This window comes from Pinus tabuliformis, chromosome 8 (assembly GCF_031772625.1).
Source record: "Pinus tabuliformis cultivar Carrire ecotype Pingquan chromosome 8, CPIR1, whole genome shotgun sequence".
Classification (NCBI taxonomy): Eukaryota; Viridiplantae; Streptophyta; class Pinopsida; order Pinales; family Pinaceae; genus Pinus; species Pinus tabuliformis.
Genome location: NC_142294.1, coordinates 1422817051 through 1422889139, shown reverse-complemented (window position 1 = coordinate 1422889139; position 72089 = coordinate 1422817051). Strand labels below are relative to the sequence as shown.

At 34.8% G+C, this 72089-nt stretch overlaps 2 protein-coding genes across 2 annotated transcripts; both read left to right on the top strand.

Annotated features, from left to right (window-relative positions):
- The first annotated feature begins 7556 nt into the window (after positions 1-7556).
- Positions 7557-8350, top strand: LOC149240939 (protein AGENET DOMAIN (AGD)-CONTAINING P1-like). The gene is made up of 2 exons (XM_089370380.1): positions 7557-7976; positions 8150-8350. Exons 1-2 carry the CDS (start codon positions 7557-7559, stop codon positions 8348-8350), a joined length of 621 nt encoding a protein of 206 aa, XP_089226506.1.
- Positions 8351-36370: 28020 nt separating this feature from the next.
- LOC149240938 (protein AGENET DOMAIN (AGD)-CONTAINING P1-like) lies at positions 36371-37164 on the top strand. The gene is made up of 2 exons (XM_089370379.1): positions 36371-36790; positions 36964-37164. The coding sequence occupies exons 1-2, from the start codon at positions 36371-36373 to the stop codon at positions 37162-37164; spliced, it is 621 nt and encodes a 206-aa protein (XP_089226505.1).
- The last annotated feature ends 34925 nt before the right edge of the window (positions 37165-72089 follow it).

Sequence of the window (72089 nt, the reverse complement as noted above, 5' to 3'; positions counted from 1 at the left end):
ATAAGGCATGCTTCAAAACATATGTAATAGAAATAGGTGAGGGCTTCAAAATATTAGGAGTGCTAGAACTTTTTTTTAGTTATGAAAATGGTCTTTCTTCATTAACTTAGAATAATAGAAGAACAACTTGAATTTTTGACATTAATTTTTGTATAAATTATTTAGAATGGAATAATTGTAAATATTAGATGTTAACATTGTATTCCAATTATAATAAGTTAAAGACATCGAATTATTTTTGTTTTGAAAAAAAATGCTGGACAATTTTCATAAAATTACTTAACCTAATTTATGAAACAACCAAAAATTAAATGAGTAAATCATTTAAAATTTTGACATATGGTAATGTGTGTGTGTATATATATATGATGATGATGATGATGATGGTGGTGATGATTAACACCCACTAAGACTAATATGGTTTTTTAGACTTTAAGAAAGTAAGAGATTATTTAATATTTTATTTCTATGATCGCAAAGAAGGGAGAGAAGTGTTCCTAGATCACCATAGTTTTGCTTACTTACCAAGTCAAGAAAGTTGGTACTATGAAAAAGATTTTAAAAATTAGAAAGAGCTCGATTATCCAAGAGAAATTTCTTTTCCTCTTCAACCCTCTTAGTATCGCAAAGGTGATACACTCTTTCATCCCAAGGTGTTTTGGGAATCGACCAACGCTTCGTTTCATTTTGAAGCTGATGATAATTAGTTCTTATCTTTGCAATATTCATTTTCTTCTTAGCACTAGTCAAGTCAAAAAGATAATTCAGGTTATCAAGATTGAGGTTGATTAGCTCCTTATGGTACCTTAGTTTGATTTCTCCAACTCCTTGTCATCCCACAACTTAGCCTTAATTTTGGAAGCAATAACATTTTTAATTGTGGGATGATAAGGAGTTCGTGACAACTATTGATTTTGACTTTGTTTTACCAAACTAATAAACTAGAAATTGCACTGAGAGGTGCAAAGGAACGCCGAAAGGAGGAGTCGGGGAATGTGGAAGGTAATAAAGAAGTAAAATACATCAACAATGAAATACAATCAAAAGTCGAGTTTCTATATTTGCTAAAGAATGTAGCAGGAGGTTAAATTTAAAAGAAAGTTAGACTAACATAAATGTCTCATAACAATGGATATCCTTGCAACCACAAGGTACATTCCAAAGGAGTTCAATTTATTTGTGTTTTTTAAAAAATGGCATGAAATAAATTCTTGGAAAAAAAACACATAGCACGACAACCAGACCTTTTAGCTAGGTATTCCCTCTTAAGGACAATCAAAAGTCGAGTTTCTATATTTGCTAAAGAATGTAGCAGGAGGTTAAATTTAAAAGAAATTTAGACTAACATAAATGTCTCATAACAATGGAAATCCTTGCAACCACAAGGTACATTACAAAGAAGTTCAATTTATTTGTGTTTTTTAAAAAATGGCATGAAATAAATTCTTGGAAAAAAAAACACATAGCACGACAACCAAAACTTTTAGCTAGGTATTCTCTCTTAAGGTTTCTTAGGAAAATTTTGTGTCTATTGTGGATGGTGTGTGTATGCTTTTCTATTTTTCTATTTCTCTCAATTAATTAAGTAGAAAATCAACTAACTAAATAATCTGGAATAGGAAAAATTAACAATAAATATTTCAATGTTTTTGTTAGATTTGAAAAACAATTCCAATGGAATATCTACACCAATGAATGGATCATATTCAATATTGTTCATGCAAAGGCTAAAAAATAAGGTTTAGTTTGTAGCTTTCTATATATTTCTTCATTTTGCAAGCAAGTAGGGAGTATCCAGATTAGAGGTTGTGGATGACTTTAAATTGGTGATAGATCAGGCATGCAAAAATGTTGTGTTGGATAATATATGTCTCGCCCCCTTTCTTTAGGAAATTCAAAATATTCTTCTATGGGTTTCAATGGTACTCTTTCAAGCAGAACAATAAAGGTTGAATCAAAAGGCAGATGCATTTTTAGATGAAGTTTTGGAATTATAGCCTAGCCTTTTTGGTTTCTACGAGCATTGGGATAAACTGACTATTTATTCATGCATAGTGAAGGATTATCACTGAACTTTACAAGGGAAAACTTAATGGAGGGAATAACCATGCCACGAAGATACTTCGAAAAGTGTGGGGTAAAGTTTTGAGAAACATGACATCATGTAGAATGTATTTACCTATAGTTAATTATGTTTGAATTAAAGATTATGTTCTTTTATAAAATTTTAACAATGGACAAGGGATTGACTCACTTGCTTCCACTGAGTGAGGGGTCAACTCTATCATGAAACATTTAATAAAATATTTTTCCTTTTGGTTTTTCCATTCATTATCCAATCCCTTAATTCATTCCATTGGATTGTGAATCAGATGAAGAATATTGGAGCTTTATAAAATCGTGACCATCAAAACTTTTTTCCAATTTTAAATAGTTTGCATCCCAATTCAAATATCGGCCATGCTTTAGGCGTAATTATATGAATTTGTTATCGAAAAGCTTTAGATATATATATATATATATATATATATATATATATATATATATATATATATATATATATATAGAATAAACTAGTCAATCCTTGTCCTTTATATATTTTGGAAATAAATAATGTTTTTTTTAATTAAGTTGTATTTTAACAAATAACACTCTTTATTTGAATATTTAATTATATTAAATTTAACTATCCATTATGTATTTTCTAATTTTTCCATAACTATTTCCATAATAACTAAATTTTCATATAATACTTGTTAAAAAGCAAAAAAAATTGAATTATATTTTATGAAATAAAAAAAATAGCAAGTTTTCAAAATAGTTGAAATTCTAAATGAATAAATCAAATCCCTAAAATTTTAATTAGAACCTTTTCTTTATATACTTTTCCATTGAAATTTAAAATATTGTATTAAGAAAATTTGAATATTCAAGTGAAATTTCTCTTAACTTGTCTTACCGCTAAAATCAAAATTGGATATATAAATACAATGTCTTAAATTCTATGTTAAAAGATGAGAGATAAAACCTACATATGTAGCCATTAATAGTGTGAAATATTTTGATTCTTGAAATACAACGATCTTTCTTTTTCCTTTATTCTTAACTCAATTCATTTCATCATTAAATCAATATGTCATCTAAGACTGGAAATAAATAGATGTTGATGCCAATATGTCATCCACGGGTCATCTTTCTCATGCTGAACAATTGATTTCCTTGTTATTTCTAAAGTTTCAATGAAATATGTGTACAATTATATTATAGCCACGGTTACAACAATGACATTCATATATGTATGTTGATAAATTGTCATCTTGGTAGCATATGAGATACCCGCAAGAACTATGGCTCCTACAATCTTCCATGGAATTTCCAACGAGACAATATATGAAAAACCCAACAGACATTGCTATATTTAGATGAGGGAGGAATGAAAATGAAAACAAAATTAAAATAACAAAAAAAAATTTAACTTGAAAAAACAAAAAATATATGAAAACAAATTACATGCATAAATCATAATAAAATTTATTCAATATTAATTAAAAATAGAAAAACTCAAATGAGTTCAGGGAAGAGTAAAGTCACATTTTGTAACAAAATACCCTATCGTTGAATTCATGAGATTCTAGAAACCATCATTACAGAGGAAACCTACGTGAGGTTCTTTCATACATCTTCTTCCCCCATATACATCCAATCCTGCATCTTGCCAACACTAGCATCTACAAATGGATATGCTCATAAAATCGCACTCTTTTCAAGAGCAGTGAAGGGGAATGTTGGTCCCGTTTGGTCAAGGGGAAAATTCCATATTGGAGGAATGGTAAGCTTCAATTATGCCTCAAATACAAGGATTAGTTTAAATAACATTACAAAGTTATTTTTTATATTATAAGATTTAGATTACTTTAGGAAAAACGGTTTGGATTGGAGACTCTTGTCTCATTATCTCTTTGATTTAAGATTTGGCTTAGTCCTCTTGTCTCTCCATCTCCAAACTATCACCAGGTGCAAACCAAATCTTAAAGCTAGTTTTTCTTGTGAATTTTGGCATGTGTTATCTGAATTAAACAAAGATGCATATTCAATGGTTAACAAAGCCATCACTCTGTAAGAGGGCTCTCTTCTTCCAGGTTGAATATGACTACACTTTGATGTGTTTTACTGCCTAATATTTGTGACATGAATTTAGCTCATTTTTAAAATTACCAAGATGTGATGTTGCAGTGGTACTGGACCCTAGATAGATGCTTGGATTTAAGATAAAGTGAACATACAATTTTCACAATTTGTTATTAAATTATGGGTATTAATTGTTAATAATAAAGCTTGAACTCTATAAGGAAATGGCCCAACAGATCAAAGATTAAATGAAGGCCACCCAAAAATTAGGACATGAAACCAATGATGTAAATTCTCAACTCAATGATGCTCTAAAGCAAAATAAAAACCCCAATGGTAGATTTGATAAGAACAACAACAAATCACCACTCACCCTCAATCTTGATTAGCATATGGACATGAGGACAGAAGCCCACTTCAACAAATTTGAGAACATAATAAATATTTAGGATAGACCTTCCTCAGCTCAGTAAGAAACTAACACAAACACTAGTAATTCCCCTCCATAATATAGTTTTAATGGTCACTCCAACATCAATGTAGAAAAGTTGCTATCTCAAATCCTAATTATACTAATGACATCAACGATTCTTGATTTTCCACTTCTGCACATTGTCATGTTTCTAAGTAATGTCAAATTTTATTTAAATTCTCGTGGAAATGATGTGCATATGAATGAACTTGGACATTGTCTTTGACCCGAAGATAGAGGAAAAAGGATTGAAGGATCCAACCACATCCCAAGTCTTCGCTAAACTTGCGTTTGGATAGCCCTGTTCATAATTCTTATATCCCACAGAATTGAAAGAAGGGGTCTTCTTCAATCGTATAAAGAAACTCTGCTAGGTGTTGGCCATGTGGACTCGCTTGGCCGTTGTCGTTTCCATGACCAAGTACCTAGATAGATTCCCACGGGGCCAGAGCCACTTCGAACATATAAGAATAGGGTTTTGGCAATTTTATCTTATAAAACCCCATGGCAGAGTTCTTGAGAGAAGAACATACATGGAGGAAAAGTGCATGTGCCCAACTTCCTACCCCAACACCTCCTCTTCTTTACATCAAGCACTTTGGTATTCCCCCTCCCGTGCTAAACACTGAAGTGAGCAAGCCAGTATTAGCACCAGTGTCTCCATGCAAAACATAATAAACAACAGGGCAATGTTGGGCTTCATCAGAATCCTTATCTCCTCCTCCTTTCTGGTGGTGGGTTTCAGGTAGTGATCGCTCTGCTCAACCCTGGAAGAAAGCATCAGGAATCCAATCCTAGTCCATACCCGACCACAGGTAAGGAAAAAGAAAAATGCGTGTAGGGCGAAGCATGGCGAGTTGATGTGAGAAGAGAGGCCAGTCAACACACAGAGAACAGAGAAAGCCGAGGCCGCGATAAAGGCCCTTCCCCATGGGGTCAGCCCCTCCCGAGGAGAATTATGATATTTATTGAATCGAGTCCAAGGTTAGACAATAGAGAAATGCCTTAACGTTGAAGCTAGAGTTTTTCACATGGGATGACACCATTGGAAAAAAAAAGACGAACATGATGACACCATTGGAAAAATATCTTTCATCTGTGCTTTGGCTTTCCCAGCTGAATGCAAGACCACCGTAGTGGAGTTTGAACCACGCTGTGAAATGTTTGAGTGCAGTTGGAGCAGAGGGTGGTGTGCATTAATGAAGCGGAGAGAGGGAGAGTGGTACGCAACGATGGACCATTTCCAGAGAACGGAACCATTTCCAGCAGAGGGACCAGGGGAGAGGACAGAATTATGAATGGCTTGACCAGGTGACAACTACTCGTTTGGATGTCAGGTGTTAGCCATGTGTCATATTTTTACTAAAAGAACAACGAAAATGAATTGCAGTGATTGGCTGGGGTGAACAATGTCTGGTCACCCCAAGTCCGCAAAGAAAACGCCTTTAGGCGTAAAATTAATGAACTCGATCTCATCTAATTACGAATATTAAAAATAAGCAACGCAAGGATGGTGGAATATCGTTCTTCAATGATTTCGATTGACAGCAATGGCCAACAAAATTACGCAGAAAGGTACATGAGTATAGTCTTTGCCAGTTTTTAGACTATTACTTTATGGCTTATTTCAGAACACCTGGATCAAATTTGTTTGTTTTGAACTGTATTTATCCAAAAATCTCAATGCGTTTTCTTTCGTTTTTTGTTTAAAATACAATATTGATATTTTATTGTCTTCGCCGGTTTTTAGACTATTACTTTATGACTTATTGCACTAGAAGTAGTGAAAATATGTTGTATTGAGAAACAAAATTGTAAAATCACAAGGAACTCCATGGGAACTCTTACTGCAAACATTCACGTGAACCTTAGTCTCCTTCATTAAGATCAACATTTAATTCACCAGTTTATATGTGGATCTTCTCGAGTAAACAATTGGAAAGCAATCTTTTCAAGTATTACATAGAATTAAAAATATGTGTGCAGAGCCCTGATGTAAATGTTTTCTGTATTTCTTATTTAAGGTTGAAGAGCTCATGGGCTGACGCCATTGGAAAAAACAAAGACGCGGATTCAGAGTTTGCTTTCTCAGCGGAATGCAAGACCACCCCATGCCTTTGGGGTTAAAGAAAACGCATTTCCGCGTAAAGTAAATGCTGGCGTAGATATTTATGATTTTGAGAAAATATTAAAATAGTTCAATTTAATTAGAGATGAAATGTTTTTTTGGTAATATAATTGTTTTATGCTTGTTTAAAATTCATTTTTAAAATATATGAATAGATTTGATATTTTAAATTTTTTTTTTGAATAATTTAAATTTTGAAAATTAAATCATTTATAATTTTTAAGAATCTCTACTTAATTTTAGTTAAAATTAACCAATAATAGAAAATCAATTTTAATGCCTGAAATTGACCAATAATAGAAAATCAATTTTAATTTTATCAAAATTATTGATTTAATTTTGCACAAAATAAACGAATACTTGTATTAAAAAAAACAATTTTCTCTTAGTTAAACTGACTATTAAAACGACTTGAATTTTATACCAAACACGCAGTTAAAAATCATTAATTTTTAAATTAAAATGTTCTGAAATCCCAAACCTCCAGAGACTCCTACTTCCATAAATAAAGCATTGATGCATGCATTCCCTTTTGCGCTGGTCTCTAGTTTGGGGAGAACATGCATGGGAGGGCTTGCTTTCGTTTAACTCACAGTCATATATGGCTGCATATTTTTAGGCGGGTGTGCTTTTCTTTTATCAGAACTCACCATTATATATGGGAGCACCGAAGGCAATTTTGGTTATATTTTATTGTGTGCTGAAACCCTCCAGATTCGAAGGGAATTGATCCCGTGGTGTGGTGTTCAGAGACATAATCCATCTGTTTGAAGGTATTTTTGATAATTTCTCATCCAATAATTTGGCAGTGTTGCAGGAGGAAGAAATATGGATTTGACGGAAGGAATGAGGGTTGAGGTGTGCAGCAGTGAGGATGGTTATGGCGGGGCCTGGTTTGAGGGAATTATTGTTGCTGTTACAGCAAATGGCTGGCGTTGCAAGATACGATATGATAAATTTGTGACGAGTGATGGAAAACCATTGGAGGACGAGGTGTGGCTGCACAGTGAAGTGAGACCAATTCCACCCCACATTCACTTGCCTCTCCATTGCTCAGCTGGCGACGCAGTGGAAGCTTATGACACCGACTGCTGGTGGCGCGGCTTCATCGTCAAATTGGTTACAGGCGCAGAAGAGGAGCTTTGGGCGGTCTACTTCCCTGACACTCGCACTCTCAAGGCATACCCGCATTCAGACTTACGCCCAGCTCAAGATTGGCTCCAGGGAAACTGGGTCTTGGCGCTTCAGGTTCTACTCTTAATCTATAACACTGATTCCCATAACAATGGGCTTTTCTTAATATATAAGACTGATTCATGCAAGGTTTTTGTGATCTGGTGGTAAAAACTATTTGAATAACTATATTAAATTACGGTTTGTATTGTACTTTGGTTAAGTAATTAATATTAAACCGTGTGCAGGAAAATATAGCAGTGATAGAGCAAGTAGTCCGGTATTTTGCTCTCGACAACTTGGAAGAAATTCCTCTCACATCAAGCGGAGAAGGCGACGGAAAGAAAGGGAGACAGGCTGTCAAGGGAAGAAGAGGTTGTGGCAAAGGGAAGAAGTTGAATACGATTGAACGATTGTTAAGACGACAGTGTCTGGTTGAAAAACGCTAGAATACCCAAAAATGCTGTACTTTCAACTCTAAATTCTCTCGACAGAGTTCTCAAGAGAAGCGGGATTTGTAGAATGAACAGTAAATCAAAGCACTTGAAGTTTAGGTGGACGACAAGACACAAATGGGACTTCATTCAATAGTTTGGACCACACAGAAATTAATCTCAGTTTTTTGGGTAATGGCTAGATCAGTGTGTCCCTTTTATTTTTATATAGGATTTCCACAGTGAATAGATAAATTTCTATATTGTAAAGTCATGAGTAATTTTGACTTCAAATATTATTATACACTGCAGAAATCTGGGATGAATTGATATTACTCAACCGATTTTGTTTTTTTTTTTTTATAAATAGAGTTTTTAATGAATTGTACATGAAATCTTATGTATTCACTAAAAAGGTTGATCATTTCTTATTAATTTTTCTTTTCCCTGAAGAAAAATATACTCTTCACATTTCAACTTAGTCAAACTCACTTAACAACAAAAGTAACGTGTATATGCTTTTATATCTGAGAGAAAGGTTTCTATATTTATATTTAAACATATCGTTATTTTACTTTAAAGAATTTACAAAATAGTCAGAAAAATAATGGAAATTTGAGTAAGATTATGATAGAAACGTGTATATGCTTTTATATCTGAGAGAAAGGTTTCTATATTTATATTTAAACATATCATTATTTTACTTTAAAGAATTTACAAAATAGTCAGAAAAATAATGGAAATTTGAGTAAGATTATGATAAAATCTAGATTACAGTGATCAAATATTAAGAATTTGGGTGCCTAAAGTTTTTGAAGGCACTGGATCTATTTCAATCATAAAAAATGATTTAAACATTTCAGCACTCTAATTTTTTGAAATTTGTTTTATCAGATTTTAGCAAAAAATCTGTCTTCCAAGTGAATTTGCAGCATTGTTAAAAACATCCATATCAATTCAGAGAAAGGATTTTATATTTATATTTTATATATAAAACTATCAATTCAGAGAAAGGTTTTTATATTTATATTTTATATATAAAACTATCAATTCAGTTCAAACTCAAAACGCTTTAGTCTAAATCATTATGGGCAGAGGACATGTAGTCCAGGTCAAGAAATTAACGATGTGCATGAATTCAAAAAATCAGATTGCTAGAGTGTTTGAATTGTTTTTTTGATGGTGGAAATGGATTCAGCACCATCAAAAACACCTGTGGCACCCAAAATTTTAAAGTTAAACCACTGTAACCAAAACTTTAAAAAAGTTCTCCCAAATTTTATTATAATTTTACCAAAATTTCTATTATTTTCCTAACTAATCTGTAAATTTTTTAAACTAGCCAATTCCCTCACGTACTCTAATAAATGCTATCAATAGTGACGAGTCACAATCTACACATACATACACCTATGAGAAAAATAAATGCTATCAATAGTAACGAGTCACAATCTACACATACACCAGTGAGCTTAAGTTGATTGCAGGTTCCCTAAATATTCGAGCATCAGACCGACATAGGTGTCGGATTCCCCAATATTCTGAAAATTTACAATCGACTTAAAGATAGCCCACATACACCTATGGGAAAAATGAAAAGATAAATGCTTACCCGACCGAGTAAGTTACTTTGTATCTAGCTTGGTAAATCAGTTACTAAACAACAGTTCGAAGAAACGTGATTTAACAAAACAACTTAATTGTAATTCATCAAACTTGGCTGGACCGTGTTTTGATTACATCATTTTTCATAAACACCTACAGCATTAGGTAACATTTCACAAATGTTGTTACTAACGACACTACCGAGAGACGTGATTTAACATGGACCATGTTATGACTACATCAATTTTCATAAATATCTGCAGCACTAAGTCACATTTAACATTTCATAAATATCAAGATATATTTCAACAACGCAGTCTAATTGTTAAATTGTTTTTTATTTATTTTTTATTGGTAGATATCAAATTTGTTAGATGAATTCAACTGGGTTAAACGTATTTTTGGTGTATAAATGTATTTCGAACTTTGAATTTTTTTTGTCCATTTTTATTTCTGCATATTAAAATTCCAAAAATTTCCAATAGAAATTTAGCCAAAATTACCCTAAACAAAGCTTGTAAACTACATCTATTTAAAAAATGTTCTTCAGAAATTTAATTATTTAATTGAGATTTAAGAATATATAACATTTCATTTTGTTTAGTTTAAAAAACAATAAGTGGACTTGTATTTTTACCTGGTAATTATTTAACCATAAATGAAACAAGACCATTAAACAAAGAACTAAGAACTAGCTTAGTTTAAATAAAGTATGATTTTAATTTGTAACTTTTTTGGTATCGTGCTATTTAAATAATAGAAAATTCACAATTTTTTATTTTTTAAATTGTATTTTTGAATGTATAAATAGACTTCATGCTTTGAAAACATTGGAACACTTTAGATTATATAGACTTAACCATTTAGATTTATAATTTCAACAATTTCTAGTAGAATTAGTGAAAAAATATCCCAAACATAGAAGTGCATGAGACTTGATTGTTTGTGGGGAAGAAGACTCTCCACAACCATTTGACTACTAAAGTCTATGGAGGTGTACATACTTTACTCCTTCTAGATTTGAAATTGTGACCTCTTATGAAGAAAACAAAGCATCAAAAATTGAAAAAGAATATTTCCAATCATCTTCAATTTTCAATCTTTATTTTGTACACATAGGTTACACTTTTTGGCGGGTTTTGTTGAAAAAAGGATGCTCGATTGAACAATTTTAAGTGCTCAATTGAGCAATTTTTAAGAACTTGATCGAGTTGTTGAGGCGCTTAAAAATAGCTCAATTGAACATTTAAACAAACCCTCAATCGGTTTCCTCTATGTTGTTGAGGCACTTAAAAATAGCTCAATCAAACATTTAAACAAACCCTCAATCCAACTCCTCTATAACCAGGGTTAGCTTGATATAGGTCAAAATTTTATAATTTATGTAAATATCAATAATGATATGCAAACTTCAAAATTGTAATTATTTGTTTGTTTAAAAGAAAAAAAAAATTAATTACTAATTGCATTTAATAGGTAATTAACAATGGCGTGGATTAATTTCTCATTAAATTTCTAACATTTTGGTATATAGATTTGAGTGTAGTAATAATTAACGTAGTTGTAATAGTTGTAAGTTAAAATTATAATATAGTTGTAATGGATGCAATGGTATATGTGGCTATATATCTTTTTCTCAACCTATAGAATGTGATTGCACCCACTTCTGTGCTCAGTCTGCGTGATGCAGTAACATTAAACCAAGTTCTTGGTGGAAAACGAAAGGGCCTTAAAAATGTGGTGCACTGGCCACATGCATAGAGGCTTCATTGACAAAGCAATACTATATCACGTGCATTCATATTGGGGCATAATAATCGAGGAAGTGGGTAAAGGGTTTTTATGTTGTATAGAAATATGTGTATTATAAGGTATTGTTTATAAAATACATTGGCCATGCGGAGGTAAAAAACAAGTGGAATGGAGAAATAGAGATTCAGGATTATTGTGGGAGTGTCAAGAGAGCGGGAGGGAGAAAGAAAAAACTATGGTAATATTAGGTCAATAATAGCCTAATATTCAAACCTTTGGCTTTAGTATTGACATCCAATTCATGGTAATGTTAAATTCTTAAAGTAAAAGTGGCATTCTCCTTTATCTTTCATTTTCACCCTTTTACTTAAATTTTTAACATTACCATGAAATGGCTCAGGATGTTTGAGAGTGGTTCTGACCTCATTAGATTTCATATGGATAAAGTAGAATTTTAGATCTCACTCAAAATCCAACAGACTTATTAGTTTTTCAGGATTTCAGGATTGGGGGATTGTAATGTTTCCATTGGATTTTGTCATGTACTAGGGTATGGAACTCATATTTAATCAATAGAACCAAGCCCTATATGTACCTTGATGTTAGTGACATTGGTTGTCAAACTCCTCTATCATGACCCTACTAAAAATGTACCTGTCACTCAAACAAAATATTGACTTGACATGCTATGTTTTTTCTATCTTATGTTAATGCTTAGAGGGTGATATTAATGATAAAGATCCCAAGATAGGCAATGATTTTGATGATATGTAGGTATTTGTTGTAGCATGATCTTTTTAGATGCTAGGGTCCATCTAGAGCCTATTTGTTGATATATTTTTGGTTCAAAGATGGATTGCACTCGATGTTATTTTAGTTATGTGCACGCTTACATGCTATAGAAATGAGAACTTGTAATTTGTGGACCTATGGTTGATGAAGATTATAACCACTAGATGAATTATTATTTATGGTTTAATGCATGTTTTTATGTTTGTTATCACAAATTCATCATTTTACATGATTTTCTTGACATATACGCATCAAAATATATATTATATAAAATTCACTCCCAAAATCGCTCCCAGCCTGAGAGATTTTGAAAATGTCACTCCTCACTCCTGCTTCCACTCCCACTTCATGCTTCTACTCCCACTTCCCTCGCCCGCTCCCAAGAGTGCTTGCTAAAGAACATACATGCATCACATTACTAATACCTCTATAATGTATGTCTAATGAGGTAGTAGAGAAGACAACACGTATGGCACCTTCACCCTTTCCTTACATTAGTGATGAACAGGTTGAATGAAAGTGAAGAAGACAACAATATCGACTATTGATTGGTAGAGGGCACATGCATGCCACAAGAGATAGTGAAATAGACTATTGTTTGGAAGAGTGTGCATGCATGCTAAGGGCACACATGCCAGACCTTTAGCTAATTCCAGTGTAGATGTTGTTTCAAATTTAGCAATTTTAGTTTTGGATAGAGTTTTTCTATTAATAGATCTTTCCTTTTGTTATTTTTATCATGCATAATTTCTCCTTACCAAGAAGGTACAAATACTTAGTCAATTAGAATACTAATAAATTCCCATCTTAGGTAGACGACACAGATCTCAAGGAAGGGATGCATGCTTGCATGCCCGAGTTCATCTTTTGATGGAGACACATTTACTTGGCACATTTAACATGCAACTATGGTGAACTAGGTGATCAGATTAGGGCTATGATTTGACAAAGTCCAACTAGATAGGATTTCGCATGTGTCCATATTCATTGTACTTTCTCTCCTCTTCCTATTCTATAAGCGAGACGAAAGGTGTGCTATTGTGTTGGTTATCGAGTTTTTGTTTTGAAATGTTGTAGTGTGCCTTTTTCAGTATTCAATAGAAGATAGATGCGATTGAGATTTCAAATCTATGTATTTTCCATTCACATTTTCCACAATTTGTACTTGTAAATCAGTCAACTTATATCTGCCTCTTTTTTATTGAAACTTTCAAGTCTTCAATTACCTAGTATTTAGGTTATTCTTTATAGGTGTAGATTCTACTTACCATTGTTAATGAAAATAAAGGGGTATAAAAAGTGTTAATGAAAAAATGCATACCTACAATATATAGTGAAATTAGGGGCTTTTTAAATTAGGGAGGTGTATTGGGTTCGTATTGGTAGGGGGTTAAATAAAGTACTTTTTAGAGGTATTTTCCAAAAGTGTAGTCAAATAAAGGGTATTTTTTAGTATTTGTCCTTGTGTCTTTTCAAGTTCCCTTAATTAGACAGAAGAGGAAGTGAAACAATTGCTAAGGATGTGTATAAAAAGAGCACTGATTATGATGAGGGGGATGCTTCTCCTACCTCGAACTTGTACCTGTAAATAAAAAAAAAGTGATGTGTAACATTTTATTCCATAGCTTTGCATTGTGATTTTTTGTGTTGTTATCACTGTGTTTCGAATTGCACATACATTTGGTTTTATTCAAGAACCTATGTGGACAAGGCCTATGGCTTTATGAGCTTACAACTGCCCGATTTCTGAGCTAGGGGTCATTATGCACATTTTTTGTTGTGACTCAAATTGTATATTTTTGCAGCATCTCTGTTTTTTCAAGCATCAACACACTGTATGTTGATTCGAGGGCTCTAGTGATTTGATGTAGTGATGCTAGACGTGGAAGAGGTAGGAGGGGATCATGGTTGAGTACAAACAACATGGTGAACCATAGAATCTCAAATGTTGGGCAGCTTGCCGGTGGTTTGGACACTATCACAATTTTGTTGGAGCAAAGCTTAACCATTCTTAGAGGAGATGAGGGAGGCCATTCCTGAGTGTAGGGACATGTTCAGAGGTGAAGAGTCAAGCTTGTAATGAACACAAATCATTTTCCTTGCCCAACAACAAGAACAAAGTGCCTAGGTGCGCTACAAAAATATTTCATAGTGCCACGAGCAATGTATTTCTGCACTGCATGGAACCCTGATTGCCTTTTGGCTGCCTCATTGCGATCACATTTTGGTATCAGGACAATTTTGAAGTAGAAATCCGTTTGTGACCAAGTTACGTTTGGGGATGGTGGTGTTTCCTATTGAAGAGATAGATGGCAATGAGAGCAAGAAGGGCGCGAGGTCGTGGAGGAAGACCCATAGCTACTGCAAAGCTCTAAGAGGAGATACAGAGGCTGCAAACTCATTTAGAAGCCATTGCGAACGAGCAAGCAACGGTACCCTGAGGCTAGAGATGACAACAAATCAGAGGAAGAAGCTACAGCGGAAAGGGCAACGCCTGTGGATGAAGCTTTGGGGGTTAAACTGTTAATGTCAGTTTTAACCTCAAGTTCAAGACCGAAACTTGAGTTGTCTAGCTATGATGGCAGTCTGGTAGGTGAGACTTTGATGGAATGGATTAACAAACTAGATAAGTATTTTGAATACGAAGAGGTTGAAGAAGATAAGCAAGTAAAATTGGTTGTAACTAGGTTGAAAGGCCACAGTGTATTGTGGTGGGACAATGTGCAGGTTGAAAGAAGGAAAAAGGTTGAAATTATACTTGAATGGTTCATGAGGCACAATACTTGCTAAGGTTTTGCAAATGGGGTAGCAAGCTAAGTGGGCTTGATTGTGGGGAAAACTCCACAGTTAAGCGTGCTTGAACAAGAGGCAATTTGGGATAGGTGACCTCCTGGGAAGTCTTGGTTATTGGGTGCAAGCCTCGGAAGTGATGATTAATGCTATGTGATTTATTTCATTAGTTTCAATCCCACTTCTTCACCCCTGTGAGCATCACCCGATGCAATGAGTGCTAAGTGAACTATTCAAAAATCATGAGAAATTAGACAGTTACGACTACCTCTCATGGAAATGGTCCCAATGCAATGAGTGCTAAGTGAACTATTAAAAATCACGAGAAATTAGTCAGTTACGACTACCTCTCATGGAAATGGTCATAGATGAATGACTTACTTAATGTAGTTGAATCCCAAAAAATGATATCTAATATAATGCACTGCGAAAACCTCCAATACTTAATTCAAAAAGAGTGAAGGGAACTCTACTTGAATGGTTCATGAGGCACAATACTTGCTAAGGTTTTGCAAATGGGGTAGCAAGCTAAGTGGGCTTGATTGTGGGGAAAACTCCACAGTTAAGCGCGCTTGAGCAAGAGGCAATCTGGGATGGGTGACTTCCCGGGAAGTCTTGGTCACTGGGTGGAAGCCCCGGAAGTGATAGTTGACGCTTGACGCTATGTGATTTATTTCAGTAGTTTCAATCCCACTTCTTCACCCCTGTGAGCATCACCCAATGCAATGAGTGCTAAGTGAACTATTCAAAAATCATGAGAAATTAGTTAGTTATGACTACCTCTCATGGAAATGGTCATAGATGAATGATTTACTTAACACAGTTGAATCCCAAAATATGATATCTAATATAATGCACTGCGAAAACCCCCAATACTTAAAACAAATAAATTATTTTATTATTTTTTTCATTTAATACTAATGTTGTCTTTACTTTAAACTCGACTTTTTAACAAATTATTAATTGAGTATCTATTTTAATAAGAACAAGTGCTACATAGCAATTTGTCCTACCACTTGGTTTAAATATAGTTAAATTAAAGTAAAAATATTGAATTCAAATTAGTGTTAAGGTTTAGAATTCCATCAATTTGAGTTTTAGTGATTAGTAAGGTCTTGATCAAGCCCTAATTCAATGTCTATGCAAACATAACTTTAAAAAACTATAACATATTATATTTGCATAGGCCTTAATTCAATGTCTATACAAACATACCTTTAAAAAACTATAATACCTTATATTTACATTTATATTTGAATTATATTAGTAGTAAAAATAAAAATTGTATATGTAAGTTAATAATTATATATTTTATTTCTTAAAATTTGAACTAAAATATTCAATAAAAAATTCTTTTAAAATAATTATTATTTTATAAAAATACATATATTTTTTTAAGATTTGAAAATAATAATAATAATAATTTATTATTATTTAATTTATAAAAATATATATGTTTTATTTTATTGAAATTTGAATTTAAATTTTAAATATATATAATTTATTAAAATTTGAATTAAAATATTTAAATAATTTTTTTAATATAATTATTAATTTATAAAAAATATTGATATGAGAAGAATAGATAAAAAATATAAATAGACCTATGTAATTGACAGCATGCAAAATACAGATTGCGTTATACTACCGGGCTAATTTAGTAATTATTTTAATAAAAATATATAACGCGTTAATGAAGCGACTTTACGGCAAATTTGATGAGTATGGAGAAACTTGGACACATTATGGGGAGAAATTTTCTCGTGGCACAATTTTTTTTTTTCGAGAATTATTATTTTGAAATTGTATTAACGAATGATATGATTTTTTTTTTTTTTTTTTTTTTTCAAAAGGTGGAAAAGCCTATCAAACTCAGTTTGTCAAACCCACAGTGAGGACAGCCATCTCTGGCTGCTATCCGCGAATGTCAGTTGACACATCACTGTTATCAAGGAAAACCACGCCACCTGAAATAACCCGCTGGTGGTTCGTAAGGGAGCAGGCTTTCACTCCTGCCAGATGCCTCTGGGTCTTGGGCCGTTAACCTGTTTCCTTACGTCCGAGGAAGACGAGCTCTTAGCCAAGCAGAAGCAGTTTTAGGGCATACTCCAGGCCCAAACGAATGATATGATATATTAAAAACAAAAGTAATTTAAATGTTTTAAATTTATTTAAAAAATTATGAAAATTTTAATATGATTGCGTTAAAATTACGTGGAAGTTTATCCAAATTACATAGTCTAATGAAGAGGAAGAGTTGTTTAGAAAGTTATGGAAATTCTCGTTATATTTAGAGAAAATTTGGTAAAGATTTTTGTAAATTTAATTTATAGTTGTTAAACTTCAGAATTTGTATTTTGGATGGGATCTCCTTTTTGGAACAGCCACTAAAGTTTTGTCTCATCTCCATAACTTTTGATCCAGGAGATGCTTATATTTTGTCACTGTATTTGTCACTGTTTCTTCACATGTGTTCTTTTATCAAGGTTTTTTGTAATGACGATAGGTATTATCTGCTGCCATGGATTAGTCTTGCATCATTATACAGAGGCCTGGGCATCCAAGCCAATCAGTCTCTTCTGAATATGTATATTTTGACCTTTATATTCTCTTAATATAAAGCTATGTTGTTTTTTTTCTCTGAAAAAACTTCAGAATTTTAGGTGTTCTAGACGTTTTTGATGGTGCTGAATCCATTTCCATTATCAAAAAGATTCAAACACTGCGTCTACAAGATTTTTTGAAAATTATTTACGTGGATTCCAGCCACTTTTGACCGTCCGGGCAATAACTCCATTCATTAGACTACTTCTATAAAAATTTCATTTATAATTATTAAATTTTAAGATTTTGAGTACCTTTATATTTTTTATTTTTTTATAACACTCAATATATTTTCATTATAAAAACAAATTTCCAATATTCTTACTATTAAAAAAAGAAGTTGTCTATAACGCGACTTTTTGAAAGCTTTTCCGGCGGGTTTTTCTGGTCGAAATCCGGCAGGAATTTATTGGAATCGCAAGTTTGATAGCTAGTTTCTGCACAATGAAAGCGTCCCAAGGGTTTTTCAGGGTGCTGAATCCAAATATGCAATTAAAAAACCATTTTAACTGCAACAAATCAAGATTTAACCTCAATTTCTTCCGCCGGATTCTGTCACCAGAATCTCCAAAAAATCGCATTATAGACAACTCCCTAAAAAAACATAAGAAGCTTCCAGCGATTTTTAACTATGTAACCAGAACTTGACTTATCCCTCGACAACGCTATATGAGCGGTGACGGTGATATATGTTGGAATTTCACACATTAATTAATTAAATATATTATATAGGTTATTAAGATTATATTTTAAAAATATTTTGTAATTAGAAAAATAAATATGCGATATATTTGGAATTTCACACATTAATTAATTAAATATATTATATAGGTTATTAAGATTATATTTTAAAAATATTTTGTAATTAGAAAAATAAATATGCGATATATGTTATAAAAATTAGTTTTCAAATGTTTTTAAAATTAGAAAAGGTGATTGCAACCCACTTCATAAGTAAAGCATTGATGCAAAACTTTCCCCTTTACTTTGTTCTCTTATTTTTAGACAATATGGATTTCTTTGAGGGAATGTGATTTTTGGCTATTCTTTTATCAGTGCTCACCATTCTAATTGGCAAGATATATTTGAGCCTCTTATTATAAGAGAATAAAGATATGGAAAGTCGGTTGTGCGTTTCTTTTCTCAGCTAATTATTTAGAGTTTAGGTTGGAGTTTGAATTAGGATAAAAAAGATAATTTATTGAAAATAACTTGACATTTATCTAGGAGTTTGCTGTTTTTTTTTTCATTTGGATTTTGATTGAGAATAATTTGGACATCTCTTTTTCATTTTTGTGATTGCAATTAAATAGTTTAACTAATTTTCTCTTTCAACAGTAAGGTGTTGCTTACTTTTTTCTTAGTATTTATTATATTAATTCTTTTTCTTTTATTTTCTAGAAATGTTTAGTGAGTTTGTTAGGGTGAAATTTTCAATAGTTCTTTTAAGTGTGTCTATTTCAATCACAACCCTTGCATTGATTGATGAAATATGTTGCTTTTCTTTGTGACGATCTCAACCTTTTTCTCATTCCAATTCTTTTTATTTTTTCCCCTTTTTCTATTGCTCTTGTGTTTTTGTTTGCGTATGTGTGCTTGATTTTGATTTCTATTTCTACTTGTCTCCCTTGAGGTATTAAGCTTCAACATTGATTCATCAATGATTTTTTTGAGTAATATCATTTGATGCCAATAGTAATGCTACTAAGTACTTATCGACATATTTGGGATTTTGAGAGAGACACTGTGATGAATAGATCTCTTCATGAACTATGTGGTGAAATCTTGCATTGCTTTCCCTTACTTCCGCCTAAATCAATGCCTTATAATGTAATGACTATGGGGGCTTCACTCAATAAACCTCTGACATATCACGCACATGGAATTATAACTAAATTTTCATATAATACTTGTTCAAATGCAAAAAAAAATGAATTATATTTTATGAGATAAAAAGATTAGCGAGTTTTCAAAATAGTTGAAATTCTAAATGAATAAATCAAATCCCTAAACTTTTAATGAGAACCTTTTCTTTAGATACTTGTGCCATTGAGATTTAAAACATTGTATTAAGAAAATTTGAATATATAAGTGAAAGTTCTCTTAACTTGTCTCACCGCTAAAATTAAAAATGGATATATAAATACAGTCTCTTAAATTATCTGTTAAAAGATGAGAGATAAAAGCTACATATGTAGCCATTAATAGCGTTAAATATGTTGATTCTTGAAATACAACGAGCTCTCTTTTTCCTTTATTCTTATCTCAATTCATTTCATCATTGAATCAATATATCATCTAAGACCGGAAATAAATAGATGTTGATGCCAATATGTCATTTGTGGGTCATTTTACTCAGTGTCATTTTACTCAGTGTGAACAATTGATTTCCTTGTTATTTCTAAAATTTCAATGAAATATGTGTACAATTATATTGTAGCCGCGATTACAACGACGATATTCATATCTATATGTTGATAAATTGTCATCTCAGTAGCATATGAGATACCCCTAGAGAACTATGCCTCCTACAATCTTCCATGGAATTTCCAACATGACAATATATGAACAACCCAATGAACATTGTTATATTTAGATGAGGGAGAAATGAAAATGAAAACAAAATTAAAATAAAAAAAATAAAAAATTAACTTGAAAAAACAAAAAATATATGGAAATAAATTACATGCATAAATCATAATAAAATTTATTCAATATTAATTAATAATAGAAAAACTCAAATGAGTTCAGGGAAGAGTAAATACACATTCTGTAACACAATACCCTATCGTGGAATTCATGAGATTCTAAAAACCATCATTATAGAGGAAATTACGACCTACGTAAGGTAATTTCATACATCTTCTTGCCCCACATACATCTCATCTTGCATATTGCTAACACTTGCATCTACACTCTTCAAGTACCAGTGAAGGGGATTGTTTGTCCCGTTTGGTCAAGGGGACAATTCCATATTGGAGGAATATTAAGCCTCAATTTTATTACAAATTCAGTGGTTATATTACAAGATTTACATTACTTTAGGAAAAATTGTTTGGATTGGAGACTCCCGCCTCATTATCTCTTTGATTTAAGATTTGGCTTAGTCCTCTTGTCTCTCCATCTCCAAACTATCACAAGGTTCAAACCAAATCTTAAGCTAGTTTTTCTTGTGAATTTTGGCATGTGTTATTTGAATTAAAAAAAGATGCAGATTCAATGGTTAACAAAGCCATAACTCTGTAAGAGGGCTCTCTGCTTCTAGGGTGAATATGACTACACTTTGATGTGTTCTACTGCCTAATATTTGTGACATGAATTTAGCTCCTTTTTGGTCTTATTTTTTCAAAAAAATATCTTACAATTATGAAGATGTGATGTTGTAACGGTATTGGACCCCAGATAGATGCTTGGCCTTAACATAAAATGAACATACAATTTTCACAATTTTTTATTAAATGATAGCTATTAATTGTTAATAATTAACCTTGAAATCTATAAGGAAATTCCCCAACAAATCAGAGATTAAATGAAGGCCGCCGAAAAATCAGGACATGAAACCAACAATGTAAATTCTCATCTTGATTGTGCTCTAAAGAAAAATAAAAACTCCAGTGGCAGATTTGATGAGAACAACAACAAATCACCACTCTCCATCAATCTCAAGTAGCATATGAACATGAGGATAGAAGCCCACTTCAACATGTTTGAGAACATGATAAATATATAGGATAGACGTTCCTCAACTTAGTAAGAAGCTGACAAAAACACTAGTAATTCCCCCACATAATATAGTTTTAATGGTCACTCCAACATAAATGTAGAAAAAACTACTATCTCAAATGCTAATTATGCTAATTAAGTTAATGACATCAACAATTATTGATTTTCCACTTATGCACATTGTCATGTTTCTAAGTAATGCCAAATTTTATTTAAATTCTCCTGGAAATGACGTGCGTATGAATGCACCTGGACATTGTCTTTGACCTGAAGACAAAGGAAAAAGGATTAAAGGATCCAAGCACACCCCAAGTCTTCGTTAAACTTGAGTTTCAATAGCCTTGTTCATAATTCTTATATCCCACAGAATTGAAAGAATGGGGTCTTCTTCAAGCGTATAAAGAAACTCTGCTAGGTGTTGGCCACATGGACAGGCTTGGCCTTTGTCATTTCCATGACCAATTACCTAGACAAATTCCCACCCAACCAGAGCCACTTCGAAGATATAGGAATAGGGTTTTGGCAAATTTTCCAATAAAACCCCACGACGGAGTTCTTGAGGGAAGAACATGCATGCAGGAAAAGTTCATGTGAAGCACTTAACCCAACTTCCTACCCCACCACCTCCTCTTCTCCACATCAAGCCCTTTGGTATTTCCTCTCCTGTGCATATCATTGAAGTGAGAAAGCTAGTATTAACAAGAGTGTCTCCATGAAAATCGTAACAAACTCGTCTCCTCCTCCTTTCTAGGGGTGGGTTTTAGGCAGTGCTCGGTCTCCTTAACCCTAGAAGAAAGCATCAAGAATCCAATCCTACCCCATACCCAACCACAAAAAGGAAAAATAAAAATGCTTGCAGGGCGAAGCATGGCCGGTTGATGTGAGAAGAGAGGCCAATTAGCACAAAGAGAATAGAGAATGACGAGGCCGCAATAAAGGCCCTTCCCCATGGGGTTAGCTCCTCTTGACGAGAATTATGATATTAATTGAATCGAGTCCAAGGTTAGCCACTAGAGAAAGGTATTAACGTTGAAGCAAGAGTTTCTCCAATGGGCTGACGCCATTGGAAAAAACAAAGACGAACATGATGACTGCAGATTCATAGATGAATTAAAAAACCTTTCGTCTACGTTTTGGCTTTCTCAACTGAATGCAAGACCACCAAAGTGGAGTTTGAACCATGCGGTGAAATGTTTGAGTGCAGTTGGAGTGGAGGGTGGTGTGCATTAATGAAGCGGAGAGACAAAGAGTGCTAGACAACAATGGACGGAAATGGAATGAAAACAGAGAACGAAGCCATTGCCAACAGAGGGACCAAGAGGGAGGACATAGTTATGAATGGCTTGACCGGTTAACAGCGTCTCATTTGAATGTGTCAGGTGTTAGCAACGTGTCATATGTTTACCAGAAGGAACAACGAAAATGGATTGTGATGATTTGTTGGGGTGAACAGTGTCGGCTCACCCCAAGGCCACAAAGAAAATGCATTTCGGCTTAAAAATTAGTGAACCCGATCTCATCTAATTATAGATATTGAAAATAAACAACACAAGGACGGTGGAGTGACGTTCGTCAATGATTTTGATTGACAGCAATGGCCAAAGAAATTACGCAAAAAGGTACATGAACCGAAGAAGAAGCCTGGCAAATGGCATGGTAGACTTTTGAATATGATTTTTTTGGCTGTCTGTTCTTGACTTTAACGGAGAGTAATGGATTCACCAATGGATTCACCAATCTGGTCTTGGTGTTGAAATTCAAATGCGGCTTGATGGAGAAATTTTGAGCAATTTTAGCTTTACATGGATTGATTTGGCCATGTGTTGTCATCTTAACATAATAAATACACAACTTCATGAAATTATGTGCTTCTCAAATCCACCATGGCATTTTCATAATTTCACGTAAAGGAAATAATTGTTGTTGTATCGGAGCTCTAGATTTTCATCTAAATTATCTGAATAAATAAATAGATTCGCTAAAAAAAACTGAAAATTCTCAAATATTTTCGTCGCTTTGTCAATATGTTGAATTTAACTAAATTTGAATTTTAATAGAAGTGAATATTTGAGTAATGTATAAAGTTTTTTGTTTGCACAGTATTTACATAAAATTATCATTGTGTTTGTCTTATTTTGTTTTGCAGTGCAATTGGTAATCTTTAAATAAGATGTTTATGGCTTGGTGCGTGAAAAACAGGAACAATATGATGTAATGTGAAGTGAATTTGCGCAGGCGACGTGCATGACATAGCGGCTGGGGCGGATGGCTTTCGCTCCCCCCAGCCGCGATCGAATCCTGCGGCGGTTGCTTGTGGACCCCGCGATTTGGTATTTGCTGGCTTGGGCCTACGATTTGTAACGGCTATGTCTTAAATATTCTGCGTTGGTTATCTGCTGGCTTCGGCCTATGATTATATTCTGCGTTGGTTATCTGCTGGCTTCGGCCTATGATTTGTAACGGCTATACCGTAATATTCTGAATTCTGCTGGCTTCGGCCTATGATTTGTAACGGCTATACCGTAATATTCTGAATTCTGCTGGCTGGCTCTGTTTCACTAATTTTGAAAAGGTATTTTGTGCTTCTTAACATAAATGAATGTGAATACGCATGTACAACATTTAATTTTATTTGCATCAGTTACACTTTCATCTAAATTAACAATTTGAATTAACAATTTCAGTAAGGCACTAGAAATTTTCAATTATTTTAATAGCATGTGAATTTGAATCTTACACAAAACTCTCCCTGCCATTATCTTCTTGTTCTTTACAGTGAAGAGTTGACTGTTGTTTTTCTTTGTAGTGAAGAACATATTATTGTTTTATGGGCTTTGCTAGTCTTTAAACCATAATTTTATGCCTCTTTCACGAAAAGTAGATAAAATAAGTTGTAAGGTGAACAAATTTATGAAGTGACAAGGAATTCGGCATATTATGTGCTTAAATTTGTGTGAATCTACATATAAAGCAATTAATTCTCTTTGTTTATGCCACACTTTCCTGTAAATTGATAAATTGAGTGAACAAATTCAGTAAGGAACTGAAAATTTTCAATTATTTTAATAAGAATTTGAATCTTACACAAAACTCTCCATGCATTTGTCTTGTTTTTCTTTGTAGTGAAATTGTTCTGTCACTATCCCACTGGCTCTTGCAAATCCTAAAACTCTCCATGCGTTTGTCTTGTTTTTCTTTGCAGTGAAATTGTTCCGTCAATATCCCACTGCCTCTTGAAAATCCAATTTAGCAAGGGTGGATTCGATTAGCAGAACTCTCAGGCAGATTGGTTATCTAGGAGGGGATATCTTTGTTGTGTGAACTGGTTAGATATAAATGCATTGATCAGGGATCAGTCATCATCGAATGATCCAAAAATAAAAAAATTGACTATTTGCACAATTTCACCAAATATTTAACTAAAGTTACTTTTATGTGAATGAATGAGAGAAATTGATTTTTAAGTGCCTTTAAACATAAACTTGAAATCTGAACATAAGCATAAACAATAGAGAAAAAAAAAAAGAAGGAAACTCAAAATATTTGATGATGGAGTTCGTCCCTCCTAAACTACATCTCCAGATCTTCTTCCAAGAAAGCATCCACTATATTAAAAACGTTCACAAATCTCTTTACATTAAAATTTTGCCATTCTAGAGAGTGCACACAGACATCAATGGCTACCCTAAGCTGATACGCCTCGACCTCAGCTCTCCAACGCAACTTTCAGATTACAAAAAGCCCAATATTGGCCAAGTTATGCACAAAAAGATATTTACAGACACATATCTCCAGTTCGAGGGCTTCACATCAGAAAACCAACTCTTTTGGTATAGTGGTAAACTTCTTATAATACCCATGGGCAGGTCTTCGGGTCAAACCCGCAGACCTCTCGGGATTTGAAGGACTATACAAAGCTTTTGGTTATAACTTAACTCTATCATTAGAGTTCGGGCGCGCTGTATGTTATAACAACTTTAAACATAGTAATAATAATAGTCCACCATACCCATATATAATATATGGTTTTAGCAACATTAAACCAATAGTCCGCTGCATTTAAAACTCGACCCAAAGTCCTATCAGTGATATAACACGACTCCCTGTGGCATGTGACCAGTTCGCTATTTACCTGCTCCCCGTTGATTATATATTAACTGTTGTCCAATGGTTAAGATTCCCCGCGGCAGTGGCATATGACTTGACCCAGTGGCATTTATATAACCTCTACACAGATTGTTATAACAAATGTTTAAACATAAGTCTTTGGTGAATGGTTTAGGTTGCAGCGCACCGATTTCAGTGGGGCTCCAGAATGCCGATAAACATAGTCCACGGGTTTTGCGGGGCCGCCAGGTTGGAGGTCTCCGCCATCCCTTCGTCCCATGTGCCTTTTAAATAAGCTTTATATATAATATTTTCCCATTGCATTAATAATGTAAAATCGTGGACCAACGGTAAAGTTTTGTGTTGATGTGTGGGAGGTCGCGAGTTTGACCAGCCTGCCAATTTGACCGCTATTCTGTTGACTTTGACTTCCACCTGCGTTGAATTTTACCGCCACTTGTCTTGTTGAGAGACTGCCACTTGGCTTGCAAAGGCCCATTGTTTCCTTGTTGGAGGAAAACTTCATAACACATTTTATCCCTCATCTGGAGGCCATTTTGAAACCAAATATACAACCAGATTCATTGCGACAAGCTCTTTGACTTGGCATTGGTTTTGTGAGCATCCGAGATTGTAAAATTCTGAGCATTTTGAGGATCCTCCTAAATCAGCGAGAGGTCTTTTATTTTTGTGTGAAAATAGGTTCACTTTTTTGGATACATCTTTTGGTAGGTGGAAGCTTGATGCTCTGTTTTGATTGGTTGGAGGTTTATGCTGCCCAAATTTTTGGCCTCGTGGCATGTGTTTTGTAATGTGTTTTTTTGTTTCTTAATTGGTTCCTGACCCTATTTTGGTCAGGTGGAACTTTTGATCTTTGGCAAAATCTGTTCTATTTGTAGAAAGCACCAAAGAAACTCTGCATATGTAACATTTTTTATGTTTGTAAAAGGTTGCATAGAAACAAAAAGGGATTGTTTTATTGATTTTGTTAGTCTTTAAACAATAATTGTATGGCTTATTCTTGAAAAGTAGATAAAATGTGCTCTAAGGCTGAACAAATTTCTAAAGTGACAAAGAGCTCGGCTTCCAGGCAAAGACAAAGTAAATATTTCTTGAATTTCCATTTATTTAATGAGATTTTATAAATTATGTAATTCTTGACATAGATTAATGTGAATCTGTTATGTTAGTGAAGCCGATCATTTCCATTCCATATGATACATTTTCATTTAAGGAAACAAATTTGATAAAACAACACATAAATTTCAATTATTTCTATTGCATGTGAGTTTGAATATTTAAAGTGAATATTATGGCCATACCCTGCCGAGCTTCCCTATTATGGCATCTTCTGGCCGTCGATCTAGACCACTATGAAGAAAAGTGATGGAAGGGTCGCGCTTACAGTGGGAGGCTGCCATGGCTTTTTATGGCCATACACTGTGATGCCATACACTAGTTTACACCAATCCAACATTTGCATTTCGTCTCCAAATATGTTTCAGACGTCTTGTGGGTGTGTATGATTCTGTGGGCTTTTGGAACGTTTTTATCTGGAAAATTGGGATTGTTTTCCCTTTTTGACTACTTCCCTGGAAGCCTCTACCTATGGGTGTTGGTTTTAAGGTGTTCATATGGAATGTTTTTATTCTTATACCACTTTGCTTATAACTACTAGGATATACTGGGTTTTCATAACATGATTTTATACAATCTCCTACACTCTATACTCTATCACATATTGCTTATTTTTGCCCTTGAATTATATATCCTCTATTGTATTTATGTGGCTCATTTTTATCCTCTGATACATTGCCCTTATGCCGTCCATGTCTGATACATTCTTGGATGCTTGGTTTATCATGTTCTCTGAGGAGGGACCTTGGTTGCACTAAAATGTTTTTTCATCCATTTGGGACCAATGGTTGTGCATTTTCTATATTACCAGACCATGCAAACAATTTGGTTTTTGGGTATGTAACTTTTGGATGACTTGCAAGGGCTTTTATTGTTGTTTTTGTAGTTGATGGTCAGTAGTTTTCCCTTTCCTCCTATTCCCCTCGCTTAAATTGGTCATTCGGCTCTGGTTCTTACCTGGTTTAGTTTTCCCGTGTCGGAATCCATTCTATTTTCTGGCAGTTTTCAAATTCTCTAGGATAGGTGGGTGGCATTTACTATCAGGATCACTTGCCATTTACGAAATCTATCTGTTGGACACTTACCCATGTGTTCCCGGATCCTCGTATATCACTCCATTTAATCTGTTTTATTCCTTGTGTCAGTTTCCACCTTTTTGCCCGATTTGTACATCCTCCTAACGGTGTACATACTTTTGGTAGTTTATGGTTTTATTCTCCACACGTATCTGTTTCATCATGAACGTTACCATTCAATTCTCGGGGGGGTGGGGTGTGGTAAATTTTGGACCCTGCATATTTCCTTTCTTATCTACCCATATGTACTTCTCCACTTATTGTTGTCAGGGAGTGCCATTGGGATCCGTTTTGGGTCTTTTCGTGCTTATTGGGGTTATGGCGGGACTCTATTTTGACTCGCCTACCAATGAGGCTCTCATCCGAGCCATGATGGATGTTGAATCACACATTCTGCATACATTAGGTGTTGACCACCAGGGTGGCCCACGATCACTTGATGCTTGGCACACCATTCTAGGTGATGCCTGGGTGCCAGATGGTGACCATGCGTCCCTTCATACGCAGGGTGGCGGACATGTAGCATATGGACGTCATTCCAAACATCGACAGTTTTCCATTAAAACCACCACCCTATCGCATGTATTGTCTTTGGACAATGTTGTATTGATTGACAGAATTACTAGTTTGCAGAAACGCGCTCTCGTAGGATGGTGGTATTTCTCAGAAGTTATTGACCTAGACATGAGAATATAGGTAGAGAACAAGTGGAAGTCGATGCTAGGATACATGCCAACTATTGTGCGTCTGTTGAGAGGCTGGTATATTTTTCATTTTCTAAGTCAGGAGGACTTGGAAAAAATCAAAATTGTGCCATGGATTAATGGTAAGAGTTTCTAGCATTACATCATTGGTACATTGGGTACAATTTGCTACACAACACGCCACAAAACAAGCTCACCTCAGTGAAATTATCGAGATTACATATTGAACTATGGACGAAGGAGGTCCTTATGGATATTGGTAATGCTATAGGCAGATTCATTTATGTGGATACTCGATGCTTGGGAGCTCTTGACAAATGTGTGGCTTGGACCCTGATTGAGAAGGAATATCATGGAGGTTTTTCAGACCATATTGAATTGCATTGGGGGGAGACTCAACTATCTCAGAGATTGTATTTCTAGGGTGTTGCTTTCAATTGCTCTCACTGTCATCACACTGGACACCTATTGGCATTATGCCTTCGTCAGCCGGGTGGTCACTTGCATGGAAGGTCCTTTTCTGATGCATATTCAAAGTCTCAATCTTGCAGTGGTCGGCCTGAGCCAAACATGTGACATGGGTATTCTTCTTCAGGTATTCCACATGGATCTTATCCCCCATCTCTCATGCTTTTGACTCCTCATTAAATGGTTCATCACCCATTTTGGTTCCATCTTCTCCATTATCATCTACGAAGTCTGGGATCCCGACCCCCACTAGTCCTGTTATACGTTCCCGTAAACCCTCTCCAGGATTAATCCCCCCATGTCAGGAAAATCCGACTCCATTCTCGGCTACATATCTAACTCACAACATTCCCTCCACTTCCCAAATCACGTACGTTCCATCTTCATCACCATTTCTTTTCCCAAATCGGACAAAGGGACCTAGAAATAATGTCACTCCGCCAATTTTGCCATTGGACTCACCTACAAACTCAGTTGGCAGTGACTTGGACTTTCTTCTTAATAGGAAATCATTGGACTTGTGAACCCTTACCATACACAAGCCATCTGGCTCTACTACCCCCCACATTAGTCCAATCTTTGCAGGTAACATCACTGTTCGATAGAAACAAAACCGTGGAAGTCGGCATTTTTGGGGTCGTCCCAGGCCTAATACTCTTTCCTCTCCTATGGATCGATTTTTGGTTGATGCATCAATTGCTAACATCCCCCCTTGACAGGGCCCTTGGAGCACGATTTCCCAAGTTGAAGTCTCCATGACATTTATTATATCTCTCAATATCATGGGTTTGGGGGTTGCCCCAAAATATCTAGCCCTCAAGAGTCTTTTCTCCTCTCTTCATCCATATATCATTCTTCTGCAAGAATCCATGCACTCTGTTCCACATGTTGTTCGATATTTTCGGAAAATGTTCCTAGAATGGCATACAACTGCTACTATGGCTGCCGGTCTCTTGGGTGGTTTAGTGGCTATATGGGACCCTCGGTGGGTCAGTATTAAAGCTTATAGATGTTTTGCGGGCATTCTCCTTGAGGGATATATCCGCAGAATGGGTGGTCGCATCCATATTTTGAACACTTATGCTCCATACAGGGATAGGGCCATTTTCTGGGACCGGTTGTTTTCATCAGGTATTATGGAGTTGGCCTCCCTCATTATTGCGGGGGATTTAAACTGTACCATTGGTTTGGATGAAGTATGGGGATGGTCCCGGTAGATTGATCCCTTGGCCGAGATTATTCGTGATGCTATTCTAGCACACAACTTTGTGGATATTTGCCTGGATGAAATGGCTCCCACTTGGGACAATGGTCACACAGGTGAGGCATATGTCTCTTAGAGATTAGAACGGTTTTTAATGCACGGTCAATTGGTTGCTCGTCTGGGAGAGGTGCATGCAGAGACTATTAGTAACTTTCTATCAGACCACAGACCTATTACTCTTGAATGGAGGAGGTTGAATGTTCAACTGGGCATGCCATTTAAATGTAACCGAACCTGGTTAGATGATCCAGAGTTTAACACTATGGTGAGGGAAACATGGCGCCACGAAAATGATAAAGGACCTTCCCTTATGATTCACATACTGGAAAAACTGGAGACCCTCTGCAGGGAGGTCAAAATTTGGTAGAAGAAGAAAAACAAGTCTATGCAAAAGAAATAAATGATATACAATGTGAACTGGATCTTATTCTCCCTTTGATGGCCACAAAAAATCTTCCTGAAGCTACTCGTTCACATATACTGGCCCTGGAATTAAAAAGGAAAAATATCCTAGCTATTGAGGAAGCCACTTGGCATTTGAAGAGCCGGGAAATCTGGATTAAAGAAGGGGATAGAAATACCAAATTCTTCCACTGTTTCGAAAACCATAGGCACAATGCAAATACTATATGGTGGATAAAGGATGCAGATGGGAAATATATGTAGTCTTAGAAGGAGATCTCCATAGCCACAACCTCACATTTCCAAATGGCATATGTCCGTAACAAAAACATTGTTGTCGAAGATCTCATATGGGGGATTGAACATTTCCTGATTATGTATGACCGAGAACCAAATGATGCACTGTACAAAAGTGTCACTGAGGAGGAATTACTTGAGGTCCTTAAATCTTTTAATGGTGATAAAACCCCGGGGCCGGACGGGTGGACAATGGAACTGTTCACACATTTTTTTGATCTGTTCAAAAATGATCTGTTGGACATGGTGGAGGAGTCGAGAAAGAGTGGGGATGTTCACCATCTTATTAAATCCTCTAATATTGCTCTTAACCTGAAGTGCTGTCCTACAACTTGTTTCGTGGACTACATCTCGATTTTGCTGTGTAACCTTATTTACAAAGTCATCTCAAAAACCATTGTTGGGTGTATGAGGGGTACTCTATCACGCCATATATCTCCAGAGCAGCATGGGTTTCTACAGGACAAACAAATACATGACGTTGTTGCAAATGCACAAGAATGTATGCATTCGATTCATACAAAACATCTCAATGTTGCCATTATGCAAGTGGATCTGCAGAAGGCATTTGATTGCCTGGATTGGGGATACCTCAGACTGGTCCTTTTCAAAATTGGCATTCAACCCAGATGCGTTGAATGGATTATGGCGTGTGTGGTTAATGTTGATTATTCTGTGATTATAAATAGATACCCTACAAAATTCTTCCGGGCTGGACGAGGACTTAGATAGGGTTTCTCTTTGTCTCCGCTTTTATTTATCTTGGCTATGGACGGTTTGAGCTTGCACATTTGAAAAGCGGTGGAACGAGACCAATTCCAGGCTCTGAAGATGGGTAACAACATCAAAATATCGCATGGTTTCTTTGTTGATGACGTGCTCATCATGGGTATGTTAAATTGATTTGCATGGTTGTGCCTTTTTCATATTTTCAGGAAATTTGCTAATGCTACTGGTTTGCATATGAATGTACATAAATCTATTATCTTTCATGGAGTTTGTGATTTGGACATCATTGCATATATAAGAAATTTGTTTGGAATTGGAGCTGAGATGATGGGAAATGGTATGAAGTACTTGGGGTACCATATCAAACCCTGTAAATATAGGAATGTTGACTAGCAATGGCTTGTGGATAGATTTTTTAAGAAGATATCGGGGTGGGAATATAGATGTCTATCCCTAGGGGGTCGAGTCATCCTTACCCAAGCTGTCCTTAACCAATTGGGGGTGTACTGGGCACATCTTTATCATATCCCTGCCACCATCTTTAATTGTCTTAACTGCATTATGGCTAACTTTATAGGGGGGGAAGGGGGGATTCAAGAACATAAGAAATATCATTGGTTTAAGATGTCCAATATCACATTGCCAAAGGTCATGGGTGGTTGGGGGATTTTAAACCTTTGTCACTTTGGATGGGCGTTATTGATCAAATCTCTATGGAGGGTTTTTTTTGGGTTTGGAACATGGAGTCGTGTCATCAGACATAAATATATAAAGGACCATGATTTCTTATTTTGGTTCTGAAAGAGTTCTATTGGAGCTATACATGGATGAGCTATCTGGCTCAACTTTCACAAAGTTGTTAATATCTTTCTACAACATCTGGCATGGAACATGGGATCGGGTCACATAATTCTCATTGGAATAGATCATACTCTAGGTGCTGGTAATGATGTTAAGATCTCTGAGAGGCTCATACAATACTTAAATGGAAGAGGCATATATTTCTGGAGTCAATCCATTACACAATGGAGGGGTCCATGCCTGGTTTGGAAAATGTACAGAGGTTGGGTCTATTTTGACATTGGGCACTGGAATGGAACCAGATTGTAGCTGGTATGAAACAACTTGGGATATGCCATGCGGGCATTCATGACAAGCTAATTTGGACAGGAAAGATGAAGACTGGAAACATTTTTGTTATTGATACATATCTCACTCTCTATTCCGAGGATGCTCAACAGAGGGAGAAACATGTTCTATTTGCCTTCTGGAAAACCAAAATCCCAAACAAAATCATCCTTTTTACCTAGTTTGTTTTTCATAATAAAAATCTCACTTAGGAGAACTTGCAGAAGAGGTAGTGGCAAGGTCCCAGTATTTGTTCTATCTGCAAAATGGAAGCAAAAAATAACAATCACATTTTCCTCAAGTGTCAACATACGGTTCAGGTATGGAAAAGGCTGTCTTCACATATCGGTTTTCCATACATTCAATATGATTGCATTGTGGATTGCTTGAAGTGGTGGAGCTCTTAGGAGTCTGATTGGAGAACCATTCCACTTATTCCTTTTTGGGAAATATGGAAGTGGAGAAATATATGCATCTTTCAGAATTATAAGGGAGATTTCTATAAGGTAATTGAAAGTACTTTAATTAATCTTACATTGCACATTTCTGTTGAATCATGGTCCAAAAATCCACGACACGAGAGGACTAATCTTTAGATGGAATATCCAATGGGATTTTTTGATGGTGCTGCACAACAAAACACATGTGGTTGTGGTTTTTGGATTGCCATCTCAAATGAATTGACATACAGGACTCACTGGCATGGGGGAAGTGGCACTAATACCAGGGTTGAAGAAATGGCCTTATGGGGCCTCCTATGGTTTACCAACTTCCTTCATATCCCTCTCATACATATCTATGGGGATTCCAAAATCATTATTGATCAGATTAAGGGCAGTGCAAACATCAACAATCCATTGTTACTTGGCTGGTTGAGGAGAATTGAACTTCTATGGAAACAACACAACAATTCTACTATCATGCATGTTGGCAGAGAATAGAACAAGGAAGTTGATGAACTTTCAAAGAGGGGATTACTAGATAACTTTGGTAAAATGCGCTTGGAAATAATTCCGAATCATAATGTTTTAGATGTAGGAGACTTTCCATTTCCTGGGTATGTTCTATATCCCATTTTTGTTTTTGTATATTTTGTATGTCTACTAGTCTTAGTACCTGTCAGTTCAATCACATTGGATGGAAGGACGTGCTGCTAGTTTTTTTGCTCGAACAGATGGTATGGAGGTGGAGAAGATATGCCGAGTGCATGCTTTATTTTGGGCAGTTTTTTGTTGCAAACAATTGTGTCCTTGTATGTTTATATTTCTGGATGTGAATTGGGTTTATGGACTGTTTACATTTCCATAATATGTTTTGTTTATGGCAATATTTCGATGGAATGTTGGATATGCATTCCCAGATGGACATTGTATGATGAAGAAATTTTGTATATATCCTAAATATTGATCATATAATATAATATATCAAACTTTTTTAGTACGCGAAACAAAAAAAAAAAATCAAATATTTTGGAACACCTGAATCAAATTTGTCTATTTTGAACTATATTTATCCAAAATTCTTAGTGCGTTTGCTTTCATTTCATTTTGTTTTGAAATGCAGTATTGGTATTGTATAGTCTTTGCCAGTTTCTAGACTATTACTTTATGGCTTATTGCAGAACACCTGAATCAAATTTGTTTGTTTTGAACTGTATTTATCCAAAATTCTCATTGCGTTTGCTTTCGTTTTTTTTGAAATACAGTATTGATATTTTATTGTCTTCGCCAGTTTTTAGGCTATTACTTTATGACTTATTTCGCTAAGAGTAGAGAAAAGATCTTGTATTGTGAAACAAAATTGTAAAATCACAAGGAACTCCATGGGAACTGTTACTGCAAACATTCACATGGACCTTAGTCTCCTTCATTAAGATCAGAATTTAATTCGCAAGTTTATATGTGGATCTTCTCGAGTAAAAACAAAGCAATCCTTTCAATTTTCTCAAGCAAGCAATTGGAAAGCAATCTTTTCAAGTATTACAAATATGTGTGCAGAGTCCTGATGTAAATGTTTTCTGTATTTCTTATTTATCATTTTGTCAAATTTTAATGTTCTGTATTTCTTAATTAACGTTGAAGCTCCCATGGGCTGACGCCATTGGAAAAAACAAAGACACGATTTCAGAGTTTGTCTTTCTCAGCTGAATGAAAGACCACCAGAGTGGAGTTTGAATCACGCGGTGAGATGTTTGAGTGCAGTTGGAGTGGAGGGTGGAGTGCTCAGAGATGGAGAGGTAGTTTTTTTTAGAGAGGAATTATTTGGATGGTTAAAGGTAGTTGGAATTTGTGTAATCATGTTTTTGATGATGGAAATAAATTCAGCACCATCAAAAACATCTAAAACACTTAAAAGAATTTCACAAATTTTACTTAAATTTTACAAAAATTGATACAAATTTTTTTTAAAATACAAGTATATATATATACAAATTGCAATAGAGAGTGCTACATGATGATGGAGGAGATAGAATGAAAACGGAGAACGAAGCCATTGCCAGCAGAGGCGGAGGCGGAGGGAGGACTGAGTTATGAATGGTTTGAGCAGCGGCCAACCAACGAAAATGGATTGTGTTGATTGGTTGGGTGAACAGTCTCTACTCACCACACGCCCCCAAAGAAAGGATGCCCGTAAAGTAAATGCTGGCGTAAATATTTATGATTTTGTGAAAATAAAATTTATAATATAGCTTACTATATTATTAAAATAGTTCAATTTAATTAGAGATGAAATGTTTTTTAGGTAATATAATTTTGGCAGTATTGTAATTGTAATTTATTGTTTTCTAATTTATTGTTGTTTAAAATTAATTTTTAAAATATATGGATAGATTTGTACTTTTAATTTTTTTAAATTTAAATTTTGAAAATTAAATAATTTTTAATTTTTAATTTTTATTTAATTTTAATTTTAAGCAAAATTAACTAGAAAAGAAATATTTAATTTTATTAAAATTATTGATTTAATTTTGCACAAAATAAACGAATACTTATATTACAAAAAAATTTGTCAATCAGTTAAACTGACTGTTAAAATGACTTGATTTTTATACAAAACATGCAGTTAAAAATCATTAATTTTTAAATTAAAATGTTCTGAAATCCCAAACCTCCAGAGACTCCCACTTCCATAAATAAAGCAGTGATGCATGAATTCCCTTTTGCGTTGGTCTCTAGTTTGGGGAGAACATGCATAGGAGGGCTTGCTTTCGTGTAACTCACAGTCATATATGGCTGCATATTTTTAGGCGGGTGTGCTTTTCTTTTATCAGAACTCACCATTATATATGGGGAGCACCGAAGGCAATTTTGGTTATATTTTATTGTTTGCTGAAACCCTCCAGATTCGAAGGGAATTGATCGCGTGGTGTGGTGTTCAGAGACATAATCCATCTGTTTGAATGTATTTTTGATAATTTCCCATCCAATAATTTGGCAGTGTTGCAGGAGGTAGAAATATGGATTTGACGGAAGGAATGAGGGTTGAGGTGTGCAGCAGTGAGGATGGTTATGGCGGGGCCTGGTTTGAGGGAGTTATCGTTGCTGTTACAGCAAATGGCTGGCGTTGCAAGATACGATATGATAAATTTGTGACGAATGATGGAAAACCATTGGAGGACGAGGTGTGGCTGCACAGTGAAGTGAGACCAATTCCACCCCACATTCACTTGCCTCTCCATTGCTCAGCTGGCGACGCAGTGGAAGCTTATGACACCGACTGCTGGTGGCGCGGCTTCATCGTCAAATTGCTTACAGGCGCAGAAGAGAAGCTTTGGGCGGTCTACTTCCCTGACACTCGCACTCTCAAGGCATACCCCCATTCAGATTTACGCCCAGCCCAAGATTGGCTCCAGGGAAACTGGGTCTTGGCGCTTCAGGTTCTACTCTTAATCTATAACACTGATTCCCATAACAATGGGCTTTTCTTAATATATAAGACTGATTCATGCAAGGTTTTTGTGATCTGGTGGTAAAAACTATTTGAATAACTATATTAAATTACGGTTTGTATTGTACTTTGGTTAAGTAATTAATATTAAACCGTGTGCAGGAAAATATAGCAGTGATAGAGCAAGTAGTCCGGTATTTTGCTCTCGACAACTTGGAAGAAATTCCTCTCACATCAAGCGGAGAAGGCGACGGAAAGAAAGGGAGACAGGCTGTCAAGGGAAGAAGAGGTTGTGGCAAAGGGAAGAAGTTGAATACGATTGAACGATTGTTAAGACGACAGTGTCTGGTTGAAAAACGCTAGAATACCCAAAAATGCTGTACTTTCAACTCTAAATTCTCTCGACAGAGTTCTCAAGAGAAGCGGGATTTGTAGAATGAACAGTAAATCAAAGCACTTGAAGTTTAGCTGGACGACAAGACACAAATGGGACTTCATTCAATAGTTTGGACCACACAGAAATTAGTCTCAGTTTTTTTGGGTGATAGCTAGATCAGTGTGCCCCTTCTATTTTTATATAGGATTTCCACATTTTTTTTCAAAGAAAAAAAACCATATAGGATTTCCACAGTGAATAGATAAATTTCTATATTGTAAAGTTATGAGTAATTTTGACTTCAAAAATTGTTACACACTGCAGAAATCTGGGATGAATTGATATTATTCAACCGATTTTTTTTTTGTTTTTTTTTTTAAATAGAGTTTTTAATGACTTGTACATGAAATCTTATCTATCCAACAAAAAGGGTTGGTCATTTCTTATTAATTTTTCTTTTCCCTAGAGAAAAATATACTCTTGACATTTCAACTTAGTCAAACTCACTTAACAATAAAAGGAACGTGTATATGCTTTTATAGCTGAGAGAAACGTTTCTATATTTATATTTAAATCTATCATTAATTTACTTTAAAGAATTTACAAAATAGTCAGAAAAATAATGGAAATTTGGGTAAGATTATGGTAAAATCTAGATTACAGTTGTCAAATATTAAGGTTTCCGGTGCCTAAAAGTTTTTGAAGGCACTGAATCCACTTCAATCATTAAAAAATGATTTAAACATTTCAGCACTCTAATTTTTTGAAATTTGTAAAAATGATTTAAACATTTCAGCACTCTAATTTTTTGAAATTTGTTTTACCAGATTTTAGCAAAAAATCTGTCTTCTAAGTGAATTTGTGGCATTGATAAAAACATCCATATCAATTTAGAGAAAGGTTTTTATATTTATATTTTATATTTAAAACTATCAATTCACTCCCAACTCAAAATGCTTTCGTCTAAATCATTATTGGCAAAGGACATGTACTCCATGGATTCAGCACCATCAAAAACCTCTATAGCATCCAAAAACTTAAAATTAAACAACAGTAACCAAAACTTTAAAAATTTCTCCCAAATTTTATTACAGTTTTACCAAAATTTCTATCATTTTCCTAACTAGTCTGTAAATTTCTTAAACTAGCCAATTCTCTCACGTACTCTAATAAATGAGATCAATAGTAACGAGTCACAATGTACACATACACCTATGGGAAAAATAAATGCGATAGTGACGAGTCACAATCTACACATACACCTATGGGAAAAATGAAGAGATAAATTTGTTCAGTTTAAAAACAATGAGTGGACTTTTATTTTTACCAAGTAATTATTTAACCATAAATGAAACAAGATCATTAAACAAAGAACTACTTTTAAATATAAAGTATAATTTTATTTTGTAATTTTTTTTTGCATTTGTGTTATCTAAATAATAGAAAAATCACAATTTTTTATTTTTTAAATTATATTTTTGAATGTATAAATAGATTTGATACCTATTGGAACACTTCAGATTATATAGGCTTAACCACTTAGATTTATAATTTCAACAATTTCTAGTTTGATTTCTAGTAGAATTAGTGAAAAAATATCCCAAACATAGAAGTGCATGAGACTTCTTTGTTTGTGGGGAATAAGGCTCTCCACAACCATTTGATTGAACAATTTTAAGCCCTCAATTGAGCAATTTTTAAGAACTTGATCGAGTTGTTGAGGCGCTTAAAAATAGCTCAATTGAACATTTAAACAAACCCTCAAACCAACTTCTCTATAACCTCGGTCTAGGTCTGAAATTTTAAAATTTATGTAAATATCAATAATGATATGCAAACTTCAAAATTGTAATTATTTGATAGTTTAAAAAAAAACCAAATTTAATTACTAATTGCATTTAATAAGTAATTAACAATGGTGTGGATTAATTTCTCATTACATTTATATCATTTTGGTATATAGATTTGAGTGTAGTAATAATTCGAAATTAGTGAACGCCAATAAATTAGATTATGTCGGGCAAATAAATTATTCATCTGCCAAACATTTTCTTATTTAATCATACAACTAAAATAAAATAAGAATATGTTCCTGTGTAATAGGTGAAATAAAATTTTAGAGACAAAACGAAATACAACTTAAAGCATAATCTTAAAAATTATAATTTATCTCATTTTTAAGGAGGGTATGGAATTTTTATACATGTCTAACAAGGGACATGGAATTTTATTATATATGTTTCAATTTTGAAAAGTTTGAGTTATGTATTTTGTTGAACTTAATGGTGAGTTTATCATATATCTTTTTAGAGCAAGTACTCCAGGTTTTTTTTAGAGTAAACTATAATCTAGAGCTTTATGGATCAAAGAATTCTAGACGGATAAGAAGAATAGTGATTCTATAGTTAGGTATTTATGACTTTCTGTGATAATTCCATACACCCCAAAATATGCTTGCTAACTATAGTTAAAAAGCTAAACAGTTCCTAAAGACAGTCATTGTCATTAGTAGGGTAGTTTGTGATGAGTTTATTTATGGAAATGTGGCTTAAATCTAATGCATTTCACTGTAATGTATCAAAACCGTTTTAATATATTAGCAACAATAAATTAAAACATTTGTTGATTTCCGTGCTAAGAACCATTGACCTCTAAGTTATTTATTTGACAGCACATAATAACCAGATACTCAAAATATTTCACTCTTGACTTAGGAATCATGAGTTTGTACAAGTCAAGGTCCAGTGGGACCAATATAGCTCAGGGTCAGCTACCTGGGAAGATGCAGATGTTATTTTAATGACTTTCCATATTTTCTTGATTAAAATGTGTGGTGAACTAATTAGGAGTGCTTACTTAGCTAAGACAGATACTTTTATGGAGCATCTAAATCATGTTTTATTGTTTAAACATTATGATACATCTAAATCGTACACTATGATTTCAGTTTAGTTTAATTAATTGTTATGATGTTGAGTATAATGTTACATGAGGTTTCGTGATATAATGGTAGGAGGATAATAATGCACATGTGGTTCTTATAGTGATGATGTATCCTTATGATGATGATGATATGCATAGGCATTATGATGTTATGTTGAGGTATATTGACATATTCATTTACTACATGATGATAGGTATTTAATGTTGAATACTCATAATGGATATGATATGCATAAACGTGGCATATGAATTATGATGCTATAATATGAGGTTTATTGACATGTGGTTCATTTATTATGTGAAGTCATGATATGTCTTTGATGCAAATATGTTGATGTTATAACTTATGATGGTATTTCATGAGGTGAAGCATGTGATAGTTGCATACAAATTTATGACATGCATGAGCATGCAGTTTGTTATTATTCATAATGTTGTGATTAACAATGATGAATGTTCTCATGATGACATACAAGACTTGGCATATGGATTATTTTCTATGATACTATGATGGTATATCTAATGCATTGGTTGCATGTCGAGGTGTGAGGATTGACAGGACTCCACAAATGGCCCGAGAGGGCTGGTTTATTTCATGATCTCGTGCGAGCCTATACGCACGAGGGAAAATAAGTAACACCATATGGGCTAGGGACAAACTCAGTCAACACTAGATATGGCAGTGGTTCCTTTGTCTTGTATAGCTCTTGGTGGATGGCTCTTGAGGGCTATGGGACCATCTTGAGGAGGCCAAGTGCCTGATATTGAAGGCTAGGTGCCTAGTATTGTATTGGAATGCCGAAGTTTGGTAGGGGTATAAAGACTTCAATGCCGGGGGTTGTGCGCCTTACTGAGTTGGGGAGGGAGTGGGCCAACCTTGCGAGATGCCCGGAGACATTGAGCACTGTATCGGATGCCTGCCTTGGGGCAGATGAGGTTTGAGTTAGGCGCGAGCCTTGGGGGCCAGCCTTGGACTAGGATACAGACCGAGGAGGCTTATGCCTGGTTCCAAAAGTGGGAAAAAGGATAGAGATTCCTTGGGATTTCCCGAGTGTTGTGAAACTTTCGATGCCTGCTGGTTATACTAGTTCAATGGAGGGTGTCGGGGCTATTACATGAAGTAATAAATAACAAAATAAATGTAATGTCCCATAATAATAAATAATAAAAAATAGTAATAGTAAATAATAAATAATATAATAAAATATTAAATAAATAATAAACAATAAATAAAAAATAGTAATAGTAAATAAATAATATATAATAATAAATTAATTAATTAATTACATGGTCTAAATAAATATAAGTAAAAATAAACAAGAAAGCATTAAAAATCAGTAAAGCTATCAAAAAGTAAAAACAAAAGAAATAAAACAAGAAAGCAGTAAAGTTGCATGTTGAGACATGGAGTGTGTGCATGTGGTTTCCCTTCCAAGGTTTGCTCTATTTAATAGATGGTGAGGAAGATGAGAGGCATTCCATCATCCATTCTCTTGGAGAATAGTGTTATGAGACAAAGGATACCCTGGTAGTAGTACGTTGATTAAGGGCTTGGGGGTGGCCAGTTGTAGCAAGATTTTATGCAATTGAGCCTATGGTTGGGTGGAGAGTCATCCCCAAGACTTTGTTGCAGTTAACAGAATTCAACTAGAATCCAACTAGCGTTCCACAGGTAGGTTGTCTCTACTCATATATTTTGAATTTAATTTTAATTAGTTGATAAATTGCGTGTTGATTATAAATCGCATGATTAATCTAATTTATTACATGTTTTTATTTTGGGGTTGTTACAGAAAGTTATAATTATAATATAGTTGTAATGGATGCAATGGTATCTACGGCTATATAACTTTCTCAACATGTAGAATGTGATTGCAGTCAATTTTGTGCTCAGTCTGCATGACGCAATAGCATTAAACCAAGTTCGTGGTGGAAAACAAAGGGGCCTTGAAAATCCGGTGGACTGGCCACATGCACATAGGCTTCATTGATAAATCAATACCATATCATGTGCATTCATATTGGGGCATAAAAAAATGAGGAAGCGGGTAAAGGGTTTTATGTTGTATAGAAATATGTGTATTATAAGGTATTGTTTATACAATACATTGGCTTCCATGAGGCAAAAAAACAAGTGGAATGGAGAAATAGAGTTGCAGGATTACTGTGGGAGTGAGAAAGAAAAATCTATGGTAATATTAGGTCCATAATAGCATAATATTAAAACCTATGGCCCTAGTATTGACATCCAATTTATGGTAATTTTAAATTCTTAAAGTAAAAGTGACATTCTCCTTTATCTTTCATTTTCACCCTTTTACTTAAAATTTTAACATTACCATGAAATGACTCAAGATGTTTGAGAGTGTTTCTGACCTCATTAGATTTCATATGGAGAAAGTAGAATTTTAGATCTCACTCAAAATCCAAGAGACTTATTAGTTTCTCAGGATTTCAGGATTAGGGGGATTGTAATGTTTCCATTTGATTTTGTCATGTACTAGGGTATGGAACCTGTATTTAATCAATATAACCAAGCCCTCTATGTACGTTGATGTTAGTAGCATTGGTTGTCAAACTCCTCTATCATGACCCTACTAAAAATGTACCCGTCACTCAAACAAAATCTTTACTTGACATGCTATGTTTTTCTATCTTATGCTAATTCTTAGAGGGTGATATTAACGATAAATATCCCAAGATACACAATGATTTTGACGATATGTAGGTAATTGTTGTAGCATGAGTTTTTTGGATGCTAGGGGCCATCCAGAGCTTATTTGCTGATATATTTTTGGTTCAGAAATGGACTGCGCTAGATGTTATTATGGTTATGTGAACCCTCACATGCTATATAAATGAGAACTTGTAATTTGTAGACATGTGGTTGATGAAGATTTTAACCACTAGATGAATGATGTTTTATGGTTTAATCCATGTTCTTACATTTTTTATCACAAATTCATCATTTTACATGATTTTGATGACATATATGCATCAAAATATATAAAAATATTTATTATATAAAATGCACTCCCAAAATCGCTCCCATCTTGAGAGCTTTTGAAAATGTCACTCCTCGCTCCTGCTTCCACTCCCACTTCCTATTTTTACTCCCACTTTCTGCTCCCGCTCTCAAGAAGCCTTGCTAAAGAACATACATCCATCACATTACTAATACCTCTATGATCTATGTCTAATGGGGCAGTAGAGAAGACAACACATATGGCACCTTCACCCATTCCTTACATTAGTGATGAATAGGTTGAATGAAAGTGAAGGAGACAACATATCGACTATTGCTTGGTAGAGGGCACATGCATGCCACAAGATATAGTGAAATAGGCTATTGTTTGGAAGAGGGTGCATGCATGCTAAGGGCACACATGTCAGACCTTTAGTTAATTCGAATTTAGATGTTGTTTCAAATTTAGCAATTTTAGTTTTGGATAGAGTTTTCCTTTTGTTATTTTTAGCATGCATGATCTATTCTTACTAAGAAGGTGCAAATACTTAGTCAATTAGAATACTTATGCATGATAAATTCCCATCTTAGGTAGACGACACAGATCTCAAGGAAGGGATGCATGCTTGCATGCCCGAGTTCATCTTTTGATGGAGACACATTAACTTGGCACTCTTACCATGCAACTATGGTGAACTAGTTGATTAAATTGGGGCTATGATTTGACAAAGTCCAACTAGATAGGATTTTGCATGTGTCCATATTCATTGTACTTTCTCTCCTCTTCCTATTCTATAACCGAGATGAAAGGTGCGCCATTGTGTTGGTTATCAAGTTTTTGTTTTGAAATGTTGTAGTGTATCTTTTTCAGTATTCAATAGAAGATAAATGCGATTGAGATTTCAAATCTACGTATTTTCCATTCAAATTGTCCACAATATGTATTTGTAAATCAGTCAACTTATATTTGCCTCTTTTCTATTGAAACTTTCAAGTTTTCAGCTACCTAGTATTTAGGTTATTCTTTTTAGGTGATTCTACTTACCATTGTTAATGAAAATAAATGGATATAAATATCAAGGGGTATAAAAAGTGTTAATGAAAAAATGGATACCTACAATATCTAGTGAAAGGAGGGCAGGGAAAATTTAAAAAACCCCCCTAAATTTATATGTATAATAAATGGGCGAATCTCCATGGTACACATGAAAATGGAAGGTGATTTTATCAATAATATAATATGTATATATAATTTTTTGGTGAATCTCTCACCAGGCATGGCGAATATTTTACTCAATTATAAAATCTTGTAATATCTTGGCGAGTCTTTCACTAAATAATAAAACTTTGTAAAGTCCTAGTGAATCTTAGCATTGTGAATTCTTAGAGAATTTTTTGAAAAAGTATAAAACCATATATGACAAGAGCCACATGGTGGCAATATCACTGTTTTTTTTTTCACATTTCCACGACATGGAACTTGTTTATAAAATTATAAAAAAGCCAACCAAGTCCCTTATAATATGCAGGTAAGATTATAACAAAGTCTGATACCTCTACTATGCTTGTCTTCATTCAAGTGTCATAGCTGCTATACTTAACACTGTGAATCACAACTCTCTCAAAACTCAATTCTATAATGTAATAAAACCTTTGGAAATTGAATCTGACAAATCTATAAAAAGGATTAGTGAAATAGAAGCTTTTGTGAATGAGCCCACTAACTATCACTGCTAAACAATCAATCTATACTATGAAGTCTTCCATCTTGATCACAATCGTGCTCACGATCAAGGGAGTGCGACCACCTGGCCTGACATAATGGCCATCATAGCTTCCAATAATCAACAACCACCTTGCAAGGACATCCTAGCTTATGTCTCATGAATTTTATTCATCAATCTTAACTGATATAAATCTTATAAAGATAATATTAAAATCCTCTCCAGATTCACTATTAATACAAGGGTAAAGGAAATTTTCTAGCTCAAGGCACTAGCCAATACCAACTTTGGTATCTGTGACCCCTTTGTGGGGATGCACCTACCCTACCCCGTTGGGTTTCTGCCTTGTAATATAGTTCAAGGATCACAAAACTTTCTAATATTCCTACTCCATTATACACACTTTATATGCTATACATAGTGAATGGAAAAGAAGCATTATAGAACACACAATTTCATAGAAGGAAGAAAAATCTTAGCCAGTTCAATATCAAAATCTTAACCACTGATTAATAAAGAATATCAAGTAGTGTAATGAATTGTTCCGAGTTATTTATTTACAAGCTGTAAAGAATGTAGTGGAATGGAAAATATTACTTAGGCAACCCTTCAATATTTTCTACTAATATGTCTGTGCATGTACATATGAAATTAAGAGCATTGTTGAATACAAAGTTTCCTTTTCTTGCCTCAATTTTGACAAATCAGTGTGAAATCAATGTCACTTTCAATCTCCTTTCCTGTGTGGATGTTTTGACAAATCAATGTGAAATGAAAGTCACTTTGAACTTCCTTTCCTGCAAGGGATCACATCCACAGTTGATTAGTAAAAGATAATCTACTATATATTATGTTCAAGAAATTGATTGCAATCTACAGTGGAAATGAGACCTGAATTCTTATTCTGAATTTGAATATCTCAGGACAACATAAGAGATAAAAATGCATATGGCCTTAGTAGCTAGAAAACAATCACTCCATCATTACAAGACCACCTAGATTTCGGCACTTAATCTAAATAATGGCACTAGTTGCAGTGCTTATTTGCATTAACACCATGGAAAAGCAACAACAATGTTTCAAAGCACACTTACTGGAAAAGTTGTAACGTTCCGAGAATATTTAATGATAGCATCTGAACCTAGTAGCTATGGTGGGGAAACTAGGGAACCCAAATCTTGGAAGATATCTCATACCAAATCTGAGAAAAAAAATAAAAAAGGGAAAAAATCAAAATCTATAAATCAAGCAATGAATTGTTTACAAATCAAATACAATTCCTTTAACTAACAGTTAAATTGTGGTGATATATTTAAATATTTAGTAAGAGGGGAACTTCAAACCATGGAATATTACCTTTGTCATTACTGTCATCCCTCAGTGACTGAGATTACAAATCAATACTTATGGAAAGATTGTAAGAAATTCTATGAAATAGTAAAGCATAACCTCTATTTTCAAGCAACAAAATCAAGACATTGTTACATCAAGAGCCATAATTGATACATAATCAATGAATCAAGTCCTTGTATGGCATAGGCTTGTTTCACAACCTCTATTTTCTCAATAACAAAATCAAGACATTGTATGTGGTTATTGCCAAAAGGAAACTGCATTCTAATTTGGAAGAGGATCTTATCAAAAGACATGGATTTATTCAAAGCTACAAAGCCTAATGGGTTACTGAAAAATAAGTTGGAATAGTGGATCATGATACTTAAATTGAAAAAATATGATTTCCTTTTAGAAACATTACAGTTATACAATGTTTTTTGAAAGCATTAGAATTTGAAATTGGGCCTTTCTATCAAGACAAATTTTCATTAACAGAATGTACTTTCCTACCTGAAACATTGTAGATATCCAAGAAAAACTTGAAAAGCATAAGAGAACTTAGCATAATGTACTTTCTTTCCTTCCTTAACATTCTTAAAGAGTTGAGGTTCCCCAAGTCATCAGCTAACTTTCAAAGGAAATGACAGTTAGTAATAGTCCAATTCACAACTAAAGATGTGTCACAAATACGAGGGGGCATCTCCTCCAAATCACAAAAGTGCTCTAGGTTAAAATCTAGCATTATTGGAAGCTTAATGCTTGACTGGGTGTTATTGAACCCAGACATTTTTCCAATCTTCACTAAAAGCTTAAAGATAGCTTCTCTAAGTTCTACATGACTTTACTATGCTCTTGAAGTGGGGGCACATGCAGCCTCTCCAAGTGAATAGTCTTAAACTAAGTGAAGATAAGGCCGATAGATCATTCAGTGTGGATCTCTTTAACCTATAATTGAATACTATGTCTCTCTTGAACCCATAATTGAATACTATTAGGACTTCCAAATTTTTCACCCGTGTCATTCACAAAAAGCATGAGAAAAAACCTAATACTATATATAAAACCAAGAAAAATTCAAATTCATCACTTCTAGGGATCTCGTAACCAGCCTGCCAATACACAAGTATGTTCCTATTTGCAGTTAGAAAAATTACCCAAATTACAATCTGTTTACTCCAGCGTGTGTTGGAAAGTTATAGAAGGATGACTAGTCCAATCAATCCATTCCTTTTAGCCCTGGATTTGTTTCAGTTTAAAACATAAGTATACAAATATACTTGTCCAATGTCTATGCTTTAACCATTCACCTTAAGATGTTTTTACAATATAACTTCCTAAGTCTATTTAATATCTTCATTATCATAAAAACCAACCTATATCCATCTTAACTCCACATCTATCACTCTTAGGGGGATGAAATCTATTTATCCTTCTGAGCACTTGGTAGACGCAGAATTAATATGGATCTAAGATGATAGAATTTCCCCTTTAAATAGTCTATGCTCACATGAATACCATGGTATTACCATGGGTCAATACCATGGGTTATCGTAAACTTGGAGCTTAAAAATTACTATTAGTAATTTATAAAAATTAATAAAATTAATAGCTGATTTTTATTTTATTTTTTATCTTAACCAAGCTAAAATGTTTAACATACATTAAATTACAACGTCCATTTTTACTCTTGATCCACCAAGCCCCGAGAGGGATCAAATATTTTTTCACTCTATGCTAGTTTGCACATCATGATATTTGATACCTCTCGGGGGTTAGTAGATCTAGAGTAAAGATGGATCTATGATGGTTTAATTCCCCCATTTAAATAGGCTACATTCCAGGTGAATACCATGGGTCAATACCATGTGCCATTTTTATTTTTATGAATACTAATATTAGGGTTAATAATGTTTTTTTCATGGTATTAATAATAATCTAGCCCATGGTATTTGTCGCATAGTATTTTTCCCATAGGTTTCACCTAAATATAACCCATTTTTTGAGTGTTCGTAAATATAAGGTGACTTATGGAGTAAATATAAAAAAATGTTTTATTTGTTTACCATATCTCTCGTTTATTTATATTTTTGTTAATTTACCATACCTCTTTTACAAATATGGTATTTAGCCCATAGGATTCACTTAAATAAAACCTCCTTTTTGAGCCTTCATAAATAGAACGAGGGTTATGGACTAAGCATAAAAAGAGGTTTTATTTATTTACCATATGTCTAGTTTATTTATATTTTTATTTATTTACCATACCTTTTGAGTAAGTATAAAAGGACGTTTTATTTATTTACCATACCTCCACTTTACTTATATTTTTATTTGTTTACACCCTTGCATGTATATAAGGTGACTTATGGAGTAAATATAAAAAACGTTTTATTTATTTACCATACCTCTCATTTATTTATATTTTTATTAATTTACCATACCTCTTTTATAAATATGGTATTTGGCCCATAGGATTCACTTAAATAAAACCTATTTTTGAAAATTAGGGCGAATGAAAGGTTGTAACTCCTAATTTCAAGGGCTAAATTTACCTTTTTTACCCTCTCCCTGAAAATAAGGTGGGCTATTTGAGGTGATTTGTAAAAATGTACTATGAGACAAAATATTCGCCCACTAAAAATTTAAAACCCCTTAATTTCGCCAAAGGGCAAACATTCGCCCCTAAAATTTTCCGTGAAGGAGGGGGTTTTTAAATTAGGAAGGTGTATTGGGTTCGCATTGGTAGGGGGTCAAATAAAGTGCTTTTTAGAGGTATTTTCCAAAAGTGTAGTCAAATAAAGGGTATTTTTTATTATGCCACGAATGCACATGTTATTTTAGAGATTCATTAAGTGAAGCCCTGGTGGCCACATGTTGTGCTAAAAAAGTCAATTTTGTCTCCTTTAGTGAGATTTTAAACAACGTAAATACCAAATCTAAATAAGTTCTAGAGTCTAGGAAAAGAAGAGTCATTTGTCCTTGTGTCTTTCCAAGTTCTTTTAATTAGACAAAGGAGGAAGTGAAACAGTTGCTAAGGATGTGTATAAAAAGAGCATTGATTATGATGAGGGGGATGCTTCTCCTGCCTCAAACCTGTACCTGTAAATAATAATAAAATATGTGTAACATTTTATTCCATAGCTCTGCGTTGTGATTTTTTGTGTTGTTATCTATGTGTTTCGAATTGCACATACATTTGATTTTATTCTTGAACCCGTGTGGACAAGGCCTATGGCTTTATGAGCTTACAACTACCCGATTTCTGAGCTGGGGGTCATTATGCACATTTTTTTTTGTGACTCAAATTGTATATTTTTGTAGTATCTCTATTTTTGCAAGGATCAACACGTCGTATGGTGATTCGAGGGCTCTCGTGATTTGATGTAGTGATGCTAGACATGGAAGAGGTAGGAGGGGATCATGGTTGAGTACAGAAAACATGATGGACCATAGAATCTCAAATGTTGGGTAGTTTTCTGGTGGTTTGGACACTGTCATGATTTTGCTAGAGCAAAGCGTAACCATTGCTAGAGGAGACGAGGGAGGCCATTCTTGAGTGTAGGGATGTGTTCAGAGGTGAAGAGTCAAGCTTGTAATGAACACAAGTCATTTTGCTTGCCCAAAAATAAAAACAAAGTGCCAAGGGGCACTACAAAAATATTTCGTAGCACCTCGAGCAGTGTATTTCTGCACTACATGGAACCCTATTTTCCTTTTGGCTTCCTAATTTCCATCAAATTTTGGCATCAAGGCAATTTTGAAGTAGAACTACATTTGTGACCAAGTTAAATTTGGGGTTGGTGGTGTTTCCTATTGAAGAGAGAGATGGAAATGAGAGCAAGAAGGGAATGAGTTCGTGGAAGAAGGCCCATAGCTAATGAAGAACTCTAAGAGGAGATGCAAAAGTTGCAAGCTCATTTAGCCATGGCAACAAGTAGGCAACAAGACCTTGAGGCTGGAGATGACAACAGAAAGGGCAACACCTGTGGATGAAGCTTCGGAGGTTAAACTATTGATGTCATTTTTAACCTCAAGTTCAAGGCTGAAACTTTAGTTTTCTATCTATGATGGCAGTATGGTAGGTGAGGCTTTGATGGAATGGATTAAAAAACTAGACAAGTATTTTGAATACGAAGAGGTTGAAGAAGATAAGTGGGTAAAATTTGTTCTAACTAGGTTGAAAGACCACGATGTATTGTGGTGGGATAATGTGTAGGTTGAAAGAAGGAAAAAGGGGAAACCATTGATTAAAAGTTGGGACAGGATGATAGCCAAGATGAAGGGGAATTTTTTCCCAAAAGACTATTGACTATCCATCTTCAAATGGTTGCATCACATCAAGCAAAGGCTGCTAACAACTAGAGAATATACTAAGGAGATTTACAGGGTGAATTTGAGGGCAGGTTATGTAAAATATACCCCGAAGAAGAAAACAAGGTATATCAATGGCTTGAAGCTGGAAATTCAAGATTAAATCAACATGTTTTTTCCCCAAACGATGGAAGAAGCATACTAGTTTCCTTGAAGGAAGAAGAGAAGATAATGAGGAAGCATAATTCAAGCCGAGGTTGTGGTTTTAGGGGAAAATGACAAACAACTGGAAGAGGGAAGGCTCCAGAACAAAAGAATGAGGTAGGTAACCTAAGGCAGCAAAGAAAACAAGAGAAAGAAGGTGACTCTAGAGGAGGAAGAACTTACCGGAGGAGTAGAGGTAGAGGAAGAGGCAAAGAAACTATCTACTGGTACTATAAATGTGGGAAATTAGGTCATAGATCTTTTGAGTGTCCTGAGAATGAGAAAGGAGGACAAAGAGATGCATATGTAACTTAGACAGAAGTAGTAGAAGTACAGGCACCTGTAGCGGAAAATGCACTAGAAATGAGATAAGTTTCATTGATGAATAAGGTCTGGTTGAAACCATCCAAGGAGATTGTTGAACTAGTACAGAGGAAAGCCTTCTTTAGGACTGTTTGTAAGGCCGAAGGAAAATGTTGCAAAGTGGTGATTGACAGTGGGAGCACTGACAATCTAGTTTCCATAGAAATGGTGGAAAAACTTGGATTGAAAAGGCTGAAACATCCGACACCATATAAGGTATCATGGTTGCAGAAAGGTCACCAATTGTTGGTAAGTGAGTAGAGCGAAGTAGAGTTCCATATTAGTCAATATAAGGATAAGGTAGTTTGTGACATCATGCTAATGGATGTCTGCCACCTTCTTTTGCGATGACCCTAGTAGTTTGATAGAAGAGTGGTCCATGATAGAGAGAAAAATACCTATACGTTTGGAAATGATGAATCAAACACACCATTATACCATTAAAGGAAGAAAGTACAACTAGGACAAGTAGCTCAAAAGTATTGTTGTTGGGAGGAAAGGAATTTTTTCAACAAATGGAGGAAGAAGAGGTCAACTATGCAGTGGTATGAAAGCCAAAGGTAATACTTCTACACATTGAAATTACATATTTACCTATTGAGATTTAAGAGATGTTGCATGAGTTTAGTGATATGATGGTATATGACTTTCCAAGTGATTTTCCACCTTAGAGAAGTTTCACCCATCACATAGACTTGATAGTAGGAGCAAGCCTTCTGAATAAAGTGGCTTGCCGAATGACACCCAAGGAGAATGAAGAGATAAGGAAGCAGGTTAAAGGAATGTTGAACAAGGGATTCATAAGAGAAAGCTAGAGTCTATTCCTTGTCCCTGTAGTGCTTAGTCCAAAGAAAGATGGAGAATGGAGAATGTGCACAGATTCTAGGGAAATTAATAGGATTACAATCAGGTACAAACTTCCATTTCTACTTATGGATGACATGATGGATTGTTTGAGTGGGGAAACCTACTTTTCAAAGTTTGATTTGAAGAGTGGTTACCATCAGATTATATGCATGGAAATCAAAGATAAGTTTCTAGTATCCTTAAAATGGAATATGAATGGTTACAGTAGTATCCTTTGGATATGAATGCGTGTTGGTGCAAGAATGATCATAGTAACGTGGTAATTATTTTGACATGATAATTATTTGTTTATACATGCACAATGTTGTTAGAAAAAGAATTTTGTGATAATTATTTTGACATGATAATTATTTGTTTATACATGCACAATGTTGTTAGAAAAAGAATTTTGTGATATTATATTTACATCTCATGTGTGCACATGAATAGATGTTAAAATATTGCTTTTAAAGATTGATTATTGATTGATTAATAGTTTATCTAATCTTGTCACCAAAGCTTGTTGACGACAACAATGACAGGAAATGATGGTGATTCATGTCAAAGACAAATTATGTTTAACATTGTGGCAGATAAGAACTAATGGTCCATGCTGATGATTCTAAGCTGCAGGATGGTCCATGGAATAATCATCCCACAAGGATAAAGAAAATGGTGATTATTCTTATAGGTGCAGAAGAGGAGCTTTGGGCTGTCTACTTTCTGACACTTTCACTCTCAAGGCATACCCCCATTTAGACTTACGCCCAGCTCTAGAATGGCTCCCAGGAAACTGGGTCTTGGCGCTTCAGGTTCTACTCTTCATATATAACATTGGTTCCCATAAAAATATGTCATATTTAAAATCAAAACAATAAACAAATTATCATTTTTAAGAATTTCAAAATTTAAAAAGCAAAGTTAAAATCTTTTTATAGAAAGTTACCTATATATTATTATAATTATTTGTTTGTTAAATTAATATAAAATTTGGATTTATAGTTAAGGAAAATTAGAGTTTGGAATATATTTGAATATTAATAAAACTTATTTTTGTGGAATAAATAAATTTTATAATTTGCTTAAAGACAAGTATTAAGAAGCTTTGCTTTTTTTTTAGATAATTATGATACCTTGATGGAGTAGACTCGATTGATATTTGAAATTTGAATTTCAAACACTTGATCAAGCGTTCTAAGTGCTCGATTGAGCTGTTGAGGGTCTAAAAACATAGTTTTAGCTCTGCTTCTGCATATTTCTTTGCAACCCCATTTTGTACCTTATAGGACTCCAAGCAAAATGTGCCCTTAAGTGGCGAAATTGTTCATGTTGGATTCTGGAAGGAACCCTCTATCCAATGGCATATGAGTTTAATATTTTCAAATTCATATGACATGTTTTATCTATTTTATTTTAAACATAATGCTTGAAAATGTTTTGAACAATTTCAAAGGGGCTGAATAAAAAATCAATAATATGAAATATACACAACTAAAAAAACTCAAAAGATACCGCTATTTTGTATACGAGTCCTCTTCAAAAGGTACTCTTGGTTTTTCAATTTATTTAAAGAGTTGAAAAAAACTTACGTGAACACGTGTCTCCAAAATTCAATTGAAATATTACTTTACCAACTTCGAAAAATAATAAAAAACATAATTTTGCATTAAAAGATAAATTTTTAATATGAAAAACTTATCATATATATATATATATATATATATATATATATATATTATAGAAATTACACATTTTAGACTAAGTTATGTTAAGTGAACACATACATACCAAGTGTTTTGCAAAAAATTGCAAGGGAATATATTGCATTTAATGAAAAATTGAGAGATTATACTACACTAAATTTTTTTACAAAAAAAGTCATTAGGACAACAACATAATTCTCCACATATTGAATTTTTAGGGCTCAATTCAATAAAAAAAGGTAAAACTTGAAATTTCATCACCAGATTTAACCCAAAAGTGTAAATCGTCTTCATGCATTCACCCATATGTACTCTTTGTCTTTGAAATTGATAACCATATGCCTTCACTTATAATGTATCAACCATAAAAAATAAATTAATTTATTAAAAAAATTAATTTATATAATTAAATTTTATTAAATTAAAACAAATGAGATAAATTTAACCTAACTAATTGACAGCGTGCACAATACAGATTGCGTTATACTACCGGGCTACAGGATAATAATATAACGCCTTCAGGAATCGTTTTCACTGCCATCTGCACTAAGTCAAGCGAATTGAGAAAACTTAAATTAATTTTTGAAAAAAAATTAATTTAGTATTTATTTTAATAAAAATATATAACGCGTTAATGAAGCGATTTTACGGCAAATTTGCAGAGTCAACGATATGGAGAAACTCGGAGACATTATGGGGAGAAATTTTCTGTTGTCAAGCCATTTGCAATTTTTTTTTGGAATTATTATTTTGAAATTATATTAACGAATGATATGATATATTAAAAATAAAAGTAATTTAATTATTTTAAATTTATTTGGAAAATTATTGAAAGTTTAATATGATTATGTCAAAATTTGCTTTATAATTATCAAAAATTATTTTAAATTTACTTTAAAAATTATGGAAATTTTAATATGATTATATGAAAATTATGGAAATTTTAATATGATTATATGAAAATTTGATTTATAATTATCAAATTTCAAAATTTTGTATTCCTTTATTTTTTTTATAATACTGAATCCATTTTTATTATAAAAACAAGGTTCAAATATTTTTACTATTAAAAAAATAACTATGTTAGCAAACTTGACTTTTCCCTCGACAATACGAGCGGTGATATACATTGGAATTTGAGATGTTAATTAATTAAATATATCGGATAGGTTATTAAGATTATATTTAAAAATATTTTGTAATTTAGAATAATAAATATGTGAAATATGTTATAAAAATTAGTTTTCAAATGTTTTTTAAAATTCGAAAAAGTGATTGCAACCCACTTCATAAGTAAAGCATTGATGCAAAACTTTAGCCTTCACTTTGGTCTCCTATTTGTAGACGATATGGATATCTTTGAGGTAATGTGATTTTTTTGCTATTCTTTTATCAGAACTTACGATTATAATTGGCAGGATATTTTTGAGCTTACAGATATGGATATTTAAAGCGGGTTGTTCTGTTTTCTGCTTCTCAACTAATTATTTAGAGTTTAGTTGGGAGTTTGAATTAGGATAAAAAAGAATTTACAATTATAATTGGCAGGATATTTTTGAGCCTCTTATTATAAGAGAATACAGATATGGATATTTAAAGTGTGTTGCGTTTTTTTCTCTGTTTCTCAACTAATTATTTAGAGTTTAGGTTGGAGTTTCAATTAGGATAAAAAAAAAATAAAAATCTGTTGAAAATAACTTGGACATCTATTTAGAAGTTTGCTTTATTCTTGTTTCATTTGGATTTTGATTGAGAACAATTTGGACATCTCTTTTTCATCTTTTGGACCTTTCTTTTCATTTTTGTGATTGCAATTAAATAGTTCAACTAATTTTCCCTTTCAAGAGTAAGGTGTTGCCTACCCTTTTCTTAGTATTTACTATGTTAATTCATTTTCTTTCTTTTTTCTAGAAATGTTTAGTGAGCTTGTCAGGGTGGAATTTTCAATAGTTCTTTTAAGTGTGTCTATTTCAATCACAACCTTTGCATTGATTGATTGAAGATGTTGCTTTTCTTTGTGATGATCTCAACCTTTTTCTCATTCCAATTCTTTTTATTTTTTCCCTTTTTTTCTATTCCTCTTGTGTTTTTGTTTGCGTATGTGTGCTTGATTTTTATTTCTATTTCTACTTGTCTCCCTTGAGGTATTAGGCTTGAACATTGATTCATCAATGATTTTTTTGAATATCATCATTTGATGCCAATAGTAAGGCTGCTAAGTATTTATCAACATATTTGGGATTTTGAGAGAGACACCGTGGTGAATAGCTCTCTTCATGAACCATGTGGTGAAATCCTTCATTGATTTCCCTTACTTCCACCTAAATCAATTCCTTATAATGTAGTGATGTGTCTTGTATTCGTTTGAGTAGAATCAACTTTTTGTCATGTCCTTGAAAGTTTTCCAATTGATCATTGGTGGCTCTTTTTCTAGTGTTTTTCCCATTGCACCAATCTCCCACCATGGACTTCAAGCTTCAACGAGGTAAGTGTGATCCAACTTTTTTGAGTTTGCGAAGTACACCTCCATATACTATATCCATTGGTTCAATTTGATGGTATCATTAGGGGATTTTTGAGGTCTAAAATGGGCCTCCTAAGGAAATTATAAAATAATAGTGGAAATAGTAAAATAAAATTAGATTACATCATCAAATTTTAGATGGAAAAAAGAAAAACTATTTTTTCAACTTATCTCCCTATGGGTTTACTCAAATTTCGAGCAGAAACACTCGTTGGATGCAGAATTTGATTCCTCATCCAAGGAGTGTCCATGTTCCATATTTTCTATGGACCCTACTACACGAAAAATGAGAAATACATGAAAAACATGATTGCAATCACGCTTTTTCATATATTTCTCATTTTTTGTGTAGTAGGGTACATCAAAAGTATGCAACATGGGAACTCTTTGGATGCTAAATTAAATTTTGCATCCAATGAGTACTCCCGCTCGAAATTTGAGTAAAACCTTAGGAAGATAAGTTGAAAATACAAGTTGAAAAAGTTATTTTATTATTTTATTATTTTTTAAACTTTTTACTTTTTTACTCAAAAAATGTGAATCATCCCCCATGGTTGACATAAATATCTTGAATCCTATTAGTTCTTATAAAATTTATTTTGGTTGTACATTTTTCCTAGGAGGCCCATTTTAGACCTCAAAATTCCCCTAATGCAACTTCTTTGGCATATGCCTTGATGTCTACCTTTTTCTCTACATGGAAAAGTACCATTCTTTGTTAACAACGAAGTTACCATTAATGTCAACATGGAAATGATGCTTTGGAATCCAACTTGACCACAGGGGCTTCACTCAATGAACCTCTGACATATCATGCACATTGAATTATAACTAAATTTTCATATAATACTTGTTCAATTGCAAAAAAAAAATGATTATATTTTATGAGATAAAAAGATTAGCAAGTTTCCAAAATAGTTGAAATTCTAAATGAATAAATCAAATCCGTAAAATTTTAATGAGAACATTTTCTTTAGATACTTATGCCATTGAAATTTAAAACATTGTATAAAAAATTTGAATATACAAGTGACAGTTCTCTTAACTTATCTCACTGCTAAAATTAAAATTGGATATATAAATACAGTGTCTTAAATTCTCTGCTAAAAGACGAGAGATAAAAGCCACATATGTGGCCATTAATAGTGTTAAATATGTTGATTCTTGAAATACAATGAGCTCCCTTTTTCCTTTATTCTTAACTCAATTCATTTCATCATTGAATCAATATATCATCTAAGACGAGAAATAAATAGATGTTGATGCCAATATGTCATTCACGGGTCATTTTACTCAGGGCGAACAATTGATTTCCTTGTTATTTCTAAATTTTCAATGAAATATGTGTACAATTATATTGTAGCCATGGTTACAACGGTGACATTCATATCTGTATGTTGATAAATTGTCATCTCGGTAGCATATGAGATACCCCTGAAAACTATGCCTCCTACAATCTTCTATGGAATTTCGAACGAGACAATATATGAACAACCCAACGGACATTGTTATATTTGGATGATGGAGGAATGAAAATCAAAACAAAATTAAAATAACAAAAACAAATTAACTTAAATATATATATATATATATATATATATATATATATATATATATATATATATATATATATATATATATATATATATATATATATATATGAAAATAAATTACATGCATAAATCAGAATAAAATTTATTCAATATTAGTTAAAAATAGAAAAACTCAAATGAGTTCCGGGAAGAGTAAAGTCACATTCTGTAACACAATACCCTATCGTCGAATTCATGAGATTCTAGAAACCATCATTATAGAGGAAAATACGCCATACGTCCCATCCTGCATCATGCTGACACTGGCATCTACAGATGGGTATTATCATAAAATCACACTCTTTTGAAGGAGCAGTGAAGGGGAATGTTGGTCTCGTTTGGTCAAGGGGATAATTCCATATTGGAGGAATGGTAAGCCTCAATTATGCCTCGGATATAGGGATTAATTTAAATAACATTACAAAGTCAATGGTTATATTAAAAGATTTAGATTACTTTATGAAAAATTGGAGACTTGTGCCTCATTATATCTTTGATTTAATATTTTCCTTAGTCCTCTTGTCTCTCCATCTCCAAACTATCACTAGGAGCAAACCAAATCTTAAGCTAGTTTTTCTTGTGAATTTTGGCATGTGTTATCTAAATTAAACAAAGATGCAGATTCAATGGTTAACAAAGCCATCACTCTACAAGAGGGCTCTTTGCTTTCGAGTTGAATATGACTACACTTTGATGTGTTCTACTCCCTAATATTTGTGACAAGAATTTAGCTCCTTTTTGGTCTTATTTTGTTAAAAAATATCGTACAATTACCAAGATGTGATGTTGCGGTGGGGTTGGACCCCAGATAGATGCTTGGCTTCAGGATAAAGTGAACATACAATTTTCACAGTTTGTTATTAAATGATGGGTATTAATTGTTAATAATTAAGCTTGAACTCTATAAGGAAATGCACCAACAGATTAGAGATTAAATGAAGGCCACCCAAAAGTCAGGACATTAAACCAACTATGTAAATTCTCAACTCGATGATGCTCTAAAGAAAAATAAAAATTGTAGTGGTAGATTTGATGCGAACAACAACAAATCACCACTCTCCATCAATCTCCAGTAGCATATGGACATGAGGACAGAAGCCCACTTCAACAGGTTTGAGAACATGATAAATATTTAACATAGACCTTCCTCAGCTGAGTAAGAAGCTGACAAAAACACTAGTAATTCCCCCACATAATATAGTTTTAATGGTCACTCCAACATCAATGTAGAAAAAACTGCTATCTCAAATCCTAATTATGCTAATTAAGCTAATGACATCAACAATTATTGATTTTCCACTTCTACACATTGTCATGTTTCTAAGTAATGTCAAATTTTATTTAAATTCTCCTGGAAATGATGTGTGTATGAATGAACCTGGACATTGTCTTTGACCCGAAGACAAAGGAAAAAGGATTGAAGGATCCAATCACACCCCAAGCCTTTGTTAAAATTGAGTTTGGATAGCATTGTTCATAATCCTTATTTCCCACAGAATTGAAAGAAGGGAGTCTTCTTCAAGCGTATAAATAAACTTCACTAGGAGTTGGACACATGGACTCGCTTGGCCTTTGTCATTTCCATGACCAAGTACTTGGACAGATTCCCACACGGCTAGAGCCACTTTGAACATATAGGAATAGGGTTTTGGAAAATTTTTCTTATAAAAACCCATGACAGAGTTCTTGAGGGAAGAACATGCACAAAGGAAAAGTGCATGTGAAGCACTTAGCCCAACTTCCTACCCCAGCACCTCGTCTTATCCACATCAAGACCTTTGGTATTTCCTCTCCTGTGCATAACACTGAAGTGAGCAAGCTAGTATTAGCACCAGTGTCTCCACGCAAAACATGAAAAACAATAGGGAAATGTTGGCATTCATCATAATCCTTGTCTCCTCCTCCTTTATGGTGGTGGGTTTCAAGCATTGCTTGATCTTCTCAACCCTGGAAGAAAGCATCAAGAATCTAATCCTACCCCATACCTGACCACAAAAAGGAAAAATAAAATGCATGGAGGGAAAAGCATGGCCCGTGGATGTGAGAAGAGAGGCCAGTCAGCACAAAGAAAATAGAGAATGTCGAGGCTGTGATAAAGGCCCTTCCCCATGTGGTCAGCTCCTCCCGAGGAGAATTATGATATTAATTTAATCAAGTCCAAGGTTAGCCACGAGAGAAGGGTCTTAAAATTGAAGTAAGAGTTTCTCCCATGGGTTGACACCATTAGAAAAACAAAGACGAACATGATGACTACAGATTCATAGATGAATAAAAAGACGGTTGGTCTGTGTTTTGGATTTCTTAGCTGAATGCAAGACCACTAAGGTGGAGTTTGAACCACATGGTGAAATGTTTGAGTGTAGTTGGAGTGGAGGGTTGTGTGCATTAATGAAGTGGAGAGACAGAGAGTGCTACACAATAGTGGATGGAAATAGAATGAAAATGGAGAACGGAACCATTGCCAACACAGAGGGTCTAGGAGGGAGGACATAGTTATGAATAGCTTGACTTGGTGACAACGACCCATTTGAATGTGTTAGGGGTTAGCCATGTGTCATATTTTTACAAGAAGGAACAACAAAAATGGAAGTAGAAGCACCAGCAACAAAGGCATAAACAAGAGCCTTCTTCACTCCTATATTCTTAACTCCCATCCTCTTATCTGCTATCCTATTCAATCCTTCTTATCTACCATTCTCCTATTTCCCATATTCTTATCTTCTTATCTCCGTCTTATCTACCATCCTCTTATATCCCATATTCTTACCCACCATCTTCCTAACGGAACATCTTCTTATAAGAAAGAGAATACACAACTCCAAATGGTCTTTCAATGTATCTAAGTCTAGATGCTTAGCCACATATCCTATCTGTTCAATCTATGATCCTTTAATGTAAACTGACCACCTTCTAATCACTGAGAGATAAGTGCTCTAAGTACTAGGTTCCATCTTGATGCTAGGCAGTGATTGGCTGGGAAGAAAATGCCTTTCGACGTAAAAATTAATGAACTCGATCTCATCTAATTATGGATATTGAAAATAAATTGAAAATAAACAATGCAAGGACGGTGTAATGGCCTTTGTCAATGATTTCAATTGACAACAATGGCCAACGAAATTACGCAGAAAGATACATGAACCGATGAAGAATCCTGTCAAATGGCATGGTAGACTTTTGCATATGATTTTTTTTTTGGCTATTTGTTCTTGATTTTAACGGAGAGTAATCGATTCACCAATCTGCGTCTTGGCATTGAAATTCAGATGAGGCTTGATGGAGAAATTTTGAGCGATTTTAGCTTTACATGAATTGATTTGGTCATGTGTTGTCATCTTTAACACAGTAAATACACAACTTCATGAAATTATATGCTTCTCAAAACCACCATGGCATTCTCCTAATTTCATGTAAAGTAAATAATTTTCATTGTATCGGAGCTCTAGATTTTCATCTAAATTATCTGAATGAATAAATAGATTCGTTAAAAAAAATTGAAAATTCTCAAATATTTTCGTCGCTTTGTCAATATATTGAATTTAACTAAATTTGAATTTTAATAGAAGTGAATATTTGAGTATTGTATAAATTTTTTTTGTTTGCACAATATTTACACGAAATTTGTGTTTGTCTTATTTTGTTTTGCAGTGCAGTTGGTAATCTTTAAATAAGATGGTTAAGGGTCGGTGCGTGAAAAGTAGGAACAGTATGATGTAATGTGAAGTGAATTCGTAAAATAAAGAGGAATTTGGCTTTGCTTCACTAATTTTGAAAAGGTATTTTGTGCTTCTTAAACATAAATAAGTGTGAATCTGCATGTACAACAACTAATTTTATTTGCATTAGCTACAATTTCATCTAAATTAACAATTTGAATGAACAATTTCAGTAAGGAACTCGAAATTTTCAATTATTTTAATAGCATGTGAATTTGAATCTTACACAAAACTCTCCTTGCCATTATCTTCTTGTTATTTGCAGTGAATAACGTATTGTTTTACAGGCTTTGCTAGTCTTTAAACCATAATTTTATGCCTCATTCACGAAAAGTAGATAAAATACGTTGTAAGGTGAACAATTTTATGAAGTGACAAGGAATTTGGCATATTATGTGCTTAAATTTGTGTGAATCTGCATGTAAAACAATTAACTCTCTTTATATCTTCCACACTTTCCTCTAAATTGACAAATTGAGTGAACAATTTCAGTAAGGAACTGAAAATTTTCTACTATTTTAATAAGAATTTGAATCTTACACAAAACTATCCCTGCATTTGTCTTGTTTTTCTTTGCAGTGAAATTGTTCCGTCACTAACCCACTGGCCCTTGCAAATCCTAAAACTCTCCCTGTGCTTGTCTTGTTTTTCTTTACAGCGAAATTGTTCCATCATTATCCCACTGGCTCTTGCAAATCCAAGTTAGGAAGGATGGATTCGATTCGATTTCTTTATGCCACTTCTTCAAGGAGAAGAACTCTCAGGTGACCCTACTATCTAGGAGGGGGATCTCCTTGCTGTGTGGACTGATTTCAATTATTTCTATCGCATGTGAGTTTGAATATTTAAAGCGAATATTTTGGAACACCTAGATCAAATTTATCTATTTTGAATTATATTTACCCAAAATTCTTAGTGCACTTGCTTTCATTTCGTTTTGTTTTGAAATATAAATATTGATATTGTATAGTCTTTGCAAGTTTTTAGATTATTACTTTATAGATTATTCCCGAACACCGGGATCAAATTTGTTTGTTTTGTGTTGGGGATTTTTCTGGTAAAATCCCAAAAACACAAAAATAAAACAATTCAAACACACAAAGGCAATGCTCTGTTTCCTTTACTCCACAGGATCTTTTTGTGCACAGGGAAGCTTAAATTTTTTTTTACTGAGGAACAGAGTATTTCACCACCATAAAATGATTGATATTCATTTAAAATAAAAATGCCTGAAACAACATATTTCTTCCTCTTTTACTGAGAGGGATTTACCAAAAACAACATTCAACCAAAACTCTGTTTTCACCTGAGAATTCACTGAGCTGGGTTTACTGCTGTAAAACCCTTTTTACATTACTGCTGTAAAACAAATTTACATATGAAGCTCAAAACATTATATGTCTTCTTCACTCCCCGCACTGCTGTGCATTTCCTCTTGCAAAAATCAACAGAGTTCAACTCCTTGGAAAATACATGCGCTCCACCTTTTCATTTATGCACTGCTGTGCAAAAATACACACCTAGTTTTTTTTGCTGCTCCTCAGTTTTACGATGGCCAACACATAAAAAAAAAACATTACAGCCTTTTGGTTTTCGCTGCCACTACTTTTCTCAAAATGGTCAACGCACATTAAAAAAAACTTACATTGTGTACATATGCCCATACCTCCGATACATATAAAAACATTAAAATTTAAATCACTTACCAATCATAATAACCATGCAATAAATACTTTTACGACGGTCAACCAAAATTGAAATTCACTCCACGCAAATATTAAATGCTGGCTCGTATGCATCTTGGAGCAATCGACGGCGGAGGATGAAGGATTAAATCGGACGGCTGGAATGGATATCGGGAGGCCTCACTATGCTGAACATTAGCACCCGAGAAATTACGTTTGCTTACGTATGGGGAGAGCCACGCGTCAACACTAAATTTTCTCGGGCCCTTGTGTACGGAAACCACTCTCTGCAGGAAGGCGGTCCGAGAAATCTCAAGCTGGTTTGTGGTTTTGCTGCGCGGTTTGGGCGTTGGTACGGCTGCCCAGTTGAAATTAGATTTCAACACTCCCCTTTAATTTCAACTGCTGGGCATTCGGTCATACCCAGACACTTCCTCAAAAATTCAAAGCTTTTCTGATCGAGTGGCTTTGTCAAAATGTCTGCAACCTGTTCTTGAGTCCTACAATGTTCTAGGACAATTTCTCCATTGTTCACCAATTCTCTGATGTAGTGAAACCTTGTATCAATGTGTTTCGTTCTCTTATGAAACACTGAATTCTTTGACAATGCAATAGCTGAGCTATTGTCACAAAAAATCAATGTCGCCTTTGCCTGCTCTTGGCCTAAGCTCCTCAACATCCTTCTCATCCAAACTGCTTGACATGCTGCTACTGTAGCTGCCACATATTCAGCCTTTGCTGTAGACAATGCTACAATGGACTGCTTCTTAGAAGCCCATGAAATGGCTCCTGAACCCATATGAAAAACATAACCGGAAGTGCTTTTCCGATCATCTACACTTCCAGCCCAATCACTATCAGTGTATCCAACCAAATCTGAATTTTCTGAGACACTATATAATATGCCAAACATTTTGGTACCTTTGACATACCTCAAAATTCTTTTTGCTGCTTGCCAATGTGCCTCCTTTGGCCTCTCCATGAATCTGGAAATTAAACTAACAGCATACATAATGTCAGGCCTAGTTGCTGTTAAATACATAAGGCTGCCAACAATACTTTTGTACGAACTAGGATCAAAATCCTTGCTGCTGTCCTCTCTGCTGAGTTTTAATCCCATTACTGTGGGAGTGATCGCTGCCTTGCATTCTTGCATGTTAAATCTGCCCAACACTTGATTTACATATCTTGCTTGTCAGATAAAAATTCCTTTTTCATTTTGATCTACTTCTATGCCTAAGAAGTATCTCAAGAAACCCATGTCAGTCATTTCAAATTCATCTTTCATGACTGATTTAAAATTTTCAATGAGCTGATCATCATTACCTGTGAAAATAACATCATCAACATATAAGACAACAATTAAAATTTTACCATCTTTTTCTTTGATGTTGACGGTGGGTTCTCCTTCACATTTGTCGAATTCATTATCCAATAGATATGAATCTATTATGCTGTACCATGCTCTTGGCGCTTGCTTCAGCCCATAAAGAGCTTTCTTCAATTTGCACACTTTGTGCTCTTCACCTTTCTTCTCATAGCCTAGAGGTTGTTCAACATAAACCTCTTCCTTTAACACTCCGTTTAGGAATGCCAACTTCACGTCCATTTGGTAGACTTTCCATTTGTTTTGAGCTGCTATGGACAGCACTGCTCTCACGTTGCAACCGGGGCGAAAGTCTCCTCATAATCTCTCCCATACTGCTGCTTGTACCCCTTGACAACCAGCCTTGCCTTGTGCCTTTCTATCTTGCCTTCAGCATTGCTCTTGGTCTTGTAAACCCATTTTACTCCAATGACTTCTTTGCCTTTTGGTAGCTCAACCAAGTCCCATGTTTTGTTTCTCTCTATGGCATTCATCTCTTCATCCATAACTTCTATCCATTTCCTATCTTTAATTGCATCCTTGAAATGAATAGGATCATCAACATGACAATACAAGGAAAATAAAGAATTCATTCCTTCATCATAAATGTCACTTAGATTTCTAAATTTCTTACCTCTTTCACTTGTTGTGCAAGTGCTTGAAGATGCACTTGAATTTCCTCCTTGTGGTGTGCTTGGAGAAGCACTCTCATTTATCCTCAATGGTGTCCCTTGCTGTCCTTGTGTTGGCGCTGCTGTTTGGGGATGCATTTCAGCCACCTCCTCATCATCTTCATCATGAGACAAACAGTTTTTAACATTAACTGTTTTCTCTATGCTTCCATCCCAAGCTTCCTCTTCAATGAATTGAACATCTCTGCTGACAAAAAACTTCTTGGTGGATGGGATATACAACCTGTAGGCTTTGGATTCCTCACTGTATCCAATGAAAAGACATTTCTCCCCTTTGCTGTCCAACTTCCTCCTTAGCTGATCTGGTATGTGTGCATAAGCCACACATCCAAAAACTCTCATGTGGGTGACTCCTTGCTTTCTCCCACTCCATGCTTCTTCCGGCACTTTGTTCAACACTGCTTTTGTAGGACACCTGTTCAAAATATACACTGCACAATTTACAGCTTCAGCCCAATAATCATTTGGCAAATGCTTTGCCTTCAACATGCTCCTCGCCATATCCATGATGGTCCTGTTCTTCCTTTCAGCAACTCCATTTTGCTGTGGGGTGTACCTTGCTGTAAACTATTTATGAATTCCATTTTCTCTACAAAATCTTAGGAATTCTTTGGAGATATACTTACCTCCTCTATCAGTTCTCAAAACTTTAATATGCAGCCCGCTTTGGTTTTCCACAAATGCCTTGAAGTTTTGGAATTTCTCAAACACTTCACTTTTGTTTTTAAGGAAATATATCCAAGTCTTTCTTGTAAAGTCATCAATGAATGTTAGGAAATATTGGCTGCCTGCTAATGATGGATTTTGCATTGGTCCACATAAATATGAGTGGATGATCTCTAAGGGTGCCTTTTCCCTTATGCTCTTCCTTGATGGAAAACTTTCTCTGTGTTGTTTTCCCAAAATGCAGCCTTCACATAGGCTGTCCGGTTTCTCTATCAATGGTAATCCTCTTACCATTCCTTTCCTACTCAACAAATTTAGACCTCCAAAATTGAGATGTCCAAATCTCAAGTGCCACAACCAATTTTCATCCTTTGGCACGCTTTGGAAGGCCTCTTGGGTAACTGCTGCAATTTCATTTTTGTTTTTCAAATCTGCCCTGATCCTGAGAGGGAACATCCTGTTCCTTGTCATTTTTACTTCAGCAATGCATATTTTGCTGGGTGCTATATCCATGATGGTGCATACATCATTTTTAAAGAAAACATTGTACCCCTTATGGACAAGTTGTCCAATACTCAAGAGGTTACATCTCATTCCGGGGACATAGTAGACATCTGCTATGGTTTTCCTTTCTCCTTGCTTTGTAAATATTTTTACCTCTCCTTTTCCCATAACAGAAATTTTGCTATCAGTTCCTAGTGTGACTTATGATTTCACATTTTTATCTAGGGCAGAAAAGAAGGCTATGTTTCCTGTCATATGGTTGCTGCAACCTGAGTCTAAAAACCATATGTCTTCACTGTTTGTTTCAGCCATGTTACAAGCTAACAACACATTATTTTGGTTGATGTTTTCTCTAGTGACATTTGCATTTGGTCTATTATTTATATCATGCTCCTTCTTCCTACATTCACTGGCATAGTGCCCATATTTTTTACAGTAATAACATTGGACATTGGATTTTTCATACCTTTGTCCTTGAGCATGATGTTGTCTTCTTTGTTGGCTGCTGCCTTGGCCTTGGTTCTGATTTGGATTGCTGCCTCTTCCTTGAGCATTTGCTGGGCTGTTCCTTCCACCTCTGTTCTGGCTTCTACCTCTTCCTCTCTTGTTTCCTCTGCCTTGACCTCTTCCTCTTCCAAAGGACATCTGGGTCTTGAAGGCTTGCTCTAGAGATGAGTTTTCATTCCTACTCAACCTCTGCTCATGTGTTATCAGTGATGCATGTAGCTCATCAACTGAAAATTTTGAGAGATCCTTTGTCTCTTCAATGGTGGTGACAATCGCATCAAACTTTGAGGGTAAGACCCTCAATATTTTCTCCACAATCCTCCTATCTTCAAGGGTTCCTCCATGAGTCCTTATCTGTGTGACCAAACCAATTACATGTGTGAAAAATGAGTCAATGTTGTCTGACTCCTTCATGCACAGATTCTCAAAATCTTTCCTTAGCAATTGTAGTTTTGCTGTCTTCACTCTCTCCATGCCTTGATAGGCTGTCTTGAGGGTTTGCCATGCTTCATTGGATGTCTTAGCTGCTGCTAACCTTGGAAACACGCTTCCATGCACTGCTTGATACAAGAAGAAAAGGGCTTTTGAATCCTTCTTCTTGCAGCTCTTTAATAGATCCTTCTCACCTTGAGTTAATGCATTAAACTCATTTTCATCTGCTGGTTGTTCAAAACCTTCCTCAACTATTTCCCATAAGTCTTGGGAAGCAAACAAGGCTTTCATTGTTATTGCCCAATAGTCATAGTTTTTACCATCAAATAATGGGAGCTGCATACCCATGCTATTACTGGTGCTTGTGCCAGCCATTCTTGCAGCCTCAACTATGCTTCAATTTCTTGACTGTGTATTTTAAAACAACTGACTGCTTCTTCAGCAACACATAAAAAAACTTTGTGAAATACCTGAGTATTTTCTTGACTGAACCTTCACTCTGCTTGAGAAGTTTTACTGCTACAACAAGCTCCTCCCTTCAGCTTCTTGAACACCTTCAAAGAGCCTAAACCTGCTCTGATACCACTGTTGGGGATTTTTCTGGTAAAATCCCAAAAACACAAAAATAAAACAATTCAAACACACAGAGGCAATGCTCTGTTTCCTTTACTCCACAGGATCTTTTTGTGCACAGGGAAGCTTAAAAAAAAATTTACTGAGTGATGAGCCCCAAAAATGGACAAATATTTGGGTTCATTCAACCTCCTAATTTGGCTTAGTCCACCATTCTCATTTGTTTATTGCATGTTTTTGATTATTTTTATGTTAATAGAGTGAATTTGGTTAGTCATTATGCCAACAAGTCTAATGGGTGCTTTGTGTAGCCTTTTTGGTCAACTTGGAGACAAAAATGAAGGTCTTAATGAGCACTTGGCAGCCAAATTCGTGGGAGAACAAGCTAGAGGATTTGTAGGAAGGTGTCCCCCTCATTTATGGGCCCTTACCTCGAATTCTCCACCATCAGCTCGGAGTTCAAAGGCCACCAAATCAATGAGCACAAGGGCAGCCAAGCAAGTCAAGTAGGACTGCTGTTAACTACAAGTCTTGGGCAGCCAAGTCCCTAACTTTTAGGAGGACTGTTGGGTCCTCAAATTGTATAAATAAGAAGGCTTGGGGCCTCATTTTGGTTAGCTAGTTGGTAGTCATTTTTGTAGCTAGTGGTTAGTCATTTTGTAGCCAGTTAGTCATTTTGTTTTAGCCATTAGTTAGCTAGTTTGTAGTTCGATTTTTATGCAATAGATTAGCTTTGCTTTCAGCTCATTCTCAAGCTCTCCTTGTGGACAGTTTTGATGTAACTTTTCATTCTTGATTAATAAAGATGAATCCAGCTTTGCACCAGCTCTAAATCTTTCTTAGGAGGCTGTAGCTCTTGGGTTTGGGCCCATCTCAAGCGCCCAGTACCTCCTTTGTTTATCTTTATGTGTCTTTGCTGCATTCTCATAATAAAATCTGCTATTTAGATTTAAATGTTGTGTTGTTGTTTAGGTTTCTTTTGATGATTAGAAAAGGTTTTTAATGTTCAGATTTGCTTGATAGGTTAATCACAGGGAAGATCTTCAGAAAAAGGCTGCCAAACACCTTGGATCTCACCTCCCCCTTTGTGGAATCATGAGCTGGGACCAATGTGACTTTGCTGCCAACAAAAACGCTGTTTTGCTTTGCCATGCAATTCTTAGTGTTGGAATCCTCGTTTGTAGATGTTAATATTAGTAGTGTTAAATGCTTCAGTTGATGATTTCTTAGTGGCATAAGTTAGTTCATGCATTTCATTTTGAATAAGCTGCTGTCCATTCTTGTTACTGTTAGCTAGGTCATATTAGGGTAGCATAACTAGATCTTTGTTTTCTTGCATGTCTTTGTTTGTCCAGTTTGAAAAACCACTTGCAGAGTACCTGTTATCCTTCTCTATCTACCCATAATCCATCTGATAATCTGCTCCAACCCTTAGCCCATGATTCGTACCCTTCATTTGCCATACTTTCCCCACCTTGCCCTAATTACTACATTCTTGTGCATCATCACTTCCTCCATCCTTGAACAAATCCAATCGCTCCTTAGCCTCATCCACCAAGTCCTAGGCCTCTTCACACCCATATTTCACCTCCATACTCATTCGTCCACCTTTTTCCCTCCATCCATTCTCCAAAATCCTCGTTTCAGAACATCCTGTAGAAATCTCTGAACATCCTGTAGAACCCCTGCAGACTTCCTGTAGAAGCTCATAAACACGGTTTCGTGGCAGCCAAACTTTGTGAGACTCTCTGGAAGGGTGTTAGGGACCCCTTAGACCCTCTCTGAACCTTCCCAACCTTTCCCAACCTTTCTCTCCCTTCGCACCACCTCTGCACAGCCAAACCCTAATAAGAAACAAAACCATAATCACTCCATCCACTTAAGCAAAAATACAAAAACAATGTTCTCTTTCATAGAAGTAGTTTGAATTCATGCATTTCACATCATTAGAAGTAATGGCATCATTTGTAGACATTTGCACTCTCACTATTGCATCAAAGAGGTTAAACTAGTCAGATTAGGGTTTACTAGGGTTTCCATGCTTTGGTTGGCTTTCAGTTCATTTTTGCAAAGTAGATCAATTTCCCTTGAGATAGCCTTCATCCATCATTTAGAAAGCTTCTTCTGAGAGCATATAGAAGTTGGCTTGAGCCCTAACGGACTTGTGCCAGCTAACCAAGTGACAGCTGCGACAAGAGCTAGTACTTGTGCATACAACACCGTCGCTTCCAAGTTTGTACGAACTACCGGGTTGATAAAATTAGAGATAGGAAGCCCCAGGAGTTGTAGCATTATTGCTACAATACTGGAGCCCACCACTGAGGAACAGAGTATTTCACCACCATAAAATGATTGATATTCATTTGAAATAAAAATGCCTGAAACAACATATTTCTTCCTCTTTTACTGAGAGGGATTTACCAAAAACAACATTCAACCAAAACTCTGTTTTCACCTGAGAATTCACTGAGCTGGGTTTACTGCTGTAAAACCCTTTTTTACATTACTGCTGTAAGACAAATTTACATATGAAGCTCAAAACATTATATGTCTTCTTCACTCCCCGCACTGCTATGCATTTCCTCTTACAAAAATCAACAGAGTTCCACTCCCTGGAAAATACATGCGCTCCACCTTTTCATTTATGCACTGCTGTGCAAAAATACACACCTAGTTTTTTTTGCTGCTCCTCAGTTTTACGATGGCCAACACATAAAAAAAAAAACATTACAGCCTTTTGGTTTTCGCTGCCACTACTTTTCTCAAAATGTCAACGCACATTAAAAAAAACTTACATTGTGTACATATGCCCATACCTCCGATACATATAAAAACATTAAAATTTAAATCACTTACCAATCATAATAACCATTGATGAGCCCCAATTTTTGGTATAATTTGGGCTCATTTGACCTACTTGCTTTGCTCAAACCATTCATCTTTTATTGCTTATGCATGCATTTCTTAGTTTATTCGTGTTGTTTGTAGGAAGAAGGGTAGACATTTTATCTACGTGACTAATGCATGATGCTTTCAGGTTTTTGGCATTAAAAGGGAGAAAAGACCACGAGAAAGGAGACAAGGAGACAGTGAGGTGGCACTGCTGGTTTTTAGGAGAGGATGTCCACAGTCTTGGGGACCTTCCTCGTGATTCCCACCATAGCTCCGAGCTCCAACCAATCTCCCCACCGAGCTTAGAGGCAACCAACTGATCTACAGGAACAACAGTTACAACTGTTCTACAGGATCACCAATTTAACCTTCAGTTGGACAGCCGAGCTCCACAAATCAAGGAAACCTGTTGGATCATCATTTTGCATAAATACTGAGGTCGTAGCCTTGGATAGGAGCTTTTTGAACTTTTGCATTACTCTTGTAATTTTGAAGTACGAGCTACAGCTCGGTGTTAGTTCTTGTTGTAAGCCAGTTTTGGCATGACATCAGATTTTTGGTTATGAATAAAGAAGGCAGATTTTGATCTCATTCTGAATCTCTAAGGGAGCTATAGCTCTCAGGTTAGGGCCCAACCTGAGAGTAATAGATCTCCTCTGTGTTGTAATGTTATTTGCCTTTCGTTCCAGCACTTCGTTCTTTACTTTGACATGCAATTCAAATTTACAGTTTGCTGATTTAGTTTTATGAGATTGCATAGGATTAGTTTATGGTGAATTTGCTTTCAGTTGCTTAGGTTAGAAGAGGATAGTTATCAGTCATTGGACCTCCAGAAAAAGGTTGTTAGAGATCACTGCCATCTCTGCTTAGGGATTGGGGTGAAATCTACATCAACCACCAAAAAGAAACGCAGTTCTTTCCACTTCCATGCAAGCTACAACATAGTTATTTTCGTTGAAGATCCATCCATGCACTGTTGATATTGAACCATACTTCTTTATTCCGCTTCCATGCACGAGTTTCCTTCACGATTTACATTGCTGTTCACTGAGTTTATAGCACAAGTAGCTTAGGTTAATGAACTTTCGTTTTGGTGACATTCATAAGCAATTTGTTTCATTTACACTGCTCTACATCATTCCACTTCCTTCCTCTGCTTGTCAACCACACCTCAAGTCACCTTCTCGACCTCTGTCCAGCTCGTTTACCTTCCAGCTCTCCCATTACTCACGTAACTCATTTACTTGACCTTTCATTGATCCCATCCTTTCGGCCATCAACCTACAGCATGCACTCTTTCTCCATCTGACTTCTCTGCTCCTGAGCCATCACCAGGTCCATCTCCATCTCACCTATCCTCCCACACCAC

Coding starts and splice junctions, on each gene's coding strand:
- LOC149240939 (XM_089370380.1), top strand. CDS start 7,557: ATGGATTTGACGGAAGGAATGAGGGTTGAGGTGTGCAGCAGTGAGGAT. Junction 7,977..8,149: donor ACTGGGTCTTGGCGCTTCAG/GTTCTACTCTTA, acceptor AACCGTGTGCAG/GAAAATATAGCAGTGATAGA.
- LOC149240938 (XM_089370379.1), top strand. CDS start 36,371: ATGGATTTGACGGAAGGAATGAGGGTTGAGGTGTGCAGCAGTGAGGAT. Junction 36,791..36,963: donor ACTGGGTCTTGGCGCTTCAG/GTTCTACTCTTA, acceptor AACCGTGTGCAG/GAAAATATAGCAGTGATAGA.